Genomic DNA, 72,089 nt, shown 5'->3' with positions numbered 1-72,089 from the left:
ATATGGGCTTTGTAATGCAGATATGGGTTCCTGATCTTTGATAACAAAGACAGAAAGCTTCAGATAAACGTTTAACTTTTGTGACAAAGCATTGCCGGCATATAGTAGCCAAGGAAGAAACTGGTACCCTTTGCAGGAAAAAAACTGGAGTAAAAGCCATTATAATTGTATCAAAGAAGAATGAGAGGGAAATTCAGTGATTTATGGATAAGAACTGAGCCTATCAGGGAAAACAATTACTGTTTCCTTGAGTGCAGGATGGGAGGTTGCAGGAACGAGAGCCGTTCTAGGGTTCAAGTGGGGAAAAAACTCAGTGCAAAGGGAAACCAAAGCCTTTAACATGCATGAAAGCTTTTTCTGCATTAACCTTACCACGTTCACAGCCTTTCAAGCTCTCCTATTAATTACAGGATTTTTTTCCTCCCAACTTTCAAGCTGATGTATTCAGGATGAATCAGCTTGAAGTCTTAGCTTAGAATGAAAGACGGATGGCCAGGCAGCCAGGGGGAGAATTCGGAAGATTTGCTGGAAAAGTTGTTGTTGGCGGCACAGATGTGAACTCTGCTCAAAGGATGCTGATGGAGACATTGTGCTGGTGCTTCATGTGGCTAAATTAAATTCTGGAACCCAGATGCTGAAGCAAGAGGCAGTTTAGGCTGAAATCAGCAGCAGAAATAAAGCACGAAAGGAAATCATATTGGGTTGTCTTTGATTGAAGGATATAACTCCTTCATTGGCTTGGTTTCGCTTTGCACATGGGGATGAGGACCTGCAAAATCATTTGCCACATCCTGAAAAAGAAAAAAAAACACAATAATGGGTTTTGTACCTATTAAGTGAAATGGCAGAAATTATACAAATAATGCACATTTCATTTTAAAGCCAACAAGAACATTCCAGTGGTGCAAAATTCAGATGTCTGCTGTATCGCAAATTGAACAAAATTGTGTCCAGAGACATGTAAACAGGGAGAAATATACATAGAAACGTATATGAATTCTCTGCAGACTCGCTTTTAAAACCTGCAAGCTGAGGTGGAATTTGAACACACCCACTCTCACCCATCTCTTCGCACTGGGGTGGGGGCGGGAAATGAGAAACATAACCCTTTGTAAACAACCAGAATAAGCAAAACTGTATTATATTGACATAGAACAATAATCTGATTCAGTGAAAGGCACTTACTTTTTCCTAATGTTATGTTGTTTTTTTCCTTCAGTGCTAAGGGTGTGTGAGAGTGTGTCCCATTTCCACATCTGTTGACAACCTTTTTTTTAAAAAAAAACCACCTTAAATACAAAGCATTCCTCTAATACTTCACAATTTTATATGATCTTTAAATTGTTTAAGTACAGAACATAGCCTGGAAAGAAGAGAGACGGGGAAAATATTGTTTCCTCTTTTACAGCTAAAGGAACCTCCTTCTGTAATGTTAGTTTTCCCTCCCTCCCTACCTCCATCCACCCACCCATCCATCCAAACAATATATGCTGTATATTGCTGGATATTTGAATCATCCATCCACCCATCCACCCATGCATCCAAACAATATATATATTGTTGGATATTTGAATCATCCACCCACCCATCCATCCATCCATCCATCCGTTTGTCCGTCCATCCGTCCGTCCGTCCGTCCATCCATCCAAACAATATATATATTGTTGGATATTTGAATCATCCATCAATCCAAACAATACATGGATGGATGGATGGATGGATGGATGGATGGATGGATGGATGGATGGATGGATGGATGGATGGATGGATGGATGGATGATTCAAATATATATTTGAATGGTGAAAAGAACACAGAGACACCTCAAATTCAGGAGAAGTGGACATTTCTCTTGGTCCACATCTCAGGTCTCCAAAGGATCTCTCGGTTTCAAGATCTTTACAGGAGGACAAGACCTCGCCGTTCAATATGTCAGAGAACACTAAAACTCATTTTTAAGATCCAAGAGGTAGACAAGAACCAAGGAACTGACCATCCCTAGAGAAGAGATGGTTATTTGGAAACTTTGGTTTTCTCGGTGCAGATTATCCAACAAGAACTGGTACTTCTGCCTCTTTCTGGAAATAAAATGTCACACTTATGAAGTAGTAATGAACTGGAAAACTCTTTGTGAATAGTAGCAGCTGATTTTTTTTTCTTTTGGGGCAAAACAGTGGCATTGCTGGACCCTAGATTCAAGCGGTCACAGATTCAAGAGCCAGTCCTGCATTACGTCTCTCCTTAACAGAAGTGGAGGATCAGGGCCTCGTCCTTATTCCCTTCTTGCAGAACTCCCACCCTTATCCCTTTGTGACTTATGGTGGGAGAGAGAAAGTGGTGGCCAGGGGGAGCAAATCAGAGCATGGAAGTCAGGGATGAAGTACAGCAACTGTCTGGCTCTAAACCAGGCACAGAGGGAAGGAGTTGCAGACGGTAGGAATAATTCTGATTTGGGGAGGAGATATATTTTCCTTCTCTTATGCTGAGTTGAAGAAAGAATGAATGGGGTGGGAGTGTGTTATCTGAATAAATTCCTATCTGCCTGTCTATACGTTTGTATATGTGATTACTTATTGGCTTCAGTATGTGTGCATTGTTGTTGTTATGTGCCATCAAGTTATCTCCGACTTATAGTGGCCCTATGGATTTCTTGTTGTTGTGGACCAGAGCATGCCAGGCCCTCCTGTCTTCCACTGCCTCCCGGAGTTGGGTCAAATTCATGTTGGTCGCTTCGATGACCCTGTCCAACCATCTTGTCCTCTGTTGTCCCCTTCTCCTCTTGCCTTCACACTTTCCCAACATCAGGGTCTTTTCCAGGGAGTCTCCTCTTCTCATCAAATGGCCACAGTATTGGAGCTTCAGCTTCAGGATCTGTCCTTCCAGTGAGCACTCAGGGTTGATTTCCTTCAGAATGGATATGTTTGTTCTCCTTGCAGTCCAGGGGACTCTCAAGAGCCTCCTCCAGCACCACAATTCAAAAGCATCAATTCTTTATAGATTTATGTCATCCCCTTCTCCTCTTGCCTTCACACTTCCCCAACATCAGGGTCTTTTCTAGGGAGTCTTTTCTTCTCATGAATGGCCCTATGGATTAGTGATCTCCAAAATGCCATGTCTTCAACAGCTCTACTCAGCTTTTGCAAACTCAAGCCTTTGGCTTTCTTTAGGGATTCAATCCATCTCGCACTTTGCCTTCCTTTTTTTCCTGCTGCTTTCCCCCTTTCCCATCATTATTGTCTTTTCCAGAGAACACTTGCTACCAACATCTGTCGAAAGGCAGCTATAAAGGAACTAGAAAAGATCCTCAAGTGTAAGGATGCCTCCCTGGGGACTAAGACCATCCCTACTATGGCATTCCTGATTATTATTGATGAAGTTTGTACAGTGAAGAAAGCAGAGATGAAAATAAATCCTTCCAGTCAATATATGGTGTTGAAGCTTTACAGATGCCACAAACCGCCAGAAAGATAAATAACAGTGCTAAACCAAATCGAGCCTGAATATTCTCTGTAAGCAAAAATGACTGAATTGAGACTAATGTACTATGGGCATATCATAGGAACACAAGATTCAGTGGAAGAGATGATAATGCTGAGAAAAATTGAAGGCAATAGGAAAAGAGGAGGACCAAACATTAGATAGATTGACTCAATAAAGGAACCACATCCTTGAATATGCAAGACCTGAGCAGGGCTATTAAGGATAAGACCTTTCAGAAGTCACTAATTTCCGGGGTCACAATAAATTGGGGCCAACGTGATGGCACATAAATACCGTAAAACAGAATCCAAAGGCTATATAAAAATAAAAGCAGAATCAGTGTTGTTTTGAATTCAGTAAAAAAAATGTGACTGTGCACAATACCCATTAATTCCAATGCAATTGAAATGCCTTACCTAACTTTTGTCCAGTTGCAAACTGGAATATGTTCAAAACTCTCAATAGAGTTATTAGTTGGTTGTCTGCTCTGACATCAATAGGTCTTAAGCTAGCTGTGACTGCCATAACCCATAGATTTTAATGGAACATAAGTAGCACTAAATTTATCAAGATGAAAGCCGACATGTACTGGTTAATTAATTAGCCATTTTTAAGATAGATATGTATGGGGGTTTTTGCATTCAGTGTATTAATCCCCAGTCCTTCTCTTTTTTATGCAGACTGTGATTTGGTTTTGATGTTTTTTGCGTTTTTTTTTTACTGCTTCACCCGAAACTGCTAGCAGAAGTCTAGCCTCTTCTGCCAGTTTGATTATATTAACTTCTCTGCATTTAGCAAAACTGTAATTTATATGAATTACAGAGAGTCGCATCCAAACCCATTGATACAATTTATGTTGTTGACATCTGCAGGTCACCTTTTCTTGTTAAGTCTTCTGAGTCTCTGGGCGCAGGGATATTTTTCAAGTGAATTACAAAATTAAATGATACATTTATAAAATACATTTAAAAATCCAAGTGCTTTGTAATTTGCTAAAAAAAGAGAAAGTGAGAAAAATATTGCACATGACACTGCTGGGTCTAATGCAATATTAATTCGACCTCAAAGAGTGCTTTTTATTTTCTTTATCTTGCAGGAAATTGCTAACACCCTGCAAATTGTGATTCCAAATAGTCAAACAGGAAAAAAATAGATTGTACAGAAATGTGTACATTAAATGCTGAGCTGAATTATTTCAACAAATCCAAGTATCTTGGGGGGGGGGGAAGAGATAAAATATCTTGTTTCAATGAGAGTGATTTAAGACATGATTAAATATTAGAAAACTGCCTTATATTGGCGGAAATCCTGTTGCTTAGCATAGTAAATTGCCTTGGAGTAGGCCTATTGAATCAATGGGGGTTTGGTGAGTCAAATCTTCTGAAAGTTGCTCTGATTCAACTAGGCCTACTCTACTTGCGACTCTTTCATGCAGTAAGTCACAACAAGAGTAGATCTGGCTGAATCAATAGAACCTATGGAGGAGATGACCTACCAGATCACCACTGATTCAATGGGCCTACCCTAGTGCAACTTACTACACTAAGCAACAAGATTCCAGCCATTGAGTCAGATCACTGGTTTAGTACATGTGAACTCTGACTGGCACTGAGGGATATCCAGGGTTTTAGGGAGGATTCATTCCTAGCTATATCTGATAAGGCAGATAGCTCAGGACAGTCCAGTTGCCCAGGATTTCAAGACCAAGCTCCAAGATTGGGGTGTGAGGTTCCTGTTTTGTCCCAGAAGTGGGGCAAGCAAGGGTTGTGAGAAAAGAAACCCCTTTTGTGCCAAACCAGTGAGCTTGGTTGCCAGCAGGGCATTGGTAGAGATGGTATCCAAGGCTTTGAAGCCACAACACATGCACACACACACACACATCAACATTTCTCTATATGTTGAGAGTAAAACTTCAGGGAGGAAACCTCCTCTGTATGGAAGCCCCCTTGTGCAACTGGAAATGCGGATTTGTCAAGGTCCCAAACCATGTGGAGAACCTCGATGAGGAGCTACAACAAGCTGTGTTGATTTCTGGGCCTTTGCTGCCCTTGTTGAAACTTGGGTCGTATGAGATACACTAAATGCAACACAACATTCTTGCATTCAAAGTTGGAATAGCCATGGTTGGCATCTAGAAGAACAACAGGAATAACGAACCAAGTCAATGATAGCTTTCGTCGTCTTCTTCCCCCCTCCAGAGAGATTGAGGAGTTTGGTTTTTTTTGCACAACAGCCATCATCACCTTTCAGATGAAAGCTTGTCTTTCTGCCTTGGTGAGGCAAGCAGAAACATTCCTGTAGGATGTGGTGACTACAGCTTTAAATTAAGGAAAAGCTCATTTTTGAATATGAAAACATTTTATGCCCACCGGTCTAATAACTCCAGGAAGAGAGAGAGAGAGAGGAGAGGAGGATCCACATGAAAATAATTAAAGACTACAACCTCAAGGCCTTAAGAAGGAACTGGTCCATGTCCTTGACATGTGAAGGATCATTGCCATCAGCTAAACTTCGTAATATCGAGAAGGAGAACTCAGGCCAGAGGAAGGAGCTCACCCCCACTTTCCAGAACCTTCTCTTCCATGTCATTTGGATATTTCCCCTCCCCTCCCACTTGCAAATCATAAACTTTTCACATATGCCCAGACGGAGTAATTCACAAGACAAATACGTTTCCAGGGGCTGAGCGAACAACATTTTGCTCACCTTGTTATAGCCACAAGCAGAGTCTTGACACATTTTAAGCTCCCAGGTAAGCAATTCCTCAACACAGGAACAGCAAGTTGCTTTTCATTTTCTGCTGACTGTCTCTTATTACTTAGCACGTGAGTGGATATAATAATACATTAATTCGCACTGTTACTTCCCCCACCGTTTACCAAAAACACAAAAAGGCAAAGGTGTTTGAAGGAATTATTCTGCAACGTTGGTGCTTTCTCCCCACAAAATGTGTGACTTTTGCCACCTGCACAAGAGATTGAGCCTTATTGCTCAAGGTGCATCCTTTCTGAAAGATCAGAAGGGCCATGTTTCCTGAATTATGTCCATCACTTTGTGTATTTATTGTTTATTTACTTCTGTCAAGGAGCTTAATGAGAAACACTTCTTGTATATATTGTATAGTCTTTCCAAACCATATTTTTTATCTTCCTGTCATTTTGTCCTCTAACGTAGGTGGGTCTAACAGTACTTCCTTACCTCACCATTTCTCCCCAACTTGACCCAGATAAACATCATTAGAGATGGGCATGAATCAAAAATATGGTGATTTGTCACGATTCATAATTATCAAATTCAGCAAATCACAGAAATTATGAACTTTTTCTAATGAATTAGCAAATAAGTTTGTTCAAAACCTGATAAGACCCCCCAGGCACCTAATCACAAAAAAATCAAAGAGACACCAAAATCACAGAGAAACTTCCTCTGACTCTTTTCTACCAGCCCTGCAATTTCGGTGAAATTTCAGTTTCAGACATCCAAGTTATACACCCACAAAGAGTGTCCTCCCAAGAAAGTCCCCCCCCCAAGCACCTAGAGACATCAAAATGGCAGGAAAGCTTCCCCGACTCTCCTCTAACTTCCCTCCAGGTTTGGTGAAGATTGGGTTTCGGATATCCGAGTTATACATCAACAAAGTGGGTCCCCCCAGAAGAGTGTCCTTTAACAGCTGGCTTGGGGAAAAGCCAATCTTCACCAAACTTGGAAGGATTGTAGAGAGCGTCAGGGGAAGCTTCCATGCAATTTTGGTGTCTCTAGGTGCCTTGGGGAACATTCCTTGGGGGGCACCTTCTTTGCGGGTACATAACTTGGACATCTGAAACCCAAACTTCACCAAACATGCAGGGCTTGTAGAGGAGAGTCAGAGGAAGCTTCTCTGTGGTGTTGGCTGTTACATACAGCACTGATGTTACCTGTCTGTCATGGGTTTGGAGGGAAAGTTCCATCCTATGGGGAGTGGAAGGCGGGACATCAGGAGGAGGGGCTGTACTGTATATATATGTGGAGCGTGTGTGGAGAAGCTGAAGAAGAGCTGAGAGAAGAAGCTTGAGTGGGAGTCTGTGTGTCAGACAGGGTACTACTGTGTGTCAGTCAGTACCAACCTGATAGGTTCAGGTGTCTGTATGGTTAGCCAGAACTGATAGGTTCAGGGTCTGTGCTTCAAGTTAAGTGTTCTGTGTGAACCAAACTGGGTGTATGTATGATTGAGACTAAGCCACGTTACTGTATCTTATTCACCTGATCATTTTATTTTCCCTGTGTGTTGTTTAAATAAACCTTATTCCTTTATTTGTTAAAAATCCATCCCTGGTCTGTGTGACTCCTTATAGGGAATGGTTGGTGGCAGCTTAGTGAAACTGTGGCATATCCCAGTAGGTCTGGGTTTGTCACATTGGCGACTCTAGGTCCCTGGGGGTCATTTTATAGCCCAACAAATCAAAAACTTCTAGAAATGCATTCATTCATATTTGTTAGGGAGTGTCGCTACTCACGAATATGAATTGACGAATTAGCAATTTTGCAATTCATTTTTTACATTCATGCCCATTTCTAGTCATCATCATCTTAGAACTGCAGAGGTGGAAGGGACTGTATGGATCACTGAATCCAATCCCTGTCAAGAAGGCCAAGTAGGGAATTGAACTCCTTATCTCTAACCCTGCAGCCTGATATGTAAACTGCTGTGCTAATGTTATTTTTTTTTTTTACTTTCCAAAGAATCTGTTCCCCTTGACATAAGAGAATGTTAATAATTGTCTCGTCGTCCTACTCAAAAAATGGCTAGATATTGATCTTGGTGAAAATTGATTCCCCAGGACTTTTTCTTAAAATGAATAATGCTACTAAATTTTCTCCATATTATACCCTCAAAGTCTGAACTCATTATCACCTCCTATTGTTTACAGTTACAAAGAGAAAAATCCACAATTGTTGATCTTATTTCCCCCTTTAAAAAAGGGGGGGGAGGTTAACCCTGTAATGGCTGGCGATTCTGATTTTGCAGGACCAGTTAATGTGTTCCGAATCTGCTCTGTACTTTAGTCTGAACTTTAAAGGAGCTTTCCTATGGTTGAGGGACACAGAAATCAGGTTCTGTGAAGTCTGGCCTAAAACCTAGAGAAGGCTCATCACCTTTGCAAAATCAGTCACTGGCCTCTACGTCAACAACTTGTTCCAGTGTTTTCAATCTATAGTGGCGAAGCTGGCATTATTCTTGACTAGAGTAGACCCAATGAAATGAATAGGATTTCTTTATCACCAATAATGCCATGTTCAGTTGATTGCAAGATATCTGTTCTCGTGAGGAATAATACTGGATCTATTCTAGTGAGATAGCATTGTATTTAACCCTTTGTCACTGGTCATGAACTGGGCAGAAACCAAAGTAAATCTGTTTTTTCTCCCAGTCCACTTGGAGATTCCAAACACTTCTGAGTCTTTGATCGAATAACCTGTGCTCATTTCAGCTCAGGACAGGATAAAGGACATGGCTTAAAACCTGATGATGCAAAGAGGCTAGAAGAGGAGACCAAAGTGGTATTTCAAATTTTTGAAGCCTCCAAAGAGATATGGGTTTCAATTTGATGTTCAGCTGATGGCTCTGCTCCGCTCCTAATTTTAGACTCTGCAATCGTTACCATCACTGCTTCTCTCCATCCTATCTTCTTTAATCAAGAATGTCTATGTAGGCATCACTCTAGAGACACGATAAGAGGGAAGAGGGAGAAAAAAATCATATTCCCAGAGCTCCTAAATTTATGGTAATATGAACAAATGTCTCCATAACTTATTCACAAGACATGGCATTGCTATGGTGTGTATTTGAGAAAGAGTGAGGGGAAGACAGAGGACAAAAAGGTCAATGGAAACCAAGAAAACAAAGATAATGATTTTGAACAGCCTGGACAGACTGCGGCCATGTGCTTGCTGGCCATGAATAAAGAGGCTCAACAAAAGTGCACAGGTCCCAGTTAAGAACAGAAGCTGAGCGATCTCCTTTCCGGAGACGACAGTTTCAAGAACCTCCCGGCTGGCATGTCCACTGGTCATAGTAGCAAGGGGTGATTGTGGGAAGTGCTTGGTCATTGCAGATTTTCTTGAGTGGCCTGGTATTTTGAGTAATGGTATGGAATGTACAACTGCACTCAGAAAGTAATCATCCTTGAATGCAGTGGGACTTACTTGTGAGTAAACTGCTGGGTAGTTCAGTGGTTTAGGTAGCCAGAAGTTGGGAGTTTGATTCCCCACTGGGCCTCTTTGGCAGCAGATGGATTCCGTGATCCATCCTCTTCCAGATCTACAGTTCGATGATGATGATGAAGATAAACCTTTAAAGGCTTTGTAACACACCATTTCAAGCTATATCCGCAGAGAAACAACATATATTACACTGCTATAGCAGCCCAACTAGTATGCTGAAACCCTGCATGGCCCAAGGAAGAGATTCCAGAGGTTATTATTGTGAAGTGAATTAATGGCCTCCGTTTGCTGCCCCTGTTGGTAGCATTTTAGATTTCCAGTATTATAAAAACTTCGCCGAAGTAAAACCAGCATTGTTTGTATTGAATTTTCCTGAAACCACATGCCCCTGGTCTTTTCAGCTTTGATATCGATTCAGGAAAAGAGCCTTGATCTCACTCCAAAATTGTTAACAAACTACTTCCCTTACCATTTTGAAAGAATGGGAGAGGGGTATCAAAGAGGGAAAATCTTTTTTTGCCTCAGGTGGGCAGAATAATCTTGCCTGATGATAGAATACCTGATCCATATTAGCTCACTCCAGCATAGATCAAATGGAACCGTGTATCAGCTCAATTGGAAGGTTTTGTTTTTGCTTTTCAGAATGGCCTCACTTTCTCCTTTAAAAAAATTGATCTTAACACCTGTTTTGAAAGGTGGGGGTATGGGCTGTTGTTTTGTGTTATGCTGCTTTGAGATAGAATATGAGAGAGAGAGAGAGAGAGATGACCAAAAATTAGAGGAAATGGAGGGCAATTTTAAGGGACAAAACAAGGTTAGCCTCTGAAGGGAAGCTAATCTAGTGGGAACTGGTGGTAAAAGAGGACTTATTTTCTTAGTTGTGCTGAGAGACACCACAGGATAGGAAGGAAAGCAGAGACAGAAAAGAAAGATAGTGAAAAAGAGGCAACCAGGGACTCTATAAAGATACCTGTCCAAGGGCACTGAAGGAGAAAACTATTTCCGTATGAGTCCACCCATCACCAGGAGCCATTGGCCAAAATCCTGTTGCTTAGCACAGTAGATTGCACTAGAGGCCCACTGAATCAATGAGGGTTTAGTGAGTCAGCTCCTCTGTAAGTTCAGTTGATTCCAATGGGCCTTTTCTAATTACAACTTACTATGCTAAGGTAGGTTGTAACTAGAATGGGCCCATTGGATTCAAAGGAACTTACTGAAGGAGTCGACTCATTAGATTCCCCATTGATTCAGTGGGCCTACTCTAGTGTGACTGACTACACTGAGCAACAGGATTTTGCTCAGTGCCCAGTACACCCCGATAAATCCCATGGCCTTCCAACATAAAAGGAAGCAATCAATCCAGCGCCTCATATGGAAGAACCCTTCCAGATGGCTAATAACTCTTTGCTATTAAATTGAAGCACATTTCCTCTCCATTCCCATCATTTCAAATTCCAAAGGTCCAGCTTTTCCTAGAAAGGAGAGGACTACATTCTCCTTTTTTTTTTCCTTTTTTTTTGCCACACAGGTGTTAAAGGTAAGGATCCTCTCAAGAAAAAAAGTACATGGCAACCCTATCTCAGCATCCATGTTCAGGCACAGGGATTTTTAAGTGTTACACATGCTGCGGTAATCAAGTGTGGGGTTCTCAGATACATCAAACTTCTTAAAATCCCTAGCTCTTTCCAGCCCAAATATGAAGAGATCTTGTTATGAAGGTATAGCTGGGGCTACGAAACCATTGTTTGTGGAACCAAGAGAGCTTCTCCCAGTCAGATGTGGTGGTAATGGGCTAGAGAGACTGAGACTCAGAATCAGTATAAGACAACTTAAGAATCTTAGAACAGCAGAGCTGGAAGGGACCCTGTGGATCATCTAGACCAGCCCCTGGCAAGGAGGCCCAGTGGGGGAATTGAACTCACAATCCTCAACCAAATAAATTTTAACCACTATTAAGGTGGGCCTTAAATGTTTGACTTAAAAGGAACATTCTTTTGGAAGTTAAATTTCTCTTCCTACATTTTTCCCATTGCCAGGGCTAGTGATTTCAACAATACAGTGGCAGTTTGGGCTGCTACACTAGCACCAGAGACAAAATGGTATTAAAATATAGCTTACATCTAGTGGGTGGTTTATACCCAAAACACTCTTTTGTATCCCAAGTGTGTGCTTCATGGGATGCTTAATTTTTTTAAAAAATGAGGTCCACAACTTAAAATATTATCAAAGACGTGGCCACTCCTGTTTCAGTTTAACCACAGAAACAGTGAAAAAGAATCATGAGGCACATAGAAAACTAACAGATTTCTCTCAACAGCAGCTTTCATGGATGATCGTTAACATTTTTTTGCCCAGTGGTATGACAGACCATGCCAGAAGATAAAGATTGAAGAATCTGCTCCAAGCATTTCAAGAAGTAGATTGTGATCCGAAGAACCTCACATCAAAATCAAGTGTCGCAAGATTCTTCCTCCCCTTTTTCTGATAAGTTAAAAAAATACGGATGCTGCAGAAATTCTGATGAAGATTCAGTTTTGCACCAGTGCTTTAAACATTTATTAAGGAGGAGCAACTGAAAGAAATGTAATTGGTATATAGGCCAGGCACCTTAATATACCAATTGCCCTGATGAAACCTCTGAGTATAATTTGTGTTTCTGAAAGCACAGAAAGGAGTAATTTTAGCTTTTTAAAACAGCAATTTTCTGCTCAAGCAATAAAAGGCTTTTGTGTGTCGCCCATTAGTATTCTCTACAAGTTTTCTCTCCAAAGTCTCGGGCTTAGGAAAGTTCAGGGAACAGCAGCTTATCTCCCCAAATGCTACTGACACTTGGGGTTTTTATAATGCTGTGTAAACGTCATTTCACCTCTTCTCCCCCTAAAAAACTCAAAAGGTTGAAAAGAGAACAATGCTGGTGCTTCGTTTAAACACACATCTCCTCTTATCTATAAAAGGAAAGGATGAATGCTCTTTGTCACTGGGCAAACACACTCTTCGTTGCTTTCAGAAATAGGATTTTACACATTCCCTTGTGGTGCAGAGAGCAAACTGTAAGGAAATCACAATTTTAAAGCCAGTTTTCACTGCCTTATACAATTCTTTTAGGCCCCATACTGGTCATTCTGAAATTTCATAATGTATTTATACATCTAAGAATGTTAAGATGCAATTCTAAAATGTTGAAGGTGAAGAAAGTTGCAGCCAGGTTCTTCTTCCTCCTCCTCCTCTCTCATTTACTGTCAAAATTAGAATAAATAATGCCTATTCCCTTGCAATGAACACATTTTCTCTGTAAAGATAACGATTTCCTCAGACTTGTCAAGGAGGCTCAGGTTTATCTTCCAAAGCCCGGTCACAGAACAAAACACGCCTAAATGCATGATACAGTGGTGAGGAAAAGCATGTGCTATAACAAAGAGCCATCTGTCACCACTTGAGAGAGCACTGGTTCAAAATATGCTCTAAGAGTATGGTCTAGAGATTGATTCTTCACCAGAGAATCCCAAAATAGAAGTTTTAAGGACTATGGTTAGTCTCACAGCAGCTTCTATCTTATCTCTCTCCCAGCTGTGTAATTTTGTCAACCAACTGACCGACCGTTTCCTTTTAAAATTATTATTAAAGATGAGCTTTTTTGGATGATTCCAAGCACTAGCTGCTATAGGGACTAAAACTGAGAAGGACATAGAATTTTGTAGACTACTCTTTCCTTTGCTGGGTAGAAGATTGTTTCAGAGACTTATCAGAGATGCTTTCTTCCTTTACTGTTGCCAGATCTCCACTATTTCAATCAGGACAGGAGTACCTTGAGGCATAGTTGATTCAGCCTGGCAGAATTTGCTTGTCTAACAGCTGCTGTATATTCTGAGCCAGAGCCCTTAAAACTTCCTGCTGTGAATACTCTATTTTTCTAGATGAGTTAAACCTTCCTCCACTGCCATCCAAGCAGCAACATTCCTGCATTTCTTTAAGAAACCAGATGGACCAACCTTCTGAATTTGCTCCTTAGATGTAGGTGGCTTTTCAGAGCAATTGCAACAAGTTATGGAGTCTAGAGATGAGTCTAGATCTAGAAGAGTGGAGACTGCTATGTCAATGAGGAGCTGAATCCCATTCATCTTTAATTCTGAAATTGATAGAGCAATCCAAAGTGCTATACCCATTTCTCAAAATAGGTTCACGGCCCTGGATAGCTTCTTTAACCCAGGTTTTAGCTTCTTTAGAGCTAAAATCCAGAGTGGATTCCCCTCATCCACTAATCAAGGAATAAAACCTACCCGAAACCTCCATGTCCAGAAGTGGTCTATCCATGAAGAACTGGCAAGTTCTTCAGTGTTCATTCTTGCTTTGCGAGGAACAGAAGATACTGCCTTTTTGATGGCTGTTCCCAAACTCCAAAGCTTCCTTCCGGAATTGACTAAACTGCCCCCTTCCCTATCGTCCTTCTGTCAACAGGCAAAGAGCTTTTTATTTCATCAACTGTCTATTGATGAAGTGGCCTGATGCTCTAATTTCTATCGCCACATTTTCAAATTGCCTTTAATTCAATAGTGTTTTTATTATGCACATTTTAATGCAGTTATGAGATGCCTTGAGGTCTAGATTTGTTATTAAGATACTAATAAACTAAACTAAGTTAAGTTGAAATACAAGGGAGCAGAAGGAATATAGGACTGGACTGCCCATGACACGTGGAATCCACTCCAAGGAGACAGCAGAATTTGTACATCATGCACTGCAGAGCATGCAGCTGTACGAGGGCCTTCTGAAATTGACTGTAATTAATGCATATCAGCAGCATTTACAGGGGAGAGCAGCCATTTTGCAGTGTGAGAACAATAAGGACTAACCCAGCGGACAAACCTGATGGTTATACACGAGCAATTGATTTCTGCACCGAAAGCATCCTGCGATGGATTGCCAGTGCCCTGTGGACAAAGCAAATCATTTTCAAGCAGCAACTGCAGCAATTAATTGGAAAGATGGGGAAATCACAGGCCACTTCTTGAGAAACAGAAATGATGGCAACTATCAGAAGAGTGTCATAAATGTATTCTCAAAGGCTCAAAGAATACAGACAGAGTTCTAACTCTTGTCCTTTGAAGATGCCGGCCACAGAGACTGGTGAAACGTTAGAAAGAAAAGCCTCCAGAACACTGCAGAAGAGCCCGAAAAACCTACAACAACCAAGTGTCATAAACAGATTTCTTTCTTTCTCCCTCTCTTTTGCATGATCTTTTAATCCTTAATATTATAAGATCACAGGGTATATTTTTGTTTAATCACCTGCTTGCAAATATCTGAATTGCCACCAGCATTTTACCTATAAATAGCTTTGGTATATGCATTCTTGCCCATTCCACTTATTTCTCTGAACGGTGAACAATAGTCTACAGAGGCAAATGATCAAGGAGACCAAAGTGGCTAGCATCATCACAGAGAATTTTGTTTCTGATATTGAGCACACTTTGGAGTGCTCAACTCAGTGACCTCTAAATTTCTTTGAAAGGTTTGGGAAAAGAAAAAAAACACTGGGATGGAAAGGAGGGGGAAAAAACCCACTTCCAAACCACATGGGACGCTGCTTCAATCTAATCAAGGCTGATTCTTCAGAGATGCCAGAGTATCTTTTCAAAAAATTATTAGGGCACAAGATGCCAGTGCCAAGAGTGATGTGCTGTGGGAAATCCTTAAGAAAAATAGAATAAGAAGTTGGTAATTTCCTAGGAGATCGCAGTACCAGGGACACCAGAAATGGAGAAAGAGCGAAACTATGCATCCAGAGAGCAGCACTGAGATTTACAATTTGTCAACAGCCCTCACATTACTCTGTTCTTTAAAAGTTTAAGCCTTTTATTAGTCAGCTTTCGTCTTGGAGACAGATAAGCGAAGGGATGGTGCCGCAGCCCACTCCATCTTGCTCATGTATCTCCATTACATCAAGGTGTGTTTTTTTGAATCTGCTGGGGAATTATCTATTCTTTGACATCCCTCTGTGGCCATTTGCTGTCAGGAAACAGAGGAAAGATGTACAAATGACGCTCCTGTACCATTGATTTAAGTCTCGTCGGCAAAGACGAATGGAGTGACGGCAAATTAATTTTAAGTGCAAGGTAGGAGTAGGGTTTTTTTATCCATCGTGGCTGGGGGAGAGTAAAATTGAATTGTCAACGTGGCGTCCAAAATAGCGGGAGGCTTCCTACCCCATCAAAGGTGTATTCATAGTGAACTTCAACAAATGCCTTTGACTGCAGTTGTGGCTCACTTGAACCTTTTGTGTAGGAAGATTTGACCCTCCCCCCCAAAAAATAGGAAATTGCCCTTGAAATTAAATATTTCTTGCCTGCCATGGGACAAAACCAGCAGTCTGTCAGTGCCACTTCCTACTGCATTTGAGTGTTCTAAACCTCAGGATCTTACTATCCCTCTTGTGGATTTTGGTAAATCCCTCAAAACTACTCCAAAGAGAAATTACGTCCTATTTCCAACAACCACATTCGAAGGGCATGGCTCCCCCCCCCCAAGGTGGTACCTGACTGGCACATTGGCACAGAAGATAAAGAATCTTATCTCAGAGACAGAGATAGATAGATAGGTAGGTAGGTAGGTAGGTAGGTAGATAGATAGATAGATAGATAGATAGATAGATAGATAGATAGATAGATAGATAGATAGATAGATAGATAGATAGATAGATAGATAGATAGATAGATAGATAGATAGATAGATAGATAGATAGATAGATAGGTGGGTGGGTGGGTGGGTGGGTGGGTGGGGGGGGTGGAGAGAGAGAGAGAGAGATGGAGGGAGAGACTGTCTCCTGGTGAGATGGCTACAGTAGGCAGACCATACAGGTCTTATGATAAAATCTTAGCCTCTAGCAGTAATGACAACTTCAGCCTTTCTGAATGGCCAACAACACAATTTACATGTGTGTGTTTTTATAATTAATAGTGCAAAAGTATGATCTGATCCTTAAAACTTTCCTGACTACCCGGCTTATGCAAATCTCATTGGCTTTCCGATTTACCATATTAAGGCCGGATATAAAATTTGAGAATTTTGCGCACCTAACAGCCTATCCTCCATATTACTTTACCCGGGCTTCATGCTCTGGAGAGGACACTCCTCGATTCAGAGCATGTTACCATAGTCTCTCGAGACTGAAGGATGCCTATGATGATGATGATGTTTTCATAATTTCATACTTCCATGGGCAACAGTGTCACCCTGAACCTGTTGCTCTGAAAAACAAAAACACTTTCAATTAGAGTGAGGGGCACTGTGTGTTCTTGACATCAGGGGGAAATGGCAGTTTTTTTCCATTTTCTTCTATTCTCCCATTTCTTGTCTTGTTGATTAGTGACAGCAATGCATCCCCATCTTCCAGCGCTTATTCGAAGACTCTTGCATGAGCTTCTCTTTGTTTGACTGTACATGATTCCTGCCATCTCTTGACCTTCCATCTATTAACAGCTCCTGCCTCCAGAGAGATCCATAACCACAAATCGATCAGCAGGAAACAGAGGTTAACAAGAAGGTATTTTTTGTTACCAGGCTCCAAAGCTATTTCTCTCATCCTTTAAGGGCAGCGTAGAGGCTACTTGCTCTTAGATGTGCTTGCCGCAAACTGTTCTTTCTGCAACAGCTGCCAACCGATGTGCACCTAAGTAATTTATTTTAGAATTTGGAACTTGCGTCCCAGTCCTCTAGAGTACCTTTAAAATCTCTCTGTTCTACTTCGCACATCCCATGGTTATTCTGTGAATTTGTGAAGTAGTTCTATTTATATCCTCTTTTCTGAAAGTAGAATAAGGTATTAAATCCATCTCGTTTTCAGAGTGGGGATGCTTGTGTGGAGTAAGTTTCGATGTTTACACATCCTGAACCACGCCTTCCTCAGAAACGTTTCAGATGGCAATCACATAAAACAAGAATTAAAATCATGGTAAAAATGGCTAAAATCCACTACTCAGATAAAACAAGGTGTTCAAAAGGAACGGTGATCAACAGAGGAGGGAATAACTAATACATAACCATGGCTGAGAGCAGCACCATCAGGGCTGAAAACACACCAGATGCTCAAATGTTTACTTTTCAAAAGCAAAATTATTTAGAGATGACTGACTCAGTCTGTTCCAGTCCATGTATTTTTCACATGTGCTTACCCATAAATTTGTTCTGTGCTACGACCACATTAATCTTCAAACAGCTTTTTAATCCATATGAGAATTCACATTTCAGTACATATTTTAAAACTTATTTTCCTCTCACAGTTTGCATTTCGGAACATATTTTCTCTCAAGACACACACTGTGATTCTCTCCCCCACCCCCCCCCCATCCCCAACACTTCATTGGAACATTTGAGACACGTAAAAAGTGCTCCATAACTTTGAATGTGCACGTTAAAGACAGCACTTCGAAATTGGAATAATTATTTTCTAGGACTATAAATCCCAAGTCCACTATCAATCATGCTGGGAGTTATAAGCCCAAAATCTTTCCAATCTCAGAATCTCTGTTTGGTGTAAAAGGTACAGATCAATATGGTTTGTATCAGAAGTTGAAAACAAATACCCCAAATAGACTTCTAAATATTTGGGCTCATAGTATATTGTTGATTACAAATTCATCAATTCCCCCCCCCATGTCTTTAAACTCAATTCAGACCGCACTCTAAGGATAAAGGTAAATGAAATGCTGATTATGTATATATGAACAGTGTTCTCCCAAGTGAAGAAAAACATCTGATTGTAAAAGCATGCTAAAAGCAGAAGTGTGGTTGTTCATTAGAATAAAAATGCTTCCTTGGTAGGCCTGATTGGTGAGAAATGTATAATGGAGACATTGTGTTTGTTGTGGGAAAATACTGGAAGAACTTTTCTCCAAATGTTTTCTTCCGCTTCAGTCTACCATGCAAGAGAGGGAGAAGAGCATATGAACTTCCCCTTAAATACCGCAGGTCAAAAGTCTGCAGCAGTGTGTTGGAATGCAGAATGCAGAATTTGAAAGCAACCCGTTGGTCACAACAAAGAACTTTTCTTACTTTCTGCAAGTTGCAGGCTAGCCTTTACCTTGTTTTTGAGTTTGATTTCTCAGATGCAGAACTAGTCCGAACCCCATCTCTGGAATATTAATGAGATTTCAGCCCTAATGATGGGTTTGGTTCTTGGTAAGGAAATATCTCTCATTCCATAGAGCAAAACTGGGCAGCAAAGTAGAGTTCATTGACAAAGCATCTTAAGCAAGTAAGCTGAGCCTTGTCTATTTCTCAGGTACTTTAAAGTTAATTCTCATTGCGGGAGGCAGGTGGAGAGGGAAGACAAAGGAAGAGAGAAATAAATTGACCAGCTTCCTTTCAACGTCCTTCCACCCTCACTTTTCTACCCTGTTATGTGCTGTTTTATTACCCAAACCAAATGTAATCATGGATTTTGCATTCACTTCCCTGTCTTAACATTTCCATTCATTACGCCTCCTTTTCGCAGCTAGGACATTATCTGCTAGAGAAAATTATAACCCTCTTGGTCTGCAATGAGTACATTTGGGTTTAAATTGAGTTCAGAGTTGTTTTAGCACCAGGTACAGCATTTACAGCAAATTCACAGCGAGTGGGGTGGGGGAGCTTTTAACTCACTTGATTTTCATTTTGTCATCTCAAGGTATTTTTTTTTATTTTAAAAAATAACTGTTTCTATTCTTTTAATAGTGGAGGAAAATACTTTCATCATTGCCCAGTATGAAATCTATCCAGTCTACACAAATGCACAGGTTCCCTTTAGATGAGTGGGAGGGAGCCTTTGGGCCCTTTAGACATGGTGGACTTCACATCCCTCAAACCCCAGCCAGCATGGTTAATGGTTAAAACAACTTGATGGTAAGTCACAACAACAAGCTTGAAAATCCATGGACCTATTGGCCTCACATTTGGCAGACCCATTCTTCTCTTAGGGACCTATCATGCCTCCAGATTTCATGCCTATCCATTTAAAAAAAACCCACAGAGAAAAGTAATGGTAGCAGGCACTTTAATTTCTCTGTGCAAAGGGGAGGTGGGAAGGTCTGGGTCCCTGAACGTTTGGTTTGGACTTGTATGTGAATTAGATTGGGTCCAAACCCGTCAAAATTGAATGAGAATCCTCAAATCAGGTCACTACCTCAATCAGAGGATATTTGCCCAGCCATAAAACAGATAGCTATAGATAAAATAGAGAGATTTTTCTTTTTCAGTTTCTAATAATCAAATTCTGAGGAATGTAACAAATAACTTTGACATTCACCTTGTGGATTCATTATCTTCCTTTGTTGCCATGTATTAGATCTTCCCTTGTTCTTTTCCTTCAATTGCAAATGACTGGTGATAGGAAAGGTACAATATGAATTGTGTTCCCTTTATGGGCTAATTAGCTGAGAGACTTTGCCTGCAGAGCAGTATGGGGTGGGTTTCGGTTCTATTTCTTTTCTAGTCCCCATTCTCCTGCCTTCACGCCTTCTAGTGTTCCTCTTCCACCTCTTTTGTATGACCTGAAAGGGATCTTGGTTATGTTTTATTGGCCATTTTGTTAGAAGGAGAACGAAAACCATTATGGAACTGGTATGCCAGGGCTTAATTAGCTTGTATTAAACCTGGATTAGGCTTTACTATTCCTCTTTATATCTGGGAATATAAATGAATGCATGTTTATTTTAACTTGGATAAAAATTATTTGCCAAAAGAAAACTACTGTAGACTAGATGACAACTTTCCCTGAGACACATTTTTTTAAGATAGATTAATATATAGATAGATATAGATATCAGTGATATTAAAGTGTGCTGTTTATATATCACCACAAAACTCTCTCTGGGCAGTTCACAATTTAATGCCACTGATTGCATTCTTATGCCTGCTGCATGCTCAGTCTTGAAGTTATGGATTCTGGGACCATTCCTTCTTAATTTTTTCCACAATACGAGCATTGTGCCCTTGGTACTTCGAGCCCTCTGTGGTCACTTAAGACTGCCGGTGGCACTCTCGGACCATCTAAGATGATGATGAGGCACATTACTTTCCAAGCAACTTGATTCCAACTCTTTTTCACTCTTCAGGCACATATCTCATAATTTTGATATGCAGGCATGTATGTATCCCAGGAAAGACTTTAATTAAGCTGTCAGCGTTTCTGAAACCACCGTTAACGGTTATTTGTCCAACTCTTCATTAGATTTAGATTCCAATTTGGTTAGCCCGCTCTCCTGCCGTTGACTTTGTTTTCTGACCCGTCGCAGCGTGAGAAGAGCAAAGATATGACACTTTTCTAAGAAACTCCTGACACAACTAACAGTTTACTTGGGACAGGTGCCAAAATGGACTTGTTAAAAACTTTGCGGCTCTGTAGGATTAAGTACCACTTTTGTTTGCCTGGACAATGGATCTCCCACACCTGTGCTTAGCCACGAAAACAAGCAGTGCTGAAAGAGCATTTGGTCTTGTGAATACAGATGTACCTTTGCTCAGGTGTGTGAATAACCTTTGGGGGCAAATTCACTGGAAAAGCGAGGGGGAGTCCTTGAATAATGCAGATTTTACCTCTCCCAGCAATGAGAATGCACTCGAAACTGTAGGTAGAGTGCAGAAGGCCCCAGAAGGTTGGGAGTTTGATTCCCCTCGGAGCCTCCTATAATCAGAGCCACCCTTTATGGCCATGGGCAAGGTGCACAGTCCCAGGGCGCTCCCAGAAGAAGGGAATGGGAAGACACTTCTAAATATTCTCCACCTTGGAAAACCCTGGAAATGGGTTGCCGTAAGTCAGAATTGACTTGACGGCACTTGATTCTTATTATAAAGATGTAAAGAAGGAACCGATACTACGTCAACATTCCTAGAGCAATGCTGATGTATTACTAAACCTTATACAGTATTTTGTCTTGCTTCCTTTTGTTTCTTTTGCCTCTTGTCTAAAATTGGAATCGGAAGCCTCTCACAACATGATTAAAAATAGAAATTTTGTCATCTCATAGCCTGCTGAAAAGCTTTGGAGAACTCAGAAGCTTGGCTATTCTGAAAACTTATAGTTGATCCTAATAAAAATAATAACTAACATACAACTTTTTTACACTATGCACACATGATCTACACAATCTCCTCACAACTGTTGAACAGTGTGATATTATATATGTTCACTCAGGCGTAAGGCCCAATTAGATCAATGGGACTTACTCTGAGGCGAATTCAGGAGAGTTGCTAAGATTTCTCTAATTGGGACCTTACTTACACATAGTCTAACGCAGTGTGTGGAAAAATTGTTTTGTGCAAAAAGGACACCGCCTGCCCCTGCCCCCTCCCCACCAAGCCAGAATATGACTAGCTATGCCAAGGTCTGGTTCAGCCCACTTTGTTTTACTTTATCAGAGGAATGGATTGCATTTGAACTGTAGCCAAATATTTCCTCCTGCAGGATTGTAAAAAGAAAAGAGAAAGAAAGGGAACAAAGCAGCATGAAAGTAAAACCGGAATATTTTAATACATTATGTCTCATTTTTAGAGAAGAACTCTTAAAGACCTTTTAAAAATTTTTTGGAAGACTGAATTTACTACAGAATTACAGAAATATATCAGACTTTGTTCCTTCTAAGGATTTGGGGACCCAAGAGGATTCAGAGTGAATAGGGGCATCTTTAGAGAAAAAAAATTCTAAGTCAATGTATCAGAGAAAATTGGGAATTCTTAATAAGATTCTGTAAAATTCATTCGTTCGTTCGTTTGTTCATTCGTTTGTTCGTTCTATAAGGCATTAAGTATCTTTTTTGAACCAGTTGTGCCATTCTTATATCTCACCTTTAAAAAAAGGCTCTTATGACGGACAATATTGTGTACAGCCAATGCTGCTGGAACGATTTAGAGATGTAAAATACATGGGAACCTTCTCATCTTTGTCTCTCTCTTACTAAGCATATAGCTTGGTAGGAAAATGTCCACATTGGGAAGAAGTACACCTGCCCTCACTCTGCACCCTCTGTCATACCTGTTAGTTGGAATGATGGCCTCTTGAGATCCTTCCCAAACTGGAGTTCGACCTCCAGGTGAAAAAAGTTCCCCAGACCTGCTCTACAGTAGTGGCCCTCAACTTTTGGCTGTCATGACGTTTCAGTCTTCTACCATTCCTGACTGTTGGCCATTCTGGTGGGGAACGTCCTGGAGTTCTGATGTTCAACAACATCTGAAGACCCCAAGCTGGGAATCACTGTGCTAGACCACGTTAGCTCCACCATGCCAGCCCGGCATCAATCTTAGCTCACCTTGAGGGCAATGTCTACAACAAGTCATTAAGTGTTGGAGAAAATTAGTTCTTGTTGCCTTAAAGTCTTCCTGGTGAAAGATCTACTGCTTTGAGCTTCAACTCCCATGATACAGCTCGGATGAACCATCTCGATCTAATCAAATATTTAAAAACCTAAATTGATGTCGGCTGATGAGCAGAATAACAAAGCAAGTTGGCTTCATTAAAACATTTGGCTTCAAATGTGAAAGGGAGGTTTTGCATTTCTAAAACTTTCTTCTAAGACCAGATTTGCATAATTAAATGGGTGCTCTCTAGACACCCTAGGTAGCATTTCCCCCAATGAGAGGCTGTTGTTCCAAAAGAGAGAGAAATGTTTCTTCCTTTTAAAAACTACACAAAAGTTGCCTTTTCCTTTGTACCTGCAATTTCTAAAAGGAGTTGCAACGGAGAATGGATCTGGCTTCCCCACCCCACCCACCTCATACATCTCATGATGCTTTTAGGAAGCTTTAATTACAGGAATAATTGAAAGAAAAGCTGAAAACAAAACCAGCTTAATTTGAGGCATGGAGATGAGCCCATTTAAAACATCTTAATTGGTGGAACAATTAAAAGGCAAACAGAATAAGCTTCGTATAAAAAAGGCAGAAGGGAGAGAGACAACAGACCCATAGGAATGAGTAGCAGAAGGCTGGCACAGCATAAACATGAACAGAATGCAGATTATTTTTCAAGATTTCTTGCATCTTCAAAGAAAGCAGCATATTGTAGTGCAGCTTTCTTATCCAGTGGTATTGATAACAGTCGATTGGGGGATCAGATGAGCTTCTGTAAGGGTTCACAAGTTTTGATGTACAGCAGCTGTCCAAGGTGCTGAATTCTATACCTAGAATGGGTTCCGAACTTTAGATAGATCCTTTAAAGTTTAGACTATAAATCCAGAGGGGACCGACTGCCCCACCTACATCAGAGCAACAAGTACTTCAACATCATTGTGGTCAATAGCAGCAGCAGTGTATTAAGTACTAACTACATACACCACAGAACCTGGTAAAGCTACTGACTGGGTGGATTCTAGACACTGTCATCACCAAAAGTAATCTCACAAGGTCTGGTACATACCTATAAGTCAGGGGTTCATGAGATGACCCCTCCAGATCTTGTTGGATTTAAATTCCCATCTTTCCTTACCTTTGACTGTTATAATTAGGACTAATGGGAGTTGGAGTCTGAAGGGGCACACTTTGTTATAAGCTAGGGAGCATTCCTCTTCATATTGGGTTGCAAACTATACCTTTGTATTCGCGAAGGCTTTCACGGCCGGGATCTAATGGTTGTTGTGGGTTTTTCGGGTTCTTTGGCCGTGTTCTGAAGGTTGTTTTTCTTAATGTTTCGCCAGTCTCTGTGGCTGGCATCTGAACAACCTTCAGAACACGGCCAAATAACCCGAAAAACCCACAACAACCAAACTATACCTTTCTTTGTTTGTATTTATAAGCTAAATTTTTGTTGTTTAGTTGTTAAGTCATGTCCGACTCTTCGTGACCCCATGGACCAGAGCACGCCAGGCCCTCCTGTCCTCCACTGTGTCCCGGAGTTGGGTCAAATTCATGCTGGTAGCTTCAGTGACACTGTCCAACCATCTCATCCTCTGTCGTCCCCTTCTCCTCTTGCCTTCACACTTTCCCAACATCAGGGTCTTTTCCAAGGAGTCTTCTCTTCTCATGAGATGGCCAAAGGATTGGAGCCTCACCTTCAGGATCTGTCCTTCCAGTGAGCACTTGGGGTTGATTTCCTTCAGAATTGATAGGTTTGTCCTCCTTGCAGTCCAGTGGACTCTCAAGAGCCTCCTCCAGCACCACAATTCAAAAGCATCCATTCTTCAGCGGTCAGCTTTCTTTATAGTCTAGCTCTCACTTCCATACATCACTACTGGAAAAACCATTGCTTTGACTATGCAGCCCTTTGGCAGCAAGGTGATGTCTCTGCTTTTCTGCTAAAAATATCCAACATCAAATGGGTGCAGAGTAGACTTCTAAGAGTTAAAGGAAGTGACTCTCCAGATGACCCAAATGGGCCTAAAAAGAAAGCAATTTGTTAGGTCTCAAGTAGCTTAGGGGTTTATAAACTAGGAGCAGAGCCTTAAACATGGCCTAAAAGCAAATAACAGCCCAAATTTTCTTCCAAAAATTCCTTAGCCAAACACACAATTTTCTTCCATGTTCCTTCATCACTGGAAAATGACGCCCAACACTGAGCACATAGCCTGAAATTATTGCATTCTGTGATGCAGCCTAGAGAAAGCAAACTGGTCCTGAAAAAGTGGTTGTAGCCTCCCATCGTTTGATATCCATCTGTAAGCTAGGCAGCTGTCTCATAAGCACATCAAAAAGGCCTATTAGTATTAATTATGGTGTTTACCTAGCTCCCAAGCATGGCTGCATATTAAATCATCTTTATAAAGCTCTTTGCCATTCGGGATGAAAGGGAGGAGCACAATACCCTACGTCGACAATTCCATTTGTCTGACTTGTGTAGAGAAAGTCTTCATTAATCCGCATAAAAAAATATAATAAAACAAAGAAGGAACAGCATCGGGGGAATAAAAGCCTTTGATTCCGAGAGCGAAGCACAAGAGCAATTAGGTGTCAAAAAGATTCTGTAATTGCTTCAGCCTCTAACATACGCATCGTTTGTCTCTCTTTGTAATAATAATGTCTTCTTATTTTCAAATACCCATGGGCGTAGCAACAAAACTCACAAAACTGGCTGCGGCTTAGAAGTGTACGGATGATGCTAAGAATACAAAAAAACAAAAACACAACACAGGCTGCATTTAACAACAGTTTCTAGGCACGTTTATAGGCATGGCTCTTTGAACACTGCTGTGTGGGTTTATATGCATCGTACTGCTCCAGGTGTGTTGTTTAGCAGGGATGTTGGCAAGCCTTTGGGTCTTGAGTCCCAAGTCTGAGTCTTTGGTCTTAAGTCTCAAGTCCCAAGACCCAAGCCTGAGTCCCTACTAGAAACAAGTTCTTTTTCTCAGAAAAAGGGAGAGGTGGGTAGGTGCTGAGTCATGAGTCAACTGTGCGCCATGGGGGGGGGGAACAAACCAATGCAAGTTGTGTCACCGGTGTGACTTAAGTCTGACTTGACAGCAAGTCCCATGACTCAAGTCTCCCTCTCTGTTATTTAGCTCCATAGTTCTCATTCAGAACTAATGGTAAGAAGTACAAGGAAGGCTGGGTCTGGATTCCATTGGGGCTCAGGGGCCGTCCCGAGGTTTCCGAAAGGATCCTGATTTGATCTGGATTGATTTGTGACTGATCCCATTCAATTTGTCCGACATAATCTAAATCGATTTGTAAACATTCCCACTAACTTGCATAGGAAAATCAAAATATCCCGATCTTTTTTTTTCCTCCTGCACTAAAGTAAATGAAATTCAGAGACATGATGAATCCTAAAGAGGATCCTAAACTTTCCAGATTTCAGACAGCTCACTTTATGGCTTTCCAAACTAGTCTCCTTTAAAGTTTACTTTTTAAAAAAGACAGCAACGCAACAACTTCTGAGTGATTTATGACCCATAATGTGTTCTGGATCCACATTACTTTGTACGTTCACTCTCATTCCGGAAACAAATCTGACCATCTTGCTTCAATATAGACCTCATAAAATCACTCCAAATCAGGCTAATTCAGTTAGTAATTTGGATCTGGAGCACAGCCCTAACAGAAGCAATTTAGATGGGACAAATGAATTGTCGTTCCAGTTAATAAAAATTTGCTCTCTCAATCCCTGTGTTTTCCTGACCCCAATAATAATAAGTACATGCCATCAAGTTGATTCTGACTTATGGCAACCCTTTCCACAGGTTTCTAGGTAGAGAGCACGTGTAAGTATTAACCATTCCCTTCTTTATGGAAGGTGAGGGAAATAAATGGAGTTTAAAGCCTGCCTCCTCCATGATCATAATCCAAATAAATGACTCCTTGTTGTAGTAAAAAAACCCCATAATTTTTATGTCGCATTTGCCAGGTGGGCGTATAGCCTCTTCTGATTTGGAGGAGTTCTGGCTGATGAGGGGAAGAAACCTGTGTATATTCTCTTCAGACATATATCTGTGATGATTCTCAGTCATCCAGGTGAAGTTATCTGGAAGTTGATTCATGGCAACTAGACTTCTTTCTTGTTACTGTAGGTTGGAACGTTTTGCTACTCATCCAAGTATACTGTAGTTTCTTCGGTCTGAGGAGAGCCTATTCAGACCAGGGAGAAGTGAAACCAACCTGGAGGATATTATCAGGGATCGCCTACCAACTCTCCTCAGTCTGAAGAAGCTACAGTGGACCCTCGACTTACAGACGGATCCACTTACAGACTTTTCAAGTTACAGACTTCTCTGGCTGCAAAATTTAGGTTTGACTTGCAGCCAGAGAATCGACCTACAGACCGGGAAAAAATGGAACAAAAAACGTCCGGTTACAGATTAATCGATTTTCAATGCATTGTAGGTCAATGGAGTCTCGACCTACAGACTTTTCGACCTGCAGCCACCATTCCAATATGGATTTATTCTGTAAGTTGAGGGTCCACTGTACTTGGATGAGGAGTGAAACCTAACAAGAAAGAAGTCCAGTTGCCATGACTCAACTTCCAGATTCTCTTAAGACATGGTTACTTCCATGATTCAAGGGATACCATAAGGGAGCAGGTGTCATGTGCTCTCCACAACACATGTGGGCTCGTTGCTTTTTAAAGCAAAACCAAATGGGGCTATAGGGTGACTCTCTCTGTGTTGTACAGTATTTAAGAAATTCTTGTATGCAACTATGAATGGAACAGTCAGTGTCTGTAGTCTCCCATTAAAATGCTCTCAAAGAAATCTCTCTCTCTCTCTCTCTCTCTCTCTCTCTCGTGTGTGTGTGTGTGTGTGTGTGTGTGTGTGTGTGTGTGTGTGTGTGTGTGTGTGGTGCCTAGGTAGATGCTTTTGTCATGTGCTTCACCTAAGTCTTCAGGGCAGGCCAATTTAGTTATGGCGGTTCAATTTCAGGGAGTCAAGAGGATGAGAAGATTGGCCCTAAAAGGTTGAAATTAAGGTCATTGGGAGACAATGTAGAGCCTCAGTCTTGAAACCGATTTTTTCATGTCAGGCCTCTTGTAATAAAGGACTTTGATTTTTCAGGGGCTTCAGGTCATTTATCTTCTGAGGAGGATAACATTCAGACATAATTTTTTTGCCTCCATTGTACTGAGTTGTTAATTTAACCGCTCTGCTGTTATGTTCCAGTGACAGGGAAACTGCAGATAGCTGGGCCAAATTATTGACTTATTCTGAAACCTGACTCCACTGACCTGCATTCCAGTGGAAATTAATTTGGTCTGGAATCTACAAACAGAACTTTAACCTCTGGAAAAAACGGAGACTCTTTGGAAAGGGAGGTGGAGGGAGGAGAAGAGAAATTTCACAGGGCAGGGAGAAATGTCATCCAGCAATCAATGTCTGAATGGTTTCAAGGCTCTGAACCCTTCGAGTCCAGATGTTCTGAGAAAGAGAGTTTGCAACTAGTCAAACCTACCACAATAGTTTTATCAACCATTGAGCTACATCCTGGACACCGCCTCTGTTAAGGTCACAGCCTCAATATATTTATTCTTCCTGATCCTATATGTGTAATAAAATACAGAACAGGGAGAGGTCCTATAAAAGAAGAGAGAGAAGGAGGACCTGCACGAGAAGTATGATAACGAAATAGAAGAGGTCTATTTAAATATGGTGATCAATGTAAATGATCCAAAATTTGTGATATTTGCAATACACAATGCCTGAAACCATTTAGCAGAGAGAATATTTATACTGTACAGGAATGTTAACAGTCTCTTTTTAATATTAAAGGATGTGATAGCTGAAGGAAAGTTCCTTTTTCCCCTGAGATATAATATAAAGCCAACTTCTCATTAGCTTTAACAAAAGTGGTTTCTTCACAATGGGAGTGCTTCACTTGAAGATACTGTCTGGATCTTCCATAATGAATATGCATTTCTAGGGCAATGGAGGAATAATTGGAAGAAGTCCTGAGCAGAGCCGAACATCAGTTTTGTTGGGTGGATTCCTTAGACAAGGTTGTTGATCAAGTCTAGGCAGTAGAGATGGGCACGAACCGCCAGCCTGTTGGTTTGTTTCTTGGCTTCTTCTGGTGGGTGTCCACTTGGAGGTAGCATCTGGAGGAAATCGGGCAGGGAAGCCAAGATGCTGACTCTGGGAAGCACCAAACCCGTTTAGCTGGAAAACAAACTGGAATGAACTACCCAACACTTTTTTACATTCAAAGCTACATAATGCTTTCCAGAAAGTTGCCAATGGAATAAAATGCAGCACAACTTGCAGAAATGTGCAATACAATCAGGCAATGGGGACAGGATCAGAAACATGTGCTATTTTTGGACTGACATGCGAAAGCAGATTGAAACAGGATAGTTGTGCAATTCTGGGGGAGACTATGGAGTGGGGCAAGGACCCTCTTATTATTACTCCCAGGCCTGAACAACACCACAGCAGATACTTTATCTCCTATTTAGCATTCATAGGATAAAAAGCAAGGTCTGCTATTTGAATTGAGGAAAAGGTAAGGACTACGTCTTCCGATGCCTAAGGAAAATCAAGTGACAGCTAAAGCTCTGCCTCCCATAAAACCCAAGATCTCCCCCAAAGACTGCAAATGTAGTTTTGTAGGATATTTTAATTTATTATTATTGTCCAGTTTTAATTGTTATTTATGTGCCGCCTTGACTCCCAAGGCGACATATCAATAATATAAATAAAATTGATTAAAGAAAGGTGGAATTCCCATTGTGGTGTTGTGGATGGAGTGAGGGACCAGGACCCTGGAGATCAGGGTTCGAATCCTGGCTCAGCCATGGAAGCTCACTGGGGGAGTGGAATTGGTAAAGTGCACTCCTCAATCATCTCGCTTATTTTGAAAGCCCTCTTAGAGCCACTGTAAGTGGGCTCCAGCTTCACGGCTCAACACACCCACATTAAAGGAAAACAGTGTGCAAATAAATAAACAAATAAAGGGAAGGACTCAGATGTGATTTGTGTTTCTAACTATTTTGTCCAGCATTTTGCAGCTGCAGAGAGAGGAGGAAGCTCTGCATCCATGTTTATATATCCATGTTTTGGCACTCTGGCGTATGTTTGTTTCCTCCTTCCCCACAACTCAGCCTAGTTTACCAAACTTTAATATTGTTATTCTGAGAAAACACAGTTATATCTTTGAGAAATAATTAATTAGTATACAGTATTAATAGGAGCAAGTGTATTTGCATTCCTTGCACCCATCCTTGTAATTGTTCAGATTTCAGAATCAAAAAGGCACCGATCCTTATTTGTACGCAGAGATTCATGTTTTTATTTGCTCTGGGTGGTGTTTTCCCCCCCCACTCCACAGACTTCAGTCACGCCCTTCTCAATATAGTAGCGGCACCTAATTCGCTGGCGTTTTGACACACTCAACATGGCGGCACAGCCGCGTCTCCGCCTTTACCCCGCCCACCCCCTCCTCTGATTGGCCGCAGGGAGGCCCGCCCTCCGAGGACGGCCAGTCACCTCCTTTGTTTTCCACCTCCTCTCCAAAAAAGGGGCCAAAGGGAGGTTTTCCTTTTTTTCCCCCCCCAATCCTCCCGCTGACAGAGGGGGAAAAAAAAGCCGAGGTCTTGGACTCGAGGTTGTGCGCGCTCCTCACAAGGGGAAGCCTAGGGCGACTATGCGCCGCTGGGGGGGGTCCCGCCTGGCGTCGCAGCGGCTCTTCCGGCTCCTCTCCCACCCCTCTTCCGGTAGGCCGCGGCCTGGTGCCGTTGCCATAGCAACCGAGGCCTGCCCGGGCCCAGGCGGCATGGAGGAAGCCCTGAGTCGGGCGGTCCCTCCGCAGCCTCCTTACGAGACCCGCGAGAAAGCGGCGCCGCCGGCCGGGGCGGCTCTGGAGCAGCGCGGGGCGGAGTTCATGCGCTACTACCGCGCTTTGGAGGGCGGCAAGCCGAGGGCCGAGCTGCTGAGCCGGCTGGCGAGGGACTTCGGCGTCGACCACGGGCGGGTGGCCGACCTCGGGGCCAAGGTCCTGCGGCTCCAGCAGCAGCAGCAGCAGCAGCCGCCCCTCGAAGGCGGGGAAGCGGAGGGGGCGAAGGAGGCCGAGCCCGGCGCCCTCCTGCAGGCCGAAGACCGGCTCCGCTACTACCTCACGCCCCGTTACCGAGGCCTTTTCCAGCACCTCGGGAGGCAGGAGGGCGGCCTCCGCTTCCTCGTCGACCTCCGCAAGGACCTCCTCGAAGCCCTGGCCGGCAGGGAGGCCGAAGGGCCGCATGTCCGGGTGAGGCCCTTGGAGGACGGAGAGAGGGAGGGAGAAAGAGAGAGAGAGAGAGAGAAAGAAAGAGTCCTCTCCCTCGTGTGTGTGTGTATGTGTGTGTGTGTGTGTGTACTGGTATGGCTACCGTTCCCCTATTATTATTATTATTATTATTATTATTATTATTATTATTATTATTATTATTATTATTATTATTATTATTATTATTATTAAACACCAGGCACAGTCAATCAAGATTACAAAAACACTGACTGGTAATGTTTACAGATACAAGTTTACAGATACTTGTATACTTAGGTTTTTGGTTAAAACTTTTATCTGTTACAGATACAGATACTTGTATCTGTAACAGATACATGTTTTAACCAACAAAACTAAGTATCTGTTAAATATCTCGGCGCAGTATGTATGCTGTTCCTAATCTTGCCGGTTTTTTGTAGCACTGCTGGTGTGATTTCTGAGATCTGCCACGGCTTATGGTATTGTGTGAAATTTCTTGGTATTGCTCCCAAAGTCCCAATGGCTAAGTGTGTTTCATCCACAAGCGAGATGTTTTGTTATAAAATGTGAAACACATGCACAAAGAAAGGAAATTATGAAAACATTGACTGGTATTATATAACAGATACAAGATTTAACCAAAAAGTGTCAGTTGTTTGTTATTGTTATCATTGTTATTCAATGTTTTCCCCCTTATCAGGGAAGAAATTTAGCGGGCCAGGTTGAGCTGGTGACCGGCCTTTGCAGGAGAGCAGCTGCCTGAAACAGCAGCAGCTGCAAATACTTTTGGGACATCTGAGAGGCAGACCAGTTCATGTGGAGTCTTCCGGAGTTTATAGCCCTGTTCACAGACTTGTGTGAACTCAAAGTAGAATGGTTACTCTTTTTTGGTATGCAGTTTTGGGATTTGGGGTCCAGAAAAATAATCCCCCCCATTTCTTAACAGAATAAAACTTGTAGGTCCTCCAGATACCACCTTTATCATCACACTGTAATGGGCTTGTTATTGTATTAATTTTGTCATCTTCTCTTCTTTTTCTGAGGAATCCAGAATATCCTACCTGGCTTCTTCTCTCTTCCACTGTGGCTGGCCATTTTGTCTCCACAACAGTCCTGTGAAGTAGATAGATTGGGCCTTCAATAGTTACCCAGGTGACCTTTTGGCAGAAGGAGAGTAGGGTAAAGTTTGTTTTTACGAAGCTCCCCTTCCTGTGCAGAAGCAATGTGTATAGAAAAAATGATAGGTTTTAAAAGGTGCTTGATAGTGAAAAGTCATCAAAGTGGAACACTGGCATTCTTAAACATTGTTACAAGTTTTTGTGCGTGTTTGTTTTAAAATCACCATAAAAAAACAAACCTTCAACCTTCCTTCACAAGGGCTCACTAAAAATAATCATTTTCTCTGTCTTCTCATTTGTATTTGTATCTCTAAGCTAGGTTGGTGAGTTTGCTTCTGGAATAAGTAATAGTTTGAATTCGTATCCCCTTGATCTCTGGACACTACTGACTGCACTGTATATATTCTCAGTGGTACTACTTTCTTAGATCAGGCAAGCAGTCTGATGTCTAACAACAGTGTGCCACATATGAGACTTTCAGATTTGCATGAAGATAAAAGGGAAGCAGTGTCTTACAACTGTGTAAACTCCAATTTCTTTACTCATAGCTCTCAGTTCCTGAGAGTTTAGAAGAAGGCATATGAAGACAACAGCTCCTGCCCATGATTATCTAATCAGTTCAGTGCTGTAGGGCCACAACCTGAAATTTCCACGTAACCATTGTGCCTAGTGGCCATCTAGAACCCTCCTGCACAAAGTTGCCTTATTCTTTTTTGAAGCCATGTGTCCTAGTTGCTATCATTGCGTCTTTTGGTGGTGAGTTCCCTAAATTACTATGTTTTGTATGAAGAAACTTTTTGCCTTGTTTGCCCTTAACCCACTGTCCATCAGTCCCATTGTGTAATCACAACTACTGGTAGTAGAATAATGATGTGCCATCGGATTGATTCCAACTTATGAAACCTTTCCTGGGTCTCTAGGTATAACATTGCTTCACCATTCTCTTTTTCTAGTGGTGCTCAGGGACAATGCAGCTTGTCCACAGGTGGCAGGCAGGCTGTATAAGCCCATCAGTCTTATATGTTCCAGGTGAGCTTGTCTGTTCCCTTCTTTCAGGAGACAAAACACCAGCTTCCAGTGCATGAGTACCAGAAGAGCTTACCTGTTCTGCTGGAGTTGTAATCAGTTCCAGAAGAATATGAATAAGATGGGTTGTTGGTGATTTACGTCTGGCTTCCAATGTATGGAAATACCTCTGGGTATAGTTTCACCGTAGTTCAAGCCTCAAATATTTCTAGGTTCTGAGCATTTTTTTCTGTTCTTTGGATAGCATGGTTATGAAATATTTCACTGTAGGATGGATTGCAACCAAATGGGAAAGCCTTCAGTGAGCCCTCAGTACCTGATATGGTCTTGACATCTGCGGAATGTTGAATGGAGATAATTTGGTTTCATTTGGAGCAGGATGGGTCATGAAGTAAGTGGAGAAAAACTTGTCGCATAGCTGTGTGTGCTACTCCTAAAAAGCACTGGCAGACACTTTTACCAGGGCAAAGTTCAGGCGTTTGTGCCAATATTCTGTTCAGCCTGCATCAGAGCAGTACACAGTATTGCGGTATTACAGAGAATATAGGAGTGCTAATAATATACTTGGCTTTAGCAATAAAAATATTTCTGCCTTAGCTTTGGCATGGAACAAGATATATCCTATGTGTTTGTGCATGCATTGGAGCTGAAGCTTTAAACTTTGGCATTTTCTTCCCCTCCTTGTTTATGTTGCCTCTGACCTACTGGGCCTCATTTCATGTGGCTCTCAGTTACTCATTCTGTGCTATAAAGTGAAGTGAATCCTCTGATTCAGCTGCCCCTCATGCTTTGTGAGAGCAGTTTATCCTTGCTGAAGAACATACTTTTTGAACAGTCAGATAACCTTTTGAGATATCTCAGCCAGTGCTAGAGTTTATCCAGACTTTCAAGTGCTGTTATCCTGCCTTGTACCCAGGATAGGACAGTGGACAGGTGTGCAAATGGCAGTGATGATCATCCTTTTCAATTATACTAGTTCTGGGCCTCTCAGTGCTTGGTTGTGTGAGTTACTGGAACAATACAGCAGTTCATAGAATGAAATCATTTGCTGTATATATATATATATATATGTGTGTGTGTGTGTGTGTATGTATGTATGTATGTATGTATGGTGTGCTGTTAAGTCATTTTAGACTTGATCGCCCTATAGAGTCCTTCCAACTGCATGATTCTGTGACTTGCATTGACCATTTCCAGGGTTTTTGAGGTGGAGAATACACAGAAATGGTTTACTGTTTCTTTCTGAGGGGACATCCTTGGACTGTGCAGCTTGCACAAAGCCACACGGACTGGCTCTTATTGCAGGAGGCACAATTGGGAGTTGAACTCGACCTCTGGCTCCACAGCCAGATGCCTGTACCATTGAGCTATTCAGCCAGCTTTATCTGCTACAGTTTCTACATATTTGCAATATTTATTCTTCTAAGCAGTGTGTGACTGAATGGCAGTCATGAATAAGATTGATTTTGTCATCAAGATACATGGGCTATTGGTAATATGATCAAACAAGATGGTTTTGGACATGATTTTGCAGTCTGCATTCTGTTGGTCTTGCTCTATTCATGATAGCCCTAAGTTGTACTAGAACTGTACCTTGTTTCTATAGGTCCGATCATCTAAGCATTAAAATGAAATGTGACATTATGCAAACTGTTGAATGCCTATTTAGGAAGGGAGTGCATCTCTCAAGTAATGGATAGATCTGTATCCAAGGATAAAATTCCAAGGTTAAACAGTCAGTAGGATCAAGAGCAATGGCCCAGAGAAAATGGCTAGACTCCTTAGTGACTAGTTGCTAAGAAACAGTAAATGTCTTCCTGCTGGATTTGTGGAAGATGATAGATTCTTGTGACCTAGGTGAAGCGCTTCTATCCAGGCATGTCTGCTAGCAAACATTCAGCTATAGGCTTCATGGTAAAGAGAATTTCCCTGAGTGTATAAAAATGTACTTTGGTATCATGGAGGACAATCTATTTTTAAGTGTCAAGGAGATTTTGCTTTTCTTTCAAGGCGTGATGTGCCCCATAGCTCTTTTTTCATTCTCATTGCCCATAAAGCTTTAAGTGTCTCTGTAGTCAAATCAATAGTAAACCCTGCGGACAGCATGAGAATATTTTTTCTAAAACACGTTTACACTGATGTTCAAGTAAGCAGCTGGGGTTTTATGAATTTTGCAAGGATCCTGGAAATTCTTCTTGGGTATTTTACATTGTCAAGAGGGGATTTCAGTGTTATGTATATTCCACTGAGACAATGGCTGGCTCTAAATGGTGCTTTGAAAGGCAACCTTTTGAATTTCTAATTTCATCAATAACTTGTTCAGATTTGCTTGCCTCAAGAAGGTGACTTGCATATGTCTACTCATATCCATTACAGAAGTATCTATATTGATTCCCTCCCCCCCCCAAAAAAAAATTAATAATGTGAATAACTGCTGTTCTTTCCCTGGCATATGTTCCAAATATGAAATCTGGAGTATTTTTGCAGAGAGAGAACAAATATTCTGGGAAGAATAGGGCCTTCCCAGCTGATAGGATAGAGATGAATCCAACTTTCAGTCAGCTCATAGTTTTCTTTTCTCACAGTGAAATAAAGTGGTAAATTAAGTTTTGGATTGGAAAAAAACCCACCTGGTATGAATCTTGGAGGTGGGATGTAAACTCTGTTTTGGGGTTGGGCTGAGTTTTTTGCTAGAGAGAAAACTAATCTAATTAATGTGCTGGGTATATTATTATAGAATGAGATGTCTGCCATGTACATTAAATAAAGGTAAAGGTTCCCCATGACATTTAGTCCAGTTGTGCCAGACTCTAGGGCATGGTGCTCATCCCCATTTCCAAGCTGCAGAGCCAGCGTTTGTCCGAAGATAGTTTCTGTGGTCATGTGGCCAGCACAACTAGACATGGAATGCTGTTACCTTCCTACCATGGTGGTACCTATTTATCTACTTGCATTTGCATGCTTTCGGACTGCTAGTTTGGCAGGAGCTGGGACAAGCAACGGGAGCTCACTCCGTCACACGGATTCGATCTTACGACGGCTGGTCTTCTGACCTTTCAGCACAGAGGCTTCTGTGGTTTAACCCACAGCGCCACCATGTCCCACCATGTACATTACTTGGGTCCAGTATAGTAATCTAAACCCACGGTACTAAACTATACAATGTGTTTTTTTTTAATTTTTGAAAGTAATTACTGTAGCCAAGTGAACTCTTTCTGATGTATGCCTGTTAAGTGATTCAGTTTTTATTCCTATAAGAACATTGTACTTTGTTGAGATTGTTCTGAGATCACAGTTCAAGATGTTAATATGCTACATCACTGAAAGCCTGCTGGTTCAGTTGTCACTTTGTGTAAAAAAGACCTTGATATATTTATTTCAGCAAATCATTACCAATGTCAGATGAATATAAACATTATGCCCTCTCTACTTTTTTCACCTTAATCAATTTACAAACACTAAGTTCAGCCACTTTTATATGACTTCAGAGAGGATGACGGACTCGCTTTGTATGATGGACCATATAATAGTGAAGGAAACACTAGCTGTAAAATGGTAAGAGGAGGACGTTTTGCTCCCCTGTGCTCACAATTGGCCTCAAGTCATCGGCAGCACCAATATTTTGTCTTTATACTTACCGTTTCCTCCCCATCTGACTCATTTTTTTTTACGTACATAACTGCATACAGTAATGCAGTGTTAGGGAATGAAACCCTGGGGGATTTTTTTTTAAAAAAATAACTAAGTGACTACAGTAGAAAATGCTTCCAAGGTCAGTCAGAGTCAAGCCATAAACAGCAGCAAATTCAAGGACAGATCAGCAGGAGAGGACTGTTTTACAGTTCTTCCCAACAGGTTAAAGTATGTGGTTGCTAAACCTTTAACAGCTGATGTCCCAGCAGAGCAACGGTTCTCCAGCTGACTTTACCAGAGTGATAACTTGTGGCAGCTGTCTCTGGTGCCTTAACATCTATAAGCAGCCACTTTGTAGAGGGTTTAAACTTTTAATTTCATCCACATTTTGTGCAGGAGTAGACAGTCATCTCAAGTGAGGCAATTTCATCAGTTTGAATGGAGCCAGGAGGGCTGCAGTATTTCTGCTGGCTGTCCCCCGCATTCCATATATGCCTCGTGATAGCAGCTGTATTTTTCTTAGTCCTGCACGCATTTAGATTGAACTTCACAGCAGAGTACGTTATGAGGTCATACCTGGGATGGGCTCCTGTAAGAAAGGACATGTGTAGGGCATGAAAATAGAACAAACTAAATCATGCTCCTTGCCTCCTTTTTCTTTTCTTTCTTTTTCTTGGTTTTTTCACCTCTTTAAGAAGTAGACATCTTTGCATAGGAGCATGTTAGATTGCATTACATTTAATTATTTGTCTTTTTTTTCTGTTTACCACAACACTTTGGGGAATGTATACAGTATATAGTGTGACTATGGAGTTGATTATATTTAAGAAAAAGCAGTCAACTAAACATATTATGGTTACAATGTGAAAGAAGGCAGTTGCTGACTAAATGGACCTTTTGAGTGATGATACACCATTTACAAACTACCTTCCCAGAGAGGCTTACTTGTCCTCTACCCTGCTGTATTTTGGGTGTCAAGCTTGTTATTTTTTCAGGCTTTTATAAGCAATTTTGCTTTTTAAAACTGGCTTTTAATGTGTTGGGTTTTGTTGGATTTTTTAAAAAACTGATCTTTATTGTCAACTATTCTGGCAACTGAAAATGGTATAGAAATGACTAGAATTTGTTTGAGAGAAAGCTTTACTGTATACGTAATTCATATGGACAAACGCAAGGGGCCAGTGCCTCATTCTTGTCTACACTTACCTCAGTAAGACTTTGGGCCGGCATGTAAGATGTGTGCTGTAAGTGATTCTCTTTGTGGTTATTAAAAATATGCAAGTGAATTATTGAAATGCATCTGTTTCTGTTTCCAGGAAATGAATGGTGTATTAAAGAACATGCTGTCAGAATGGTTCTCCACAGGATTCCTGAACTTGGAAAGAGTTACATGGCAATCGCCTTGTGAGATACTGCAGAAGATTAGTGAGTAAGTGCCGAGAATTGCTGGGGAGTGTTGGTATGCTTTTTTTTTTAGTTCATGCAGTTTGGGGGCCTACTTTCTACACACGTGCTGATTTAGTGTTATACTGCTGTTTTGATAAGGACACACATAAGGAGGAAACCTTAGTTTGCAAGAACAGGTTGACTTTTTATGTATGTCTGTACTTTGTATTAAAATGCAATCATTATATCTTTTTAGCAGTGAAGCTGTACACCCGGTTAGAAACTGGATGGATATGAAGCGCCGAGTTGGGTCTTATAGAAGGTGCTATTACTTTGCCCACTGTGCAATACCTGGAGAGCCATTGATAATTTTGCATGTTGCTCTTACAGATGAGATAACCAGCAACATACAGGTATATACTTGATACATGCCATTGAAACCTGTTTCTGGAATTTTTGTTGCAAGTTAATTATATCTCTAGCTTGAATTTGTGGTTGCACATTCCGAAGTAGATCCCAGGAAATATTTATACATAGTCATTTTTCTCCTTCAGAAAAACCTTGTGCTTGTGACTAATGACTTAATGCAAAAATTCAAATAATTTCACTAGAATTATTTGCTGTAAAGTATTTAATTGTTCATCTGTGTGCACACATACATGCTTATTTCTGAAGAGAACAAAATAATAAGGTTTGTTCAACTTTGAAGTTGATTATTAAAAGACAGTTATTTTCCATATGTCATAGATGAATAACTTATTTGAGGAGTACTTCCTAGCTGCTGAGAAAGATATGCCCTCTCTTGTGCTAGCATAGTTGGAAGCCTTGTGACACCAGGGCAGAGTGTATTGTTAACATATGTTAACTTCAGAATTGCAATTTTTTGGTGTGTTTTCCTTGTTAAATCTTTAGTACCATCTTTAGGGATAATTGTTCCGTGAAGGCAGAATTCCAGATTGTAGTTAAGGAATTTTTTTTTTAGTATGGTCAGGATTACATGGCCAGTCAGTCTTAGGAAGCATGCTGCAGTGTGGTTTTTGCAAACTGTGGTATGCTTATACTGTACAGAGACATATATGCATGTTTTCTTCCTCGTACATCTGTTTCAGGGTAGTATACAGTACAGTGGTGCCTCGCTAGACGATGATAATCCGTTCCACTGAAATCGCTGTTTAGTGAAATCATCATCTAGCAAAAAGCATTTCCCCATTGGAATGCATTGAAACCTGTTTAATGCATTCAAATGAGGAAGAATTGTTGTTGTCTAGCGAAGATCGGCCATAGGAAAGCCGCTTTGCGAACTGCTGATCAGCTGTTTAAATAGCTGTCTTGCGAAGCTTAGGTCCCAAAAACACCCGTTTTGCGAGCATGGAGGGAGCTGCCAAAATCGTTGTCTAGCGAAAATTGGTTTGCGAAGCAGGGACCAAACATTGTCCAGCGAAATTCCCCTGTAGGAATCACTGTTTTGCGAATTGCTATAGCGATCGCAAAAAGTCAATGTCTAGCGAAAAAACTGTCATGCGGGGTAACTGTCTAGCGAGGCACCACTGTACCTGAAATGGCAAACCACTATTGACAGCTATTACTTTGCTCCTTCAGACCAGTGGCACGTTTGGATGAGAATGTCAAACACACATGTACGCACACACTGTGTGCTGTTCTGCGATTTTAGTATTCTGAATTATGGTTTGTATAAGTAATGGTTTGGTCTATGTCTGATTTAAATTGGCATTAAATAGTTGATCCTTTAATACCACACAGTGTTGGAGGTTAGAATACTGCTCATACTTCTCAATACTGGTGATCCCTCTTGGTGAAATGCTGCAGTTGTCAAAACAGTTTGTCCACTTTTGGGGGGCACATTTATGGGCCCGCACATGCCCAGTCAAACGTCTGCTTGCCTGTTTTTTTTGTTGGCAACTTCCAATGCTATGTCACCAGCCACTTCTAGCAGTCCAACATGTATCCAAAGAAGTTTGGCATGTGGTAACTGGAATCCATTTACACATGTGTAAGAGGAGTCACAGCTGATTGATGAGGTACTCGTCATATGTCAGCCATACACCAGATCACATACCTGGTTCATGGGGCACGCATCCTGCACATTGTCAGCAAGTCACAGCAACTCCCACAACATGCCTGGTGCATGACTAAAGGTCCAATGGGATTTTGGCCCATGTGGGAAGTATATTTGAAATACTGCATATATTTTGGCAATTATCTACAGGATATGTAAGTTTCAAATTTTGCTCACTGGATAATGAGTCAAAACCTGACCTGAATAAAGAAGGTTACTCAGTTCATAGGATTGTGGCACATGCTGGACATTGTTGTTTGTGGAAAATGAAGCAGTTAATTGTCATATTAATTTTTTTTAGGCCATTGTGAAAGAGATTCCCTCTCAAGAAGTGGAGGATACGAACAAAATTACCACAGCAATTTTCTATTCCATCAGTTTGACTCAACAGGGCCTGCAGGGAGTGGAGCTTGGGACACACCTCATCAAGCGAGTTGTTAAGGAATTGCAGGTATATGTCAAAATTTATAATCTGAATATTGCACTACAATTTAATTTGGCTGTTTCTTTTCATGCTCTTACCATAGAATCCTAGGTGCTAGAATGGAATACATCAGAACTTGTTCTATACATAGTCAGACTATCAATCCATCAAATTCAGAATTTTCTGCATAACTAGCAGCAGTGCTCCAGGAACTCAGAAAGAAGTAAAAACTACTCTTGCTTATTGTCCATAAATTCATTGCATATGCTTTAGGTGTTTACATCCTCTTGCTTCTTAGCAGTTGAAATCAGTAGCACAATATAGCAAGGCCCTTCAGTTATTTATCCTTCACTTATGGGCTGATTGATTAGGGATTTACAAGAAACGTACTTTTTGGGTATAAGGGTGAAAGCAGAGTTCTCAATTGTGCATTGGAGCTGGTAGGAATAGCCAATGACATGTTCTTACAGTCTAAGACCAGTAGCCTGTTCTAAAACTATCAATGCATGTTGTTGAGTAAAGGTTGAATGCTTTTGGGAATGGGCTTCCCCAATTCCTCCACATGAAATAGTTTTCAAATTTTTGTGAGATGGGCATGAACTGCCGAACTATGGGTTCGTGGTGGTTCATCCTTTGCACAACCAGGTCCTCACTGCTTCCCAGCCCTGCCCCACTCAGAGGCAGCGCCCCCGCTTCTCTGTCCTGCCTCCTCCAGGCACTCCCTCTCAGTGGGTGCCCTCTGGAGGAGTTGGGGCTGGGAACCACCAAACACTTGTGTGTCGGGAGGATACACCTGCACAAACCACGAAACCGGAAGTTCCTTCCTGTCTCTAAATGTGACCTTCCTTTTCAAATGCTAATTTCATACAGTGGAAGAACAGTGGTGATATTCTTGTCATTTTGTGTTTCAAAATGTTTCTAATGTGTTGTGATTTTAAAGTAATATGCCTTTAAAAACTTTGCACTAGGACATAGTACCTGGCTATCCAGGAGTCCTGGTGGTGCTTACACCCCATGAATATTGAATGTGAAAACTGTCCTGTGATCTTCTAATGGCATCTGCCATGGGGTGACCCTTAGAACCTTCTTTGTAACACCTGGTCTAAATTATATGAGTTTGTGGGCATTATCTTCAGCATAGGTCCATGCCGAAATGTGTTTTGTGAGCAAGGCATGACTTTAGTTTAAAGCAGACATTTCAGAATTTTTTATATTAAAAATGAATCCTGCTCATTTAAATGCCAAACTAAATTACTTGGTACTGCTCCATTTGCTATGGTTCATTCTCATAGATATTAATGTGTTGTAATACATTTCTCATGGCTGGATCTCAAATATACTTTAGGGAATAAACAGTGTAGAAAAAAATAAGATATATCATTATTTGCTTTGTTTTCTCTCATCTGTTTGATTAATTCCAAATCACTTAATTTCAAGCTTCTGTAACTTTTAATTTCCTAAGAAAGAGCACATGTTAAGTTATTGCCATCACAGATATATCTGAATGTAGGGAGACATGCCTTGAATTTTCAGAATACAGTGATGTATGTTTTAAACATTTGAGCACTAGAACTATATATGAATTGCAGTTACTGATTTGGGGTTCATTTAAAGGAAGATAATATGTGTGAGTAACATTACTGCTATGACACTGCTGTTAGAATTAAAATAAGCACATTGCAGTAGGCTGGTGCTCTCTTTTGCAAACTCAACTTGGTTTTGACTGAGACTCATGAAGTGACTTCGGACTGTGAACATTACTCCATCTGCAGGACAGAGCAATGGATCTGGTGCTTTCTGTGTAAGACTGATAGTTGTCTTATTAATATAAATTCCACATAGAATGTTTTATGCCAGTATGGTGTAGGGCAGACATTCTTAGGGGGGGCTTTGGAATATTTCCTGGCACACAGACTGGAAACTACACCAGATTTGTTACGTAACCTATACAACCCTGATTCAGCCTATATTTGTTTTATATTGTGTTTATGGCTGGGGGGCAAGAAAAAGTTTAAAATGGATAGTGGATAAAGCAGTGGATAAAGTCTAGTGGATAAAGCAGTGGTTCTCAACCTGGGTCCCCAGATGTTCTTGGATTACAGCTCCCAGAAATTCTGGCCAGCACAGTTAGTGGTGAAGTCTTCTGGAAGTTTCAGTCCAAGAACACCTGGGGATCAAAGGTTGGGAATCATTGGAATAGAGTGATGGACTATGACTCAGGAAACTTGGGTTTGAATCCCCACTCAGCCATGAAACTCTATTGGGGGGTGTAGAACTGGTAAAACCACTCTTTGAACATCTCATTTAGCTTAAAAGCTGTGTTAAGCAACTGCCAGGATCCTGTTATTTATGCCTGAAGGCATAACTCCGTCAGCATATGAAACATCACAAGGTAGGAAGTCACTGTACATTGGGTCTGTCCTGATGGCACATAACACACAGAAAATGTTTTAACCAACCTTTCTCCTGCTGGGCCTATCTCAACAACTTAAGGATCAAAAGCCACCTTTTTCCCTGAAGTCATATGGTACGCAGCTATTGATGTGGAAGAACCACAGCAGGTAGCATTTTATTCCTACTGAGTGAAACTCTAAAACAGTTGAATAATGGCAGAATCGGGAGCATGCATACTGCTAAGAATGGGAATTTTGAGCCTACTTCAGTTATCCTGGCTTTTAAAGGTGTGAATCGCTAAATTTGATTAATGTGTTGGATGCTTATACTGAGCCCAGCCTTAGACAGCAGAAAGTAGGCAATATCCAGAATCCTCTTTTTTATGGCTGAAGGCATAACTCCATCAGCATATGAATGGTCACATGGTAGGAAGTCATAAGTATTTTCTGTTTCACACCAGTCCTATGATTGGGTGCACAATAGCAAATGCTTATGCTGAGTTCTTAACCTGGAGCAATACACAGTGGAAATTTATATTGACTGATGGTTGTTGTGGGTTTTTCGGGCTTCTTGGCCGTGTTCTGAAAGTGGTTCTTCCTAATGTTTCGCCAGTCTCTGTGGCCGGCATCTTCAGAGGACAGCAAACTGTGCTCTGGATAGGCTTGAGAGTGGGTGGAGTATTTATGGCTGTGAGAAGGCTAGTTTGTGAGATAGGCTATTGTCCTAATCAGGAGATGGTTGATTAGTGTGTTTTGTTGTGGCTGTATTGTTTTGATAAGGAGGGGAGATTATCTGTCCCTGTGGTTGATGGGTGTCATTAGCTGTTTTTTTGTGTGCAGTAATCCCTTGACCTTGTGGCTGGGTGGAGTTCGTTGACCTTTTGCACTCAGTGTTTTTCAGAGCTGGGAGCCAGGTTTTGTTGACTTTCAGACATTCCTCCTTCCAGTTGAAGTTTTGTTGATGCTTGTGGATTTCAATGGCTTCCCTGTGCAGTCTGACGTAATGATTGCTGGTGTTGTCCAGTATTTCAGTATTTTGAAATAGAATTTCATGTCCAGTTTGTTTTATGGCATGTTCAGCTACTGCAGATTTTTCTGGTTGTTTTAGTCTGCAGTGTCTCTCATGTTCTTTGACTCTGGTGTGAGTTACACTTGACTGATTTTTCAGCTGGATCCTGTCCTATGTCACTTGAAACTATATTTCAAAATTTGTGTATGGTGATCTTTGTGCATTTTAAGACTTTGTCTTACGAAGTGCTATTGAAAAGGGCTTATATAAAGAAAGTACAGGGAGAAAAATACATTCCTTTTCACATGGATGCCCACTGTCGGGCTATGATATGTTATAGAAGCATAATTCAAAGTGCTGTTTCTAATTTATAAAACCTAAAATGGCATGGGTCTTAAGTTATCTCAAGGGCCACATCTCCATGAGTGTGCCTGGTGTCAAGATCAAGACCAGGAGAGGCCATTTCTCTTGGCCTCACCACTTTCATAGGTGCATTTGGTGGGGACACAGGAGACGGTCTTTTCTTTTGGTGCTCCCATACTTTGGAACTCCCACAGGAGGCCAGACTGGATCCATCTTAAATAGACCTTTCTCTTCAGGCAAGCTTTCCCTTAATGACTGGCTGCCTGAGCGGAGTTTTTATATGGATGATTGAGTCTTACTGCTTTGGGTTTTTTTTTGGGTGTGTGTGTGTTGCTTTTGTTTACCACCTTTTAGTGTGGCATTTGTTTGATTCTTTTTAGTATTTGTATACTTACTGTTTTTAGCCTTGCTGTTGTCTGAATGATGTAAGCCATTGAGTTCTTAAGGAGAAAGTCAGGGTACAAGTACAGTATTTTTAAATAAATAAACAGAAGCATGATGAGTATAAAATTCTGAATCATTTTTCTGGAACTTGTTTTGTTTGTTTGTTTGCCTCCTTTGATGTTAACCACAGTTGGTATCGTTTTGATCTGCAGAATTAACTGGGTAGCCAAAGGCACTGCACTGTTAAAAATCTCAGCAGCCCTTCAGTACAATTCCTTATTTCTTCTACCTGAGGTAGCCTTCTTGTAACCTGCTGTGGTATTTGTATGTAAATGCCTTTGTAACCTCTGAAACAGCATCTTGGCTGTCACTTCATGAAAGAGCATCACCTATCTACAAGTCATGCTGTTCCCTCACAAATCTCAGGATTGGGGGCGTGCCATTGCTTTTGCAGACATATATTTGTGTGACAGCAGGCCTTAAATCTTGATTCCCTTTCCTTTCCTAGGCCTCCACAGAAATGAGCCAAAAACTTTGCAGTGCATCTAAACAAAGAGTTCTCTATCTTACGAAAGCATATGCCACAATAATTTTTAGTTTTTAACTGCCATAAGATAGTGTATACTAATCTTCATAGTCTGTATGATACGAGCGGCAAGAAAGCTTATTCTAAGAACGGTATTCTTTTCTAGCAAAGCTGTTAGTGATTACTGTCTTAATCCATAATACTCGGGATAACTTCCCAACAGAAGCATTGTTTCTGTGAGTTAAAAATAGGGGCATTGCTCACCTCTGCGCCACTTCTCTTGGGTAATATAATGCAACACTCTTTTCGTTGAGTCACCGATAATAGAAATGAATCTGCAACCTTCTGCAGAAGCAGCAACAAAATAAAACCAGCATCTGCTTCTTAATGGTGTGTGAGTTTCTGACAAGGAAATAAACATTAACAGATCTCTACCAGCAGCCCTGGAAAGTAGCACATCAATTTAGCAGCAGCATAAATGGCTATGCTTTACTGCATCTATTTATTATTTTCTTCAAGAACTGGCCACATAAGATAAGCTTCTAAATTCACCCATTCATCAGATATGAGATACTACAAAAACTGGGTCATTTTGCCAATTTGTCTTGTCATCTCTTAAAATAAAAAGAAGCACATGGTTGCTTTTTTATTCTCTTCTCCCACCTCTTCCCTCTGCCCCTGTAGACATTGCCTTAATAAATTATGCCAAGTTTCCTTCTTAGTTGTATAAACTTAAAAAACACTATGAAGACACAGATCATTTGTATGATAGGCAACCAAGTGTAGGAGGAAACCACAAAATGGAACAATTGGTTTGCAGATTAAATAGAAGAATGTCTTGTTGTGCTAGATTAAAAGTTGGGAATGCTAGGCATGGTCTCTGAAATCTAGTGGATAGAGAAGCCAAGTAGATGAGCTCTCCTTTGAACTGAAGGGAAGCTTAGCATTCTTTTTGCCATTTTTTAAAAGAATGCCCTTTATCTTTGTTTTCTTGGCTTAGAGAGGGGTTTGCGAGGCAGCTTCTGGTAGATCCATCTCACTCTGTTTTCTTTTCTTTGATGCAATTTAACAGATAACTTTGTGCTTTCAGAGAGACAGACAGAGAGAGAGAGAGAATATAACCCGGTCCTCTAATTTTGCTTCTAGGTTGACCTCAAAGCTAGCTGTCAGATGTTCTTTTCCAAAAAATGATTTGAGTTTTAGACAATGAAAATATTTAGCCTCTCTCCCCCCTCACCCCCAGCACTGTGGCTTTAAAGCTTTCATTGCTTAGTATATAATAAGCTTGGGCTTATCATAGCATTGCTAGATCCTTCCCGGAAGCAACAAATGATCTGCTCAAAGCACAGTGTTTTCCCCTTGCATACATGTGGATTGTATTATTGAAACAAATACGCTACCCAGGTGAAGGGTACTTGTGCAGAATGTAGTCGTATCTTTCAGCTACATATTTCATCACCATAGAAAAGGCTGCTTGCAACTTGAATGCCCCACTGGGCAGGACCAGTTTTCTATATTTTTTTACAAAGTCTTGACAGTTACTTTAGCTGCCAGCTGTTAAACAGGTAACGGGAACCTAGGTTTTCTGAATATTCTGCCACTAATTTGTCCAATTTGATATTCATTTAGAGGCTGAAACCACTTTCTTTCTATCAGTATGCAATGAGCATAGAGTAGGAAAAGATGAATTTTGTCTTTGCCAATGGTGCTGCAGCTGTCCATCTGCTCAGCTTCCAAATTTATGCTGCCAGGAGGAAACATATTTTTTCTCCACTGAACAAACTTATATCACTTACCTCAGTGTTCTGAAGGTGTAATGGCAATTTGATATTCCCAGATCCTTGGAGTTGTATCTGTTATCTGTGAGAGAATGGCTGATCATGGCTTTGCAGTATGGAAACTATCCTGCTGGGAATTTAATTTACTACCTCAGCCTCCGGATCTTGAGATGTTGGGCAGAGTATATTTATTTCATTAGACGGAAATGAGAAACGAGGGATTCTAAGCCCGAGTGTGTTCCTACTTGGGCAGGCATGTCTTTCAAATGTATTTTGAAATGAAATAAGGAAGGATATAAAATCTGTAAAAGCATGTTCTTGATTTTAATGTCGTCCTGCTCATCAATGCATGTAGTCTGTTCTCAAATCTTGTTTGAAAATGTGTTCTGATTAATTTTTTTGGGGGGGGGGGGTTTGTATCTTTTCCTGTGATTGAAATTTTTATCCACCTGAACCGATAACCAAATACTTTGGCACTTTTCTTTTCTTTCCTTTCCTTTCTATTTTCTCCTTTTCTTTTCTTCTCTCTCTTTTCTTTTCTCTGGAAAAAAATGCAGATGGAATTTCCTCAAATAAAAGTCTTCTCTACCTTGTCTCCCATTCCGGGCTTCACCAAATGGCTTGTTGGACTCCTTTCCTCACAATCCAGGGAAACCGGAAGAAACCATCCCTTCACGGATCCTGAATACCAAGAAATCTCTGAGATCACAGGGGACCCCACTATTGAAATTCTGAAACGCCTCTTCACAAACAATGAGTGGGCGAGGTCAGAGAGATTGGTCCGAACGTTGCAGCCGCCGCTTATGAGGCTCTGTGCCTGGTATCTGTATGGAGAAAAACACCGCGGTTATGCCCTGAACCCTGTGGCAAACTTCCACCTTCAGAACGGTGCGACGTTGTGGCGTCTGAACTGGATGGGAGACACAAGTCCCCGTGGCATCACCTCCTCCTGTGGCATGATGGTCAACTATCGCTACTTTTTGGAGGACACAGTTGACAACAGTACTATATACCTGGGAACTAAGCAGATCAAGGCTTCAGAACAGATTCTTTCCTTGGTCTACCAGTTTCAGCAGAACAGCAAACTGTAAATAAAGTATACAGTTTTAAAGAGGAGAGGAAAAGAAACTTCTAAGTGAATAGGATGTTTTGGATGCTTGTGCTTAAAAAGATATAGTTGGCACACTGAGTCCAAATATCATCAGAGTCCACTATTAAATAGATTGGGCTCTCCTTGTTGTGGTGACGTACTTTGACAGGCAGCAGGTTTACTGTGGATAATTCTTCCGGCAAACAGCAAAGTCTGCATAAACTACCATGTTTCCCCGAAAATAAGACAGGGTCTTGTATTAATTTTTCTTCCAAAAAATGCAGTAGGGCTTATTTTCAGGGGATGTTTTATCTTTTTCATGTACAACTATTACGTATTTTTCGCTTCATAAGACGCACCTTTCCATAAGACGCACCATTTTTTTAGGAGAAGAAAACAGGAAAATGTAATCTGTTTTCTTCGCTCCATAAGACGCACAGACTTTCCACCCCCCTGTTTTGTGGGGGGAAAGTGTGTCTTATGGTACAAAAAATACGGTACATTTATTCAAATAAAGTCATCTTCTTCTGGTTGCTGCACAATGCTGCACAATAGTGGAGGGTGGGATTTCATGTGACTAGGGCTTATTTTTGGGATAGGTCTTATTTTCGGGAAAACAGGGTAGCTTAATGAAGGGGTGAGCCAGTGGTGACTCCTGTGAACTGTGTGTTGTCCCTCGCCTTGCTCACCAAATCAATAGCCTTGTTTAATCCACCTCTTCAAAAGAGCTGTTGAACACCTGAACGCTCTGACACATTAAAGGGAGAAGTAGATCAATACCAGAGTTCCTTGATAAAAGGTACAAGTGCGGAAGGACTTTCTGTCCAAATGCACAAAGAAAGCAGCATCCCCAGCATTTCACCAATACAACGTTTGTTTTACACCTTCTTTCCCTACGGTTCTGTGCTGAATTCTTTGGTCAGGCTGTCTACTTCAGCATAGCACAAAATGGCACCACTGCATTATTATTTCTCAGCAATGGAACATTGAAACACCATGGCAGATGGGTGGTGTTATTGTGTATTTTGACTTGAGTGCTGTGCCTGTACCTTTACAACAGTTTTGATTTGTGGTTTCGTAAGTGAAGTCAACAGTTCAAAAACTGAAGAGAAAAGAAATAGTGGCAAAGGGCTTTACAATGTTTATACCTGTTTTTTAAATACATGGGATGAAATTCTTAAACTCAGAAGTTTAAGTTCAAACCAAAAACAACATTGAAATGCACTACATTAAAGTATAATGTTTTCTATATAAACAAGCCTTTTGTCTTACGTATGGTGCGGTTGCATCTGATGACTAAATCTGGTGTTTCCAGCAGATTCTGTTACATTCTGATCAGCCGTTATCCTGGGGATCAGTGGGTGGATTTGCTGACATAATTAGAAGAATGTGTAACAAAGATGGAAAATATGGTGGCATCTATAAGATTGACAAACTCATTTCAGTCTGAGCTTTGCAACCCACTCCCTCAAACACATGGGCTTCTATTTAGAAAATAGATATAACTGTACATTATAAGTGGTTTTGAGAATGGGGATCAAGTGTGATGGGGACACAGAATATGACAGTTGCTGGATTGCAACTTGTAATGAACTTTCAAAAGACAGTGGCATTATTGAGACAGATAATGAATTTTCAAAATATTGATTATATAAACATTGTGGCAATAGATGGATTAATTAGCTCCTTGTCCATTAATACACAATAGTTAGGCTGTCACTTTTGCAGTGTAGATGCATATTATTTTGTTTCCAGTAAGTTTTGGGTTGTGCTGAAGTCAGAGGTTTACTAGGGTATGGGAAGGAATAAGGGGAGATTCTAGAACCTGTGTTTTAGAACACATTTCTCTCATTTTGAGAGCTGTTATATATGTAAATGTTTAAATGGAAAGGTAGGTGGAGGTGGGGTGCCCAATGATTTTATTCAATCTGCCTTCTGAATTTTAGTCTCAGATGGTAGGTTTAGTTATTTATTTAAAATACTTACAGACTGCTTTTCTGTCCATCAAGGCTCTTGGTGAAATTTAAAATATAAATTTGAACCATTGTTTAAGACCAGATTTAAAACATTATTTTAAAAAATGTTTAAAGAATTTTTTAAATCTTTAAGAAATTTAACTTGAGTTGTGAACACCAAAGTCCACACACAAGAATACAATCTAGGGTGCTGGTTGGAAATATTCTGCCTTTGTTTGGAAGGGAGTTTTGTAATCTTAAGTGCAGTTGCTGAGAACGTACTAACTTTAAGAAGTTGGAATGTTTTTGTTTCTGTGATGACATTAAGTTGTTCAGGCAAGTTTTAATCCATTACTGATTTCCCATCTCCAAAAGACTGGAGAGGTGCATGCTCATAAAGTCACTAAAGCTTGCCTAACGGAGTTTATTTAGCAGCTTTGTTCCTTGTACAATGAAATAGAGACCACCACCAATGCTTTATCCTGGGCCCATTTCTGCTTTCCATTTGATGCACTACCAAAGCATTTTTATAACTTACTCTAAGGTACATAAGAAGGTCACCCATTCCCACATAGCATTTCACTCCTTCCCTTTCTAGTTTGGTGTTCATGTGAGGAGTGGGGCCCCAAATCCTTGACAACTCTGACCTGAAACTTTATTTGAAATCTCTTGACTGCAGTTGACCTAGCAAATAAACACAGGTTGACTGAATTGCTTTCTGGTGATATAAGCAAGACCTGCAATGAAATGTTGCAGTATGGGATGCTCTTCTTTCGGGAGCCTGGCAACCAATCATGTACTCTTCTGGGGGACTCCATTCCATTTCCCTACCTCTGATTTCATCCTTTGGAAATCAGGGATCCTGAGCATGTTCAGTCCTCACTGCCAATATAAAGATACATTCCAAAAGATTTTGCTATGAGGACATATGATTTTGAGTTACTTCCTACTTGGGTAGCAAAAGCAGTTCCCAGTGTGTACTGTGAAGTTTCAGAACAAAACTGTATCTTTTTCCTCCCTCCAGTCTTATTTATACCGGGTCAACTTTGACCTTCAAAATATGAGATAGTGGAATCAACTTTTACTGTATATTATTTAACCTGAAAGTTGTATTTAACAGTGAGGGCTGCAGATCAATTTGAAAGTTGGCCATTTAAAAAAAAATCTCTTAGTGAAATAGTGTAATCCCAGCATGAATGTCTTTTTGAATCATGGAAATAACCATTTTTATATCACAGTGACAGCATTCCAGCACCCCAGTAATATCTGCAAAAAAACACAATACAATATCTGCAAAAGAAACACACAAAAGCAACAAACTAAAAATTATGAACAAAATTTATAGTGTAATTAAATACATTAAAAAGTATTAAATGAATCCTCTGTATAGATCTTGACACACCCAGGAATGGGAGTGAGAAGAATTGTTTGTACTCTTAAAAGCCCTACAAATGTTTGGTTAAAAATAATCTGCCCTTCAAAATAATTGCAGTTGGTATCATTAACTCCAAGCGACTCCACTGAGCCTTTTGAACTAGGTTTTTACTTTCCCCCTGATCATTGATGACACTTCTTCATTGCTTTTCACTGTTGTGGGCTGGTCACTTGACCAAATCAGCATACTCCCTTTGGGCCCTATTAAATAGGTCTTTGCAATGTGAGGGTTGCTGAATTAAATTCGTTGAGCACTTTAGTTGTCCCATTTTGCCGAGTTGGCTAATGGGTTGTCATAGCATTCGGTGGTAGAATTGAATGAGTATTTTTACTGTACATCTCACTTTTTGCAGGCCTGGAAGGAGAAAAACTGTATTGGTTCAGCCACTCTTCTACGTTAAGTGTGACCTTTTTATTTCATAGGAGAAGGTCAGCGGTGAACTTTTGTCTTAAAGAACAGCTCAAGAGTCAGCTGAAGAATTTCTAATATTTTACAAAACATAGCCTGTGAAGAGATGTTTTTTTTAAAATCAATAATTTATATTTGGGCAAGTTTTAAAAGTATTCAGAGCTCTCTCTCTCTCAAGAGCTAAAGTACTGAGCAATCTCACCGCTTACGGTAAGAATACAAATGAAGTCTGTAATAATTTGGCTGAGGGAATCTCTTATCCAAGAACTGACGTGAGCTAAACCTTTGCTTTAACCATTTTTGTGTCCTTAACATCATTCTACAAACCAGTATGCCATTAAGCTGCAGTGTTCTATATCTGGCATTCTTACAATTGCTTATATTTCCAGGACACTGAAAAATGAATCAAGTCCCATATCAGATTAACTGCTGGGTATATGTGCACTTTAAAGCATTTATACATCTGCATCTGCCAGTCAGGATTAAGTTATGTATGAAGTAGTTTACTGCAACATCAGGCTACTGGTTAGTTTGCCAGCTTCTCTCCAGAATCTAGATCAAAGGCTTTCCCCACCTCTTCCATAGGTGATCCATTTAAAGAAGGGATATATTTATGACCTTTCTGAGGTGCCCCATCATCAAGGCTTCTCCGTGATACACAGAAGAACAGCAGTAGCAGCAGCAACCAAAATACTTTAACAAATGAACACATTTGCTGATCCATGAGCTTTATGTGCACAAAGTGTGTTTTTAACCACCGAGGTATAACCAGGTGCCCACTTACTGCAAGTCATGGACACAGCAATACTCACTGTGACTCGTGGTGGGTTAGGATTAGCCTGAAGTGTCTTCCTAATTGCCCAGGATCTGTGTTCATTCTACCCATTGCTTTGGGTTCACCAGGAAAGGCTTTACTATTGCCCCTTCTTTACAACTTAGACCTAGTGTAACTGATTCTCCTGTTCATGAGGGGGTTTGGGAGGAAAAAAAGAAATATGCCGGAAAAGGAGAAGCAAAATTGCCTCCCGCCTTGAATCATTGATGTGGCTTCAGTTGTCGGAGATGATGAGCCACTTAGCACCTTCTCCTTCAAGTTTAGACTGGCCTCATGAAAGGATTTGGAAGACAGTACCTTACGGACCTTGTAATGAATAAGCAAGATGGAATGAATCATTGCCTCCTGCACTGTCAGCAGTGACCTTGAGTGGTTATTGGCATAAAGTCTGCGAATCATGATTATGTAGGATTATTTGTATCTCAAGGCCAGATGTGGAGGTTGGCCTTGGAACTACTGCTGTCATGCTCTTAGATAGGTGTCTAAAAGGCTGTTGTTCATCCAGGAGAGAAATGACATCGGGCATGTCTGTAGGCCACAGCATGTCTGTTTACGAATGAGTACCTCTCTCTGTCTCTCTGTGTATCTGTGTGTCTCATGGCCGTCTCAGGAAGGATAACACACTCTTCAGCTTTCAAAGTGAATGATAGCACTGGTCTTGAACAAAGCTTTTATTCTTAGTGGGGCAAATCCTCCTGGGTTTGCAGAACTGTTCTGCTTGAAGAAAAACACGTCCCACCCCCTTGCCTGAAAGCAACAGCTATGTTTTCTTTTTCTTAAGGTCTGGTATAGCTGATAAACTATTCATTCTCATGCTTCTAGCAAGCTGGAGAGAGTGAAAGGACGAACTTTCAGTTAAAAGGCAACTGAAAGTCTTGCAAGTCAAGTATTTTATCACAGGTGACCTGGAATGGGTATAGAGGTGAGGTTTAGCTTAGCTAGAGGGGAATGAATAGCATGCTTGCCTCAGCCGTATTTTATTAGCAGCAGGTTTACTCTTATGCCCTACTTCTAATGCCAATTTTTGCCTTTGTTTCGGATCCTCTCTCTCCCCCTCCTTTTTTTTTACTAGGTCTTGCCTAACTCCCCACTGTCCAAACCAGTCAAAGCCACACGGGTGTGGAAACGGATTATTAATCGTTTCGTTTTAGTATTACCCCCAAAAGAGCACACAGCAAAGACGGGGAAAAAGGATACTTGGCTGTACAAGAGAACAATACTTATTATAGACCACTTTGATGCCCCCATCTATCCCGGTGCATGATATTAGTCATTTATTTCCTTTATAGTCTGCCTTTCTTAAAAGAACTCAAGGGAGTTCTCTATGTAATTTGAAAATGAATGTGGTTGAAATGAATGTGTTGGAAGTTGCAGTTTTTAAACACAGTTAAAAATTTATCATGTGAAAAAGGAAACTGATTCAAACCCGCATCAACCAAAAGGACACCAACTCCTATGGAAAGCCCCCTCCTTGTCAACTGGTCCATTGCCAGAAGTCCCTTCTTTAGGAAGTGGTCAGTTGCATGCTGTTTGCTAGTGAAAGGGCTACAGGATGGAAATCAACCTAACTATTTTTCATTGGTTTCTTCCAACTGTTTAGTGTCAGGAGCCTGAACATTCCAACACATTCCTCCTGTTATTTTCCCCCAGTGGGTGGTGTAAATATATGGTGAGAATCCCATGGTCAGAATGCCAGAGACATAAAATAAAGCATCAGAGATGTTATCAAAACCACGCCTTTAGGAAAAGCTTTCCAGCAGATGGCAAACACACATTGCAAAGTGTCCTTTGAGGATTAGATTAGGCATCCTTCAGTCTCGAGAGACTATGGTAACATGCTCTGTATGAAGGACTTGGAACAGCATCTAGTGTGGCTGAGGAGGCCAATTCGAGAGTGACAATCCCTTCCACATTGAACACAAATACAATCTGTCCCCTGCCCAGCTCCGTGATTTGGCTGCTTTCGGGACTACCTCTTTGCCTTGGCCTGCTGGATAAGGGTCTCTTCAAATTGGGAGAGACCATGATGCATCGCCTGCCTCCAGGCTGAATGCTCAGATGCCAAGGTTTCTGATCTGTTGAGGTCCATTCATAAGGTCTTCAGATTCTGCTTGCAGATATCCTTGTATCTCAGCAGTGGTCTCCCTCTGGGGCACTTTCCCTGCACTAATCCTCCATACAGGAGATCTTTTGGAATCTGACCATCAGCCATTCTCACAACATGCCCAAGCCAACGTAGACATTGCTGTTTCAGTAATGTATACATGCTAAAAATTCCAGCTTGTTCTAGGACTACCCTATTTGGAACTTGGTCCTGCCAGGTGATAGCAAAAATCCATCGGAGGCAACGCATATGGAAGGTGTTCAGCTTCCTCTCCTGCTGTGCACAAAGCATCCAGGACTCACTGCACTACAGGACACAGGCTCTATAGAGCTGGATCTTGTTATATTCTGTCAGATTCTTATTAAGCCATACTCTTTGTGAGTCTAGAGAATGGTACCTGTTTTACCAATATGTTTATCCAGCTCAACTTCTAGGGAGAGGGTGTCAGAGATGGTTGAGCCAAGGTACACAAAGTCATGAACAACCTCCAATTCTTGTGTATTTGTAGTTGAAATCTTGTAAGGATTCAAATGAGATCTGACAATTTTTAATAAAGCCAACCTTTAGAAACTGTCCACTGGAAGCTTCTGTATCTTGCAGAGCTGACTTTGGTTCATGTCTAAATCCCATGTCAAAATCCCACTGTTCACCTTACGCCGAGAGAGGTCCGGAAGGAAAGAACAAGAAACAGGGCCTTCTCAGCAGTGGCCCCTCGGCTGTGGAACACTCTCCCAATGGAAATCCGCCTGGCTCCCTCGCTGGGTGTTTTTAAAAGCCATTTAACAACTTGGCTCTTTAGGCAGGCCTTCCCTCCAGTCAATTAATTGATCTTTGTTTCTCATTTATTCCATCTTGATAATGTAGGCATGTATCAGTTAGTGAGTTTTTATCATTATGTATGTTATGTTTTATAGTTAAGGTTTTTTTTAAAAATCTTGGTATTTGTTCTCTGGTGACTTAGATTCATTTGCACAATTCTTATTCCTTTGTTGCCTTGGCCAGTCATTGGCTGGGTGGTTCACGTCATCTTTTTGCTCTAGAACTCCCAAACATCTAGAAAACCAAAGGTTCTCCTCTTAACTAACCAAGTTTTATCTGCATGGTGTTCCTTGTGCTCATTTTGACAATGTAGGTTGGGATCACACAAGGTGTTTGTAGGTCAGATTGTTCAACTTGGCTGTTACATTGTTTGGGGTATCAGTGCTTAGTTTACAAAGTAGTCTAGAGGAAACCAGAAATTGCTACATGTTAACAAGTAGTAGCAAACAAGGCTGGGAATTGCCTTTTTTGCAAAAAGTTTGTCAAGATTACTTATCATTTTCTATTTGACACATCCAGAAGAGGGTATTAAAGTCACTGAAAGCAGATGAGGAATTTAATGCAGATTAAATTTACTGCTAAAATATCCACCCCAGTCCTGTTTAATCCTGGTAAGATGCATCTTCTGATTATAAAGGATTAGTATGGAAATGCTAAATGAACCTTAACAATAGCTAGCTTGTGGAGAAAGAGAATTAAAATGACCCATCTCCTCCTGCTTCACCTAATTACTGAAAAGGGAAATGTGGTGGAAATTCTCGAGAATGGAAAAACTAGTTAGCTTCTGTCTTCAATATGTAAAAATATGCTTTAAATTGACATGAGAAACTAATGTGGTATTAAAACACAAGGGTAAAAATAGCATTTTACCTAACCTCTTGCAGGAAAATCGCTCACTTTTTTGGTAGAGATTAATCGCCTTCTGGGCATTTTTATTAAAAAGTAAGCCCTTTTAACCTCAGTGGAGCTTTTATCCAGATAAGTGGGGGCCACAATATCGGAGACAATCTTTTTACCAACAATCATAGCAAGAATTCCAACAGCCATACAGACAATACAAACCTCAAACATCGGACAGACCTTTTCAGGGACCCACAACATCGGCTCCATCGTCCTTTCAAATCCAGCAACAGCAACCACACCACCAACCCTTTTGGCACCCTCAAAAGAAGGATGAGCAATACCCATAAGACTCCCTTCACCTACTCTCAGTTCTTCAGCCCGGTTCCAAACAAGATTACGTTCCTTCTTTAATGCTTGGCAATATATAACTAATAACCAATGGGTCCTTTCTACCATTAAAAACTGTTACCTCATTGAATTTAAAACTATTCCACCGATCAGAAAAATTAAAAATACCCCTTATTTGACAGTCCTTCAAGAAGTTTCCCTTCTTCTCCAAAAACAAGCCATAACTGCTGTCCTTCTATATGACTTGCATGACGGTTTCTACTCCAGATATTTTACAGTACCGAAAAAGGATGGAGGACCCAGTCCCATCCTCGACCTCAGAAATCTTAATAAATTCATTCAACCTAGATGCTTCAGAAAGTTGACACTATACACTGTCATTCCTCTCCTTTCACAGGGAGACTGGTTTGTCATCATCAATCTCCAAGATGCGTACTTTCACATCTGTATTCATCTGAATCACTACAAATTCCTTTGATTCTGATTTGACGACACCATACACCAGTTCTGTTCTCTCCCATTCGGACTTTCCACAGCACTGAGGACTTTTACTAAATGCATGGCAGTAGTCGCTGCCTACCTTCGACTTTGAGGTATCAATATATTTACATAGGATTCTTTCCTAGCCCTTCCTCATATTTCTTGTGGTCTCCCATTCAAGTACTGGCCAGCCCTGACCCTGCTTAGTTTTAGAAATTGTACAAGATGTTTCCTACATCACTTCCAACGTATTTAGGATTGTAGAGGTTGATGTGCTGCAACACCCCTCTCCAGCAGACAGTGATATTGGTTTATTTGAAAAAAAAAAAGCTGCTTTTTCTTATGTTTAGGCTATCAGTTAATATCTCATAACAGCTATTTATTCCAGAGATAAGGAGAAAAACCGATATTGTATTCAGCCGGAGGCACGCGCTTTAATAAGCACCGCATGTGGATTTTCAGGCAAGCCCTTTAAGTGGCTCTCTCTTACTAGAGTGTGAGGATGTAATTAGAGTCATGTCCTGCTTGTGGGGTTCTCATAGACATTTGGGTGGCCACAGAATTCTGGATAAGAGAGACTTTTCCTCTGATCCAACAAATTGTCATGTTTTTCTGGATATCTTCTGTAAAAAAGCAGGTATTTTGATTTGCATACATACCTCTGTCTCTCTGTCTACAGTAAGAACCAGAGCAGCTTATGGTGACCTTCCCATAGATGTAAAGTACTCAGGAGTGATTTACCAGTCCTTCCTCCTGGTGGTGTTTTGGGACCACTGCAGCTGGCTCAATGCAGCACAGCTGGCAGAGCACGTAACCTCATCAGCCTTGGTGGGCTTGGCTGGCTCCACACCCAGGTTCTCCAACCCACACACATTCTTTAAATCGGGGCGGTCAATTTGTCACATACCTCTTCCCACACTTCTGGCTATACTTGCTAAGGCTGATGGGAGTTACACTCCAAGAGCATCTGCTTTAAATCTCTAGTTTTCTCCAGGTCCTTTATGTACATATTTGTCAATGTTGGTAATATCTAGTTGTTAAAAAATTGAACACAGTTCTTACTCATCTTTATCTAAGTAGTGAAGCGACTGCTACCCGCCTGATCCTGTTAAGTGCATTGCCTACTGAAGCAAAAGTGCTTAGTTGTGTCAAAATCGCAGAGTATCAGATTTATTCATTGCCTAGAGCCACTGACTGTTATCTGAGTGTCAGTTGCACAGATGCACCTTTTAGAACAGGGAAGAAAAAATGAATGCAAAGCCTGGGAAACCATCAAAGCAGTGATACCATGGGGAAAAGGCTGTGGCCATCTAAGGAAGCTCATAGGGCTAAACTGGGACTTCAGGGGGGGACTAAGCAGGAGGGACTGGTTCCCCAGCCCTGTGCTATACAGAAAACACTTGGGCTATAAACACAAACAGGAAGTAAATGTAATTTAACACGGAGGACCTTATTTCTGATAAACCACACAATGGAATGTACTGTTTGTGAACATTTCTCCAGCACCTAGCGAGTGTAGAAATTCTAAATAATAGTACTGTTGATTCATGTACTGTAAATACAACAATCCCTTGATGTTGGCTGGTTATCTTCATTTAATTCTCTTGAAAACTAATTTGAGTTCATTGGATTTGATTTCCATTTGTTTTGCTGGAGGCCGACTCCTGCTTGTCTTCAAACCGTCTGATGCAAGCAACAATATTGACTTAGCACATTAAATCCTTCCATTCAGAAAGCCATTAAACTGGAACAATAAAAGCTGTTGGGTTAAGAAGAAGTGGAAGCTAAGTATTCTAGAGCTCTGGGGTTCAATTGTGCCTTTAGCTCTCTTTAAATTTCTTCAAGTTCTGGTTTTGAAGGCAAATCCACAGTGTGTGCCATTGATACTACTCACCTCTGACTTTGGGGAGTTCTTCTAGGCAGTCATGGAGGCACTGAAGTTCACACGTGTGATGCCAACAACAGGGTTAGAACTGTAAACAATTGTTGACTGCTTATCTATATTTCAAGGAAACAGAATAAGATCTCCTCGAAATACTGTGCAGTATTGTCTAATCTGACTTTGTTTCTTCTGAAGTCTCAAAGAAAGGTCTTCATAAACGGTGCCCTGATTCTTAGAAAACAATGTGGGCTAGAGATGCCATTTGCATTAGACTTGGGACATTTCAGCCTTTCTTCCAGAAGGCTTATTGGGGAACTGAACGCCCTAACTTTGGCTCTGCGGCCAAAGTTCCCTAACTCAGTGAGCTATCTGGCCAGCAAATTGGCACCTGATTACTATTAGATAGATGTATTACTATTAGATACTGTAGATGAATTGCAGTAGATTAATACATTTGTTCACCAGTACTGAAAATAATTTACTTTCTTGGATGTTTTAAGAGATTTTTGAGTTGCTAGAGTACCACCAGGAGTGCTTTATGTGTGGAAGAATATCGATAAAACACTCTGTTATTACAAAACAATGAATGTTTCGACTCACAGCAACAAATGCATGGCTTTAAGTCTATGTATGTATGTATGTATGTATGTATGTATGTATGTATGTATGTATGTATGTATGTATGTATGTATGTATGTATGTATGTATGTATGTATGTATGTATGTATGTATGTATGTATGTATGTATGTATGTAATTAAAGCAAAAGCTAAGTGTACTACTTAAAGTGCTCTCTGGGCAGTTTACCATTTTAATTACCGTATTTGCCGGCGTACAAGGCGACTGGCCGTATAAGATGACCCCCCAACTTTTCCACTCAAAATATAGAGTAGACGGCTCTGCTGCGGCGCAGGTGGCTGCTGCCTGAGGCTCTGCCCGTGCCCGCCCTGGAAGTTCATGGCCGGCAGGGAGGAGGGCAAGGAAGAGGGGAAGCGGGCAGGTGGCGGGCATGCGAGCACGCGCACAGCTGGCTCAGCAGCAAGAGGGCGAGGAAGAGGGGAAGAGACTGCGCGGGCGGCAGGAGGAGGAGGAGGAGGAGGAGGTAGAAGAGGGGAAGCGGGTGGGTGGTGGGCAAGCGAGCGTGCAGCTGGCTCAGCAGCACGGGGTGGCGGGCAGCCCGGCGGCGGACTCTGGCTGCTCAGGCATGGCCGTCTCTGCTTCCCTCCCTCCATTCGGACCTACTGCCTGCCTGCCCAACTGCCTTCCTCCCCGGCCAGCGCGGCCCCGCGTCACTTACTCAACGATGGCAGCGGCTCCTTCTAGGCCCAAATGAAGTGCACCTGGCATACAAGACGACCCCCCCCCCACTTGGAGGCATGTTTTTTGGGCCAAAAAAGTCATATTGTACACCGGCGAATACGGTATACAGGTTACACAGTGCTTTTGAAGTTTCAAAGCGTAAGAGAGTAATGCAATAGTTTAGCCATCTTCAATGGGAGCTGCATTGGGGGGGACTGGTAAATTTGAATGGAGGCGCACACTGGTAACAGTTCTTCACACACAAACTTACAAGGTTCATTATGTGGCTTATAGAACCCTGATTTGGCCTATATTTGATATTGTGCCTCTGGTCATGGCCAGACCCAGCTAAATAGAAAGGCTGTTGCATTCCTTAACCACATGTGCCTGTGACACTGGTGGGACAGGAAGAAAGCCCTCCCCTGCCATCCTTCCAGTAGCCTGCCCACAACGTGTATCTTGCCTTATAGGTCGTCATCACCGGGACTTTGAATTGTGCCCAGAAATAGCTCAATGTAGCTGTCCTAGCAGATAATCTGTTTTCACTCTAATTCGCTCCAGGCAACAATCAGGCTGCTACCTTCATCGATACAATCCAGCCCTTTAAGATCAGCTACAAAGAAACCCCCTCCTTTGCTCATGTGATTGTTCTTTATGAAGAACATGGGGTATTAAAATATCCTGTCTATGTGCATGAAGTTTAAATATCCCCTTGTAACTTAAATATAGTTACAGAGTCCTAGAATGGACTCTGAAAAGCCACCAGGGTAACACATATATACTTTGATGCTTTCTTTTTCAGATGATATCTATGTTCAAAATAAAGAGATAGCTGCAAAAAGGATATATTTATGCAAAAGTGTCAGGACGCTTGGGTTGGGAGAGTCACACCTTCTGCAAAGGCTCAGTGACCAAGGGCGTTCCTAGGTTTCTTTAGTGCTTCCTGCCCTTTCTGCATTTCAAAACCCCTTCCTAACAGAGAGACCGTCTTTCATAGACTAATTGAGATGCCCCTTTTTCTTAAAAATGTAAATACCATCCAAAACTTTCTCGTGGAAGATGTGTAGGTTTTTTTCTAGGCAGGGCGCTGTGTCTGGGCGGCACATGTATGCTCGGCTCCAGCAGGTATTAACCACGCGATCGACTCTTGAAGAGTCCTTATGGCAGCTATTTAGTCTTTCATAATACTGGCAATTTTCTGCTGAGTACACTAAAGTACTAAATTGCCCCTGAATCTGCCTCACTTTGGATAATTATTTTATATAGCACTTTGCATATTAAATTCTCTCAGTGCAATGTTCTGACTACTATTTCGTGCCCAGGAAATTGGCTGAAACAGGTGATCAGCTGGGGATTTTTCTCCAAAAAAGAAACTAAAAAAAAAAGGTATTTATGAATATACCCTCGCCCAGAATGTACTAATGATGTCTGGCATGTCCTTCATTTGATCTGGAGTAGGGATGTGGTGCCCCTTCAGATATTGCTGGACTCGGAAACAGACCTGGTGGGAATTGTATCTACTAGTTATTTGATAATCTGGCTGCCGGGTCTCGAGTTTCAGCTCCTGAGACATACATTTTGGTATTAATTCTCCAGTTTTCAGATTTCGGTCCTGAAATATCAGTGGGCCTGAACAGGTTGGAAATCTTCTTCGCCTGTGGCAAAACATCCGGATATCTACCAGATGGGTCCAGATTTACTTTAGTTCCGCCTTAGGTTTAGTAAGCCCTGCTCATTTTCCTCTGTGTAACACACCAACTCCCCAGTGTGTGTTGTGCCCTTGAGCTTGCAAATTCCTCCTCACTAGCTCTGGGAGCCAAATCCTTGGCATCAATACTTCAGTGGGCTTTAAATATGTGTTGATGCCTCCATGTTGTCCCTCTGCCGTTTGTTGTAATTGTTGCCGAAGAGTCTTTCCCCCATGGCGTCACAAGGATACACCTCTATGCCTTCAAGATGGGCAGTGAAATCTCAAGGGATGGGATGCTCCTGTCTTGGTTATCCTACCCGGAGAGGAGCACAGGTCCCCTTCCCTCATTCAGTTCAGGTGCATTCACCTGCCCAACCTCCAGCAGGGTAAGTCGGGAACTGCGCAACTCTTTGAAAGGACACAAAAAATCTTTGAGCTCTTTCAAAGCCACTATCAAGAGGAAAAAGAACAAAAGTCTTCTCTGTAGGCAAGTGGGAATTGCATAAGTCTTTGAAAGGACACAAAGTAATCTTTGAAGATATTTAAAAACTGCTACCTGGAGAAAAAGAATAAAACCTACAAAGTCAGCCTGTTTGGTGGTGAGGCCGTGATGGATGTTTGCTCCCCGTCATTGCTCCCTTCTCTGAAACTGCAACCCAAAACATAACCCTGATAGCCTGCTTTAATTAATCAGAAGTATGGATAATTAGAATAAACATACCCACCCGTACTTATCATTTACTTCTGCCTCCTCCCCTAGGCGCCCCCCCCATTCCTTTTCCTACTGTGATGCTTTAAGTTGTACACCCCTTGATTCAATGACCTATTGCTCCTTTTAAATTAATGTCAACACATAAGGGAATAATTCTGATTAATGGTAAGGGCTAAACAGGTGGTCTTCAAAATGATTGCAGCTGGCTCTTAAAATATTGTCAAGGCCTATAGTAAAACATTCTCGACAATATACCTCTGAAGGAGAGTTGTTGGTGTTTTTTTTGCAAATATTCTGTATGTGAGATAGCAATCCCACTCTTTAATAGCATTGCTTCTTTCTTTGTGTTGTTTCCACTCCTGAATGCTGAAATCTCTTCCTGGTTGAAAATACCAAGTGTTATTTATTTGAGCGAAAATCGCACACACTATTTTTGTCAGCCCCTTCACAAATTGGCATATTGTGAAGGAATTAACGTGCCGTTGAACAACACTCGTTCCCTCCAAATCCAATATTGTTAAAAGCCACCATGGTTGTGGGAAAGTACATACCCAGTGATGCCTCGCAAGATGAATGCCTCGTGCAACAAAAAATTCGCAAGATGAAAAGCGTTTTGTGAATTTTTTTTTTTTTTTTTTTTTTTTTGGTGACTTGCAAGATGAATTTTTCTATGGCCGTGCTTCACAAGATGAATTTTTCCCCCAATGCATTCCTATGGGAAATGCATTGAAATGCATTCCTATAGGAAAATTTTCAAGATGAAATTTTTGCAATACGAAATGACTTGCGGAATGAATTATTTTCGTCTTGCGAGGCATCACTGTAAACATTTCTCTTATGGGTTGCCACACCTAGAGTAGCAAAGAAGACTTTTACAAGATACAGAGCCTTCTCGGTCATAGCCCCATTCCTGAGCACCATTTAGGCTCCATTTAGTTTTTAGTTTGTTCCTGGTTAAGTTTTACTTGTTTGTTATTGGTGGTTTCTGTTATGGGATTTGATGTGTTTGCTGGCACTAAGTTAGGCAATAAATGAATAAATCCTAATTATAGTTTGTGACTCCCAGTGTGAGTGGGTTGGGTTGATGTAGCGGAATTGGATCCTGCTGGTGACTTAAGCTTATCTAAGAGAAATGGCATAAATCTTACTGGCAAATCGGGGAGCTGGTTACTTTACCAGGGTGGACACCATTGGGTATCTCCCATAGGGCCACAGGATTGGCATCTACGGCTTCACTGCCTGAAAGTATTAAAAAAAAATTTAAAACCCCAGAAATAAGTTTCCAATGTGTGTGGTTGTCAGAACTGGCCAGTAGAGGGAACCAGAGACCTTTTTAATACCCAGCTTTCTTTACCCGTGCTTTTCAACATCAGTGGGGCTGGTGGAGCTTGGAACTGATCACTCATGGATACTGCGGTCCTGCTGTACTCAGCACCAGCACCTCATTTTCCCATCAAGACTGATGCAGTTTTCCTTATGCAAGCAAAACTGCACGGTGGATTCTGTACATACTTTTACATGTTCTATTGATCCGGAGATACCCTGTTTTGTCATGCCAGAGTTATCACATAATGGACATAGACCTATCAAATGGCTGCTATCTATCTATCTGTCTGTCTGTCTGTCTGTCTGTCTGTCTGTCTGTCTGTCTGTCTGTCTGTCTGTCTGTCTGTCTGTCCGTCCGTCGGTTGGCCGGTCGGTCGGTCGGTCTGATTTGATTTGATTTGATTTGATTTATACCCCGCACGATCTGGCAACCAGGCCACTCTAAGCGCTGGAGGTACGTTGGAAGACGGGCTTCTCTGAACTGGGATTCCAAAAGAGTACTGTTGATATTATGCATGACTCTAAAAGTGTGAAGTCTCTGTGGACACACCAGAACTTCCATCTCCTAGACGGAGACAAACACAGCCTTGGGATCCAGAGAAGCGTTATTTCAGGAAACAACCTGTCAGAAAGCACCAAGTGACAAAATGTTTTGGCTACATTCACCACTCCTGTTGTGCATTGGCTGAACTGCTACCTACTGTACGTTGCCAATTCCCAAATGAGGACTACCGCAAAACATCCTCTTCAGAATGTGTAGTGGACAGACATGGCCTCCGCTTCTTCCCAAAGCCACTTCTGAGTAAATGAAGACACTTGAAAGTTTTATTGAAAATAAAATTAACAGAAAGAGCAGCTGAGATGTACTAAAGACGGCAGAAGAGGAGATGAGAGACATAAATTCAGCAGGGGAATTTACTGACTCCTTATTTCCCTCTTATCGCTGATTTTGTTTTCATACTTTCATGCAGATCAGCATATGTTTGAGGTTTACTTCTCTCTCTCATCCTTCCCAGCTTTTTTGGGTTTTTTTGTTTTGTTTTGATTTGTACCTGGGCATAGAAAAACTGTTCTGTACCACCTGTTCCTGTTTTGTTTTCTCAGTGGGGGCACATAATTCTTCCTAATCTACTTAAAGGATTTAAATGGCATATTATCTTTATCCCTTCAGGGCTCACGATGCTACACAGCTTTGGAATGCTTAAAATATAAGGTGACTTGAGCTGTAATCCTATACGCTTTTACTGGGGAGTAGGTCCCATTGAACTCAGTGCCATTTACTACTCTGTAGATGGGCAGAGCTTTGCGCTGCTAATGTGGTTGTTATTTGGTTTTCTTGGAACCCTCAAGCCATTCGCTTGAAAAGGGAGCAGAAGGTTGTGCAGTTGAATCATTTAATTTGTCTGTCATGTTCTCTCTCTCTCTTTTGTTCAGTCCTAATCTCTTCTAGAAGGGCTTAAGGAAATTGCTTTAAGTCAGCTCAGGTCATCTGCCTATCTAGTTTAGTATTGTTTGTACTGACTGGCAGCATCTCTTTCGGGCTTCAGGTAGAACTCATTTATCACCTGACGAACCAGGATTGTCACTGTTTGGAAAGGCCATATATTTCCTCCACTATCAGGCTGTGTGCCTCTGTATATCAGTTGCTGGGGATGATGAATGGGAGGATATTGTTGCCATCATGTCCTGTTGGTGAGCTTTCCATTGGCAGTTGTTGGCCATTGGGTGACCAGAACTTTGAGTTGGGTAGGGTTTTGGCTTGACCCAGCATGACTCTTATAAGGTTGCATGCTCTAAGCTGAGAGATGGTGTCCGTTTTTCGTCCAACAAGCATATATATACAGTTTGAGTAATTTACCAAATGCAGCAAAGCAAAAACAAAAAGGTCTAAATATGAGTCTCCTTTTGAAGTTCAAACTGATGGGCACCATAATTTCTCCATGTTGTCTTGTTATGATGAATATTACAATCATGGTAAAACTATACAATTAAAATGTTAGAATGAACCTCATGGGGTCTGTGGGTTGGAAGATTCCAATCACAAACATTTGGTTGGAAAATTACCCTTCTATTCTTGCGTACACCAACAAATAGGGTTGCATATAGAGCTCAGTGTAAATTTAACCGTTGAAAGCTCATCTGACTCCTTTATTTCCTCTGACTTTTGCTCACACTAAGGTAGGGTTTGAAGCTTGCAAGCAGAGAGTAGAATCCAGGGTTAAACTCACTTAATCTTGTATTCCCTCTGCCTAAGAAACACCTCCAGATTTCCATCTGAACCAAATGTAGAAGTGGAGCCCTGTTTAAATTATTCTTTGTGAATTAGTGCCTGTCTTAGTCTGAGTGCAGTATCATTGTTTCCAACAGCTACACTTAAGAGTATTTTGCTGATCCTTTTTAATTGGATTATAGGGGATTAGTCTCCCCTAGTTTTGGAGAACTGAGAAGAAGATATTGGTAAATGATAGCCACCTCTCTCTATTGTGCTGCAGCTCATGCACCTGTGTGTGTCCCGAGGACCTATGGCCCAAGAAACCTAGAATGTAATTATGTAATATTGAGGACATTCCATGGAATCATATGGATCTTAGTGTTGTACACTGCTGTTCAGGGATAGAACAAATGGACTCTGTGCCATTTGCCCCAGGTTCAACTGCCAGGTTTACGTAGGCATATTTCCAAAAGATCTCTGGTGTTACCAGTCAGAAGATCAGGGGATGTGGCAGTCCTTGGATTGAGACCCTTGAGAGCTGCTGCTTCCCAGCACAGATGAAATTGAGATGGATGGATTAAGCTTCTGACGCTGGAGGTCTATCCAACTTCAGTCTCATATTGAAGGCATAGCTGAAGAGAGGGCCACCCTGTGTAAGATGCCTGCTTCAGCCCTTGTTGATAACTAACATATCAGTGGCATAACTGGTGTGGTTCATTTGGGATCTCTGTGAAGTGGCCTTCCTATGTGTATATGCTTACTGGTATTTTAGTATAGGGCTTCTACGTGCAAGAAGCTGGCTGGGTAGCTCAGTGATTTAGTATCTGGCCACGGAGCCAACGGTTGGGAGTTGGATTCCTGGGAGAAGAGCCAGCCTCTGTGACCTTGGGCAAACCCTACAGTCCTAGGGTGCCCCTAGAAGAAGGGAAGGGTAAAACCACTTCTGGATTTTCTCTGCCCCGAAAACCCTGGAAAGGATTGCCATAGGTCAGAACTGGCTTGACACACAGGTATTATTATTATTCTACATGCAAGAGAGAATTCAGACTGGCCCACGACAGGCCCTCACATAGCTCTATGTTTACGCATATGGTGGTCCATAGAAGATCTCTTTACATGGCACCAAGTACAAGCTGAGGGTGGTGGTGCATGATTGGGATGTGAATTGTAGGGAGCAGGGCTAACTAGAAAATGCCTTGTGCACCTTCCTGTGTTCACCTTTGTCTGATCTTTACGCCTGTATACAAGGTCAGCAGAAGGCATTTTTATGAAGACATTTTGCACTGGGCTCGTGGGATGAAGCATCTATCCAAGGCACTCTCCATTCTCCATTATAACATTTTGGGAGAAAAAAGCACCCACTTAAAGAGTCAGTAGCCCCTGTAGCAGTGGAAGACCAGTGTTCTTGCTTCTTTCCTCTTTTCCCCTTATACTCGTATAGGTAGAGTACACATTTTCCCTGTTTTCTTGTTGCAGTAGGACTCCCATATCTGTTGTTTCACTTACCTGAGTCTGAAAATATTTAAAAATCCCAGAAATAGGTATTTCCATGATGTAGGTACCAGAACTGGTTAGAGATTATGCTGCGTACAGCGTTCACTATTTTCCATTGTTTTTTGGCATCCGCAGGGGAGCTTGGAACCAAACCCTCATGGATACGGAAGACCTACCGTATTTCCGATTTTTCTGATCCTTCCACACATTTTCCCTGACCTTTCCTTTTCATATTTAACTTCTGAATTTCCCGTGGGCTGCATAGTGTAGTTTCATGATAGTTAAATACACTCTTTAATTTAGTCTTTGACTGAGTGCTTTGATTCATCCCAACCATAACCAATATTACCTTTCTTTAATATCATGACATTTCTGGATTACTTAAATTGTACCCTTTCCCCCTATAGTCTTTTGTTTGTTGGCACCATTCTAATAATAGTCTGCTTTTTGTAATGGTCATACTCCTGCTTTCGTTCCTTCATAGCAATGTCACAATATAAATCTTGACTCCTACTCTAGGCCTCTGTGTACACAAGGCAGTACACTGGTCATATGCAAATATAGATGTGACTCATCTTAGTTTGGAAGGCTCGTGTAGAAAACCAACACATTAGCATTATGTTTAATTTTAAAATGTCACACTAGCTGTTACTACTCATTATGTTTAAATTAATCATTGTTTAAAAGCCTTTCAAAAAGCAAAAAAAAAAAACCCACACAAAACAACACACTCTTAATGATTCTCCTAAGACATTTTAGAAGTAATGTTTAAACATTACTCATTGCATCAAAAATATTTACAAGTTGTTGTGTTATACAAATGGACATGAACCATCAGTTTTGGTGGTTTGTGCCAATTTGTTTATTGCCCAAAGAGGTGTTTGGTGCTTCAGAACCCCACCTCCTCTGGCAGGTGGCCGCTTGGAGGCAGTGGCCTGGCTGCCCTGCCCCGCCTCCTCCTCCTCCTCCTGGTGCTGCCTCTGAATGGTCACCCACTGGTGGAGGTGGGGCTTTGAAGTGCCGGACACTTGTTTGAATCTTGAGTTATAGAACAGTCATTGCCATGTCCTTGTTATCCTGAACAGTAAAACATTAGAGTAACAGTAAATTCTTCCTGTATGGAGAATTAGTGCAGGGGAATCGCCCCAGAGGGAGACCACAGCTGCGATACAAGGGCATCAGCAAGCGGGATCTGAAGGCCTTGGAAGTGGACCTCAACAGATTGGAAACCTTGACATCTGAGCGTTCAGCCTGGAGGCAGGCGGTGCAGCATGGCCTCTCCCAATTTGAAGAAGCACTTGTCCAGCAGGCCGAGGGGCAAAGAGGCAGTCCCGAAACCAGCAAAATCAGGAAGCTGGACAGGGGACAGATTGGATGTGTCTTCAGTGTGGAAGGGATTGTCACTCTCTAATTGGCCTTCTCAGCCACACTAGACGCTGTTCCAAGTCCTCCATTCAGAGCATGATACCATAGTCTCTCAAGACTGAAGGATGCCTAATCTAAAAACGTTACAGCCCTGCTGTTTAATGTAGTATGTCACACTAAAATAGGCCCATTGAATCCGTGGGGATTTGGGGAGCCCACTTTTCTTTAGGTTCCATTGATTTAAGTGGTCGTATTCTCGTTGCAACTTCCTTCCGCGTAGTAAATCACATCCATAGGAGGCCCATTTGAATCAATGAAAGTTGCAGAGGAGTTCACTCACCAAATCCCCGCTGATTCGCTGCGTCTACTCTAGTGCTACCTGCTTTCCAAAGCAACAGGATTTCAGCCGACGTCGTCATTGAAAACATGTTACATCCAAGCTGTGTTACCCTTCTTTCCCAAAAAGCCTGTGGGATGAGATGAAAACTTTCATCAGGCCCACGGCTTGAGAAAAAAATTGACCTAATACTGGTTATTCCTCCCCACAGGGTTTTAAAAAAATTATATTTTATATTATACGTTTAAGATGCCTTGTCCATTTTACCATCGTCCGCAGGGATCGCTAACAAGTCAGGATCTGGCACTTGCTTTAACTGTATCCTAAATGTCCTTTTTGCCTAGAGTTCTCCCTGCCTGGAGCATGCATGTACACGCTATCTCTCAACAGATAAAATTAGACAGTTCTTGCTTTCTAGCTCCCTTTCACAAGCTACATTTCTTCCTTTTATAACTCATCCCCCGAGAAAGGTTCATGACTGAAAAATCATTGCTAACTTCATTTCCCGTCTTCAGCACACATTTCTTTCCCAGGGCAATAATAAGGAGTAACGGCCAAGACATCTTGTGAGGCCTGTGGAAGGCTGCAAAATGCCTCCGGGCATTCTCTTATTTGTTGCCATATTTAACTTATTTTAAGGATGCTAATTTGTCTTCCTGGCTTAGCTGTTTATCTTCCTATTTAGCAATTCTTTTGAGTCTCTCTGTCATGTCTTCAGAGTAAGGGATATATGGATAAGTGTATAAGCACCAAACACACAGTTTTTCAAGAGGTGAGGGAAGTAAAGACAGTAGCTCCTGGCCTTCAGCTTTTTTTCTTTCAAAGGACTCTTGCTGCCCAGTGGCCTCTGTGGTTATGTGAAAGAACATCCCATGGAGCAGCCAGAGAACACATTACATCAAGGAATTCCTTAAGTGTCAAAAACATCTGATTGGCGCAAGAAGAGATCTTCTCCGCTGTTTTGCAAATTTGCTTTCTTTTGTAATTGGTTGTCTGGAGGGAAACACAAGCTTCTTTTATAGTTAGGATGGTTCAGGGTGAGAGTACACATCAAAGAAAACATGTTTAGATTTGTTTTGATTCACAGTTTTTCCAATCAGGTTCCCCGATGGTTTCCATGAGTGAAATTGATATAGTGATCCAGATAACTGCAATGTTTTTCTTTTTACTCGAACCACTGGCACTTTTGATCTGACAAGGTGCTAATTGGCATTTCCAACCCCTTTTTAATTTTCCCCCCAAAATTGGCTTAATATTAATTCCTTTCGGCACTGACCAATGTACCCTCTAATTTCCAGTCCCTATGGGTGGGGTTCTGCCTCTTTCTCCTGCAGCTTCTTCCTTGCATGTGTGTGGGGTTCCGTCGTGACTGAAACCAAAGGGGACGCGTGGAGGAGGAGTAGTTGCAAGCCTTGGCACTGACTATAAACTGTAACTCTTTTTAAAAAAACTATTTGGAGACAACAGACTGGGCAATCATACAGGGCAGAAAGCAGAGGAAAGGGATGCCACAAGAGAATAAAATTTAAGCCACTGCTGCCAGTTGAACTAAAAAAGATGATTCCCTACTGAACTTCCTTACACTTAGCTTTGCATCAAAAGTATGCTTTTTAATATACCATCCCACAGCGCTTAAATCACTCTCCGGGTGGTTTATAAACAGCATGCTTTTGATGCAAAGCTAAGTATAAGGGAGTCCGTCATAATCCCTTAGATGTTGGTGAACTCTTAGCATCTGTGACTACTGATTGGTAGCCACACATTCTCTCCCACTGGACAACTTTCTAGAAATTTATATATAGTGCTTGATGTATGCTTATTAATTTGCATAAGGAAATGATTGCATGACAATGCAGTCTGAAAACAAAAATGCATCGAGAATTTAGCCATCTCACAGAGTCTGGAATTTGCCTGGACAGGGGAGGGGTACTTATTTAATATTTCAAGTGAAAAGAAAACAGAATTGGCAGGGAGATAAAAGCTGTTCTACGTACTTCAGAGTCTGTTTTGGAAGCCCTGGAGAGCAAATA

General features: G+C 41.3%; 1 protein-coding gene and 2 long non-coding RNA genes across 3 annotated transcripts; 2 read left to right on the top strand and 1 right to left on the bottom strand.

The window, feature by feature from the left end:
• Nucleotides 1-18,704: 18,704 nt before the first annotated feature.
• Nucleotides 18,705-26,955, top strand: LOC144584413 (uncharacterized). The gene is made up of 2 exons (XR_013538640.1): nucleotides 18,705-19,558; nucleotides 22,119-26,955. It is a non-coding gene; the product is annotated as an uncharacterized LOC144584413 (long non-coding RNA).
• On the bottom strand, nucleotides 22,435-33,716 carry LOC140702170 (uncharacterized). The gene is made up of 3 exons (XR_012081235.2): nucleotides 33,530-33,716; nucleotides 32,371-32,466; nucleotides 22,435-29,229 (listed from the first exon to the last, which is right to left on the bottom strand). It is a non-coding gene; the product is annotated as an uncharacterized LOC140702170 (long non-coding RNA).
• MLYCD (malonyl-CoA decarboxylase) lies at nucleotides 30,608-49,774 on the top strand. The gene is made up of 5 exons (XM_020801940.3): nucleotides 30,608-31,312; nucleotides 38,403-38,515; nucleotides 38,729-38,885; nucleotides 40,851-41,000; nucleotides 47,984-49,774. The coding sequence occupies exons 1-5, from the start codon at nucleotides 30,713-30,715 to the stop codon at nucleotides 48,515-48,517; spliced, it is 1,554 nt and encodes a 517-aa protein (XP_020657599.2). The 5' UTR covers nucleotides 30,608-30,712; the 3' UTR covers nucleotides 48,518-49,774.
• Nucleotides 49,775-72,089: the final 22,315 nt, after the last annotated feature.

This window comes from Pogona vitticeps, chromosome 10 (genome assembly GCF_051106095.1).
Source record: "Pogona vitticeps strain Pit_001003342236 chromosome 10, PviZW2.1, whole genome shotgun sequence".
Lineage (NCBI taxonomy): Eukaryota > Metazoa > Chordata > Lepidosauria > Squamata > Agamidae > Pogona > Pogona vitticeps.
The sequence above is the reverse complement of the archived record's forward strand: the minus strand, read 5'-3'. Positions and strand labels throughout refer to the sequence as shown.

Bases quoted from the DNA above. Each gene is read 5' to 3' on its own strand.
- MLYCD (XM_020801940.3), top strand. From the start codon at position 30,713: ATGCGCCGCTGGGGGGGGTCCCGCCTGGCGTCGCAGCGGCTCTTCCGG. The intron at 31,313-38,402 runs GTGAGGCCCTTG...TTCTGTTTCCAG, and splicing joins CCGAAGGGCCGCATGTCCGG to GAAATGAATGGTGTATTAAA. The intron at 38,516-38,728 runs GTAAGTGCCGAG...ATATCTTTTTAG, and splicing joins ATACTGCAGAAGATTAGTGA to CAGTGAAGCTGTACACCCGG.